A 71,564-nucleotide genomic window follows, 5' to 3' on the forward strand; every position below is an offset into this window, starting at 1 on the left:
GCACCTAACATTTCCGTCACATCTCAGTTGAGTGTAGGAGATAACATTACATGGTTAGAGTACGGAATTTTCTTTAGCATTTGACAAAACTTCGACGACTCCATCATACTTTAAACAATTCAGAGTAAGGAAGGTCCAGTGAAGTACATAGATGAGCAGCTAAATGTAAAGCAGAAGTAGGGTCAGAGGGTTTAATGAATAGAATTCCTCTTTTGAGTCTATCCCAGCACAAGCAAAGTACATTTCTGAGGACCTAGAAAAAGAGTTGCTGATGCTCATTCACTGGGGAAGATTAGAAAATACTAACAGAAGCGTTTTGACTCCACCAATGCACAGAATGCTAGTTTACAACTGGATGATATTCAGGACTGTTGGTACCCACTCCAGGAGAGGTCAAATTTTAAGAGGTAGGTGTTAGTTAAATATGAATAAAAAGACCAGCTTTTGACCTCCAGGAGATCCCACATTGATTTAATGTAGTCCTGATTGTTCTTATGCTCTTTCCATTTGTTTCTCAGACTGATCAATTATTTTCCTCAGTACTGATGTCTGTGAATTACTTGGCTATTATGGCTTTATTCATGCATCCTCTGTCAAACATTTGATGTTGATATGTGTCTGAGCTTTGGCAAGACTTGATGTTGTCTCTAATTGGACATGCTGGCAACAATAAGGAACCTCTCTTCTGCAGTAAGACAAACTTTAAATGTGAACTTTAAATCTTTCCTGGGGCGGCAGTAATTAGTGTCAGTTTCTTCACAGCATTTGATGATCTGAAACACATCAAAAAGGCACAAATATCCATCAGTTAACTTTTGGCAAAGCTAACCCATTAATTGGAATGCATTCCAAACGTTCTGAAACACCGGGTGCTCTTAAAAAGCTAAGATATATGACTTATTTTGCTATGTTCTCTCACTAAATATTTCCATACCAGCACAACATTAATGCCTCGTAAAATCCAAAAGAATGTGTGCATTTATCAGATCCTTTTTTGCACCTACTTTGCATTTTTTAAACATTTCTGACCTCAACACCCTTAATTCAGGTGGGTTTTCCATCCACGAAACCGGTCTGAAAACAGTCTGAAGTGGTTTTTGAGGACGTTGTCCAGCTGTTTTCATTTTGTCAGTCATTTTTTTTCCAAATACTGTACTATGAGAAACTACTGTCTAAAAGAAAGTGTTATAACATAAAGTAATGGGACCTGTATGGATTGTTAAACAAATTTGAATCAGGACATAAAGTCACCAGTAATTATTAATCCAAGATTAACTTTAATTTTTCATACCTCACATATTGATTCATTATGTTGTGTTCTTGTTACTTGGGACGGACATCAAATTACAAAATGCGTTATTACACTGAAACTATAATAAGTTTGATAATATTTAATTCACTTTTATATCCATTTATTTATATTTATATAATTATCTCTTTATTCTTTTTATTTAGGACACCAATTCACAAAAAAAAAGAAAAATCCTATGGCACTGTTTGACTGAAGCATCTGAAGTAAATTAAAACCACGTCTGTTAACAAGAGAAAACAGAAGAATCAACTCAAGATTTACTCACGTCTTTTTTCTGGGCTTCAGCCTGAAATTTTGTCAAGGAACATATGGAAGCTGCCAACAACTGAGCCATCAACAAAACAACTGAAAACTGAAAATCAGTCCGCTGAATTAAACCCATGAAATGCTTTTTGTTGCAGCCAGGCACTGCCTCTGACTTTCCTGTGAGAAGAGTAACTATATCAATCATTTCTGTTATGGACATTGACAGTTTTGTCCTGACAACAAAGTAGACCCGGAACGTCGCAAGCACACATCATGCTCTGTTTAACTGTTACGGGATGTGACTGAAGATATTTGGTTTGTTAATTTGAACCGGGACCGGTCCTTCTGGAAAAGGGTTGCAACAGTTCAGCTGTAACACGCTGCAAATGAGGATATCTGTTGTCTGATGGAGACCGGCCTTGTGGGAATCACTGCACACTTGCGGTGTTAACAACACGGTGTGTCTTAACGGTGCACTGATGCAGTCAGAGTTCCACCACCCACACTAATGACACTGGATTAAAGGGATAGTTTGCCTCTTTTGACATGAAGCTGTGTGACATCCCATATTAGCAACATCATTTATGAACATTTTCTTACCCCCTGCTGCGTCCTGTGAGCAGAGTTCCAGCCTCGTTTTGGCGTTGATGAAGGTAGTCCGGCTCGTTTGCTAAGGTCCCGAAATTAAAGCCTCTTGCTTCTCAAAACAATATGCGTTCAAAAGAGTAATACATTTGCATCACAAAATCGTTCATCCAGAAAAAGTCAGACCTCACAATCGCTTGGCCCTATTTTCTCTCCCTTCGTATCACTGCGTGCTGTGCAGACCGTGCAGACCATGCAGTAAACACCATAACAGGTGCGGCTATCACTAGGTAGCTGCACGCATTGATATGATGGGAGGCAAAAATAGGGCCAAGCGATTGTGAGGTCTGACTTTTTCTGGATGAACGATTTTGTGATGCAAATGTATTACTCTTTTGAGCGAGTATTGTTTTGAGAAGCAAGACGCTTTATTTTCGGGACCCCAGCAAACTAGCCGGACTACCTTCGTCAACGCCAAAACGAGGCTGGAACTCGGCTCACAGGACGCAGCAGGGGGTAAGAAAATGTTCATAAATGATGTTGCTAATATGGGATGTCACACAGCTTAATGTCAAAAGAGGCGAACTATCCCTTTAAAGTTCCCTAGAGCTCGTTTTATCACAAGGGGGGAAAAAAAATCCTTTTTCAGATGAAAAAATGTGCAAATGCCTCTTCCTTCCTGTATGAAGGAGGGGGGGGGGGTCACCATAAATCCCATTGTATGGCATATTTTAAAGTTGCATGTCTTTGCCATCAGTTTCCCACCTGCTGCTGCAGCCTTGTGCACAACAGCACCGTCAGGACAGGGAATTACCTGCAGGGGCACAGGAGGAAGACCTCCATTACAAAACCTCATCCTGTTTACTTGTTTTTTTCCTTTTCAAGAATGATCAAATCCTTAACTAAGCACAGCAGAAATATTTGTAATAATTCAATGAAATCATGCTTGAGATGTGTAGCATGTGTGATATCATCCTTTGATACAGCTCTCTTAAGTGCAGAGGCACCGTGTCACCCCTCAGTAACACTGAGCAGAGTAGATTGCTTTGATCAGCGACCTCATGACCTGAAAGGACAGATCTATTCAACATCTGCAGCCTTTCTCCCAGGCAATAAATAAATGAGATTAAGTGGTAAGCAAGCAGATGTAAGTTCAAAGGCTGATTAATGCACGACTGTAGCTTTCACTTTCTTCTTTCATTCTGTTTCCCGGTGCCTCTTTTACGCATGACCTCATATCGAAATTGTTCCCACTTTTCCATTTTTCTCTTTTATCTGATGTCAAAAAGCAGATTGGATCCTTGTCTCTAAATGATCTAAGAGCAGCCAAAGGAGACACTTACCTTTCTAACTTGCACACAACACGTGTAAGCATTTAAACCACGGAGAGCAGCCAAGGGTTCCTTCTGAAGAAAGGTTTCATGTAGCGTGGCCCCCTTTTCGAACAAACATTTTAACGTGCACTTCCGACTTTAGAAAGTGACCTCAACAACCAAACAGCCATGGGAAAACGTGCTCGCTTTTCATTTTGATGAGTGAGAAAGGGACATGCTCAACATGAAGAAACGATTAATTATCTATCTAGGGCAAGGAAAATAGTGAATACAGCTAACTTCAGTCCCATGAGGCAGACTGAAACATTATTTTGAAATCATTCAGCTCAAGGTTCCCCTACCAGCTATGCGACATACACAGAAGATGGATTCAGAGCCGTCTTTCACGCTGTGTGGCTGAAAGATTTTGTCGGGGTCATTTAAGCCATTTGTTCTCATAACCAGGGCAGTGAAAGATGTTGACACTGTGGTCAGTGCAATTATTTTTCCATTACTTTACTGTCACCAAGGGACTGAAACGGGGGCAACACATCACCTACAGTAGAGCACAGAGCATTTATTAAGATATTCAGGCCTTTGGCTTGTCCAGTTGAGCAGGATTTGGTTTGGTATGGCAGGATTTGGTTTGGTATGGCAGACTACGATATTATTTTTTCCCCTCGTGGTATGGTTTTTAAAACAATGATGATGGGTCGCATGAAAGATGTCTGTTTGGTTTCTGTCAGTGTGGAGTTGATTATGATTTTAGCCTCACAGCCTCCTGCTGCTAACCAGCACTTATCCAGAGATGTAATTAGAGCACCAGAGGCCAGGCTTACAAGAGCAGTGAGGTGATGGTGACTCTGTGTGTTTATCCCTTTAATACACATGCACACACAAGTACGCACAGACCTGCAGGTGTCACAGAGAACATGCACAGAAAACAATGCAATTTTCCCAGAATCAGATCGAAAATCAAACCTTTGCAAAAAGGACTGAAAATGAAAAATAGGTTCCAGCATTCTGTGTAGTTTCTATAAAATGATGTCATACTTTATTGTTTCAATGGTTGTGTTTATTAGTATGAAGATTTTCTTAAAGATTTTATATTTTATGTCTATGAAGTAAAAGAAAGACTCTTGATGTTCAACTTGCTGTCCACAAAAACAGCTTACACTCACCTTCATCATCAGAAAAGCTTCCGTCATTTTCTCTTCACAAACCCTCACCAGCTGTCAGATAAAACTGTGATAATGACAGAAGTGGGTCACATGAGCATGAACATGTTGCATGAACTGTGGTGCGAAAACAATAGATTTTTTCTAATTGGAAATTGTTACCCTGAAATGACTCAGATGGAATATTTACATAAGGTTTATAATCAAATTAATTCAAATTCAAAGTACTTAATCGTTTCCAGTGACCTAGCAAAATGACACAAATATGTGCAAGATTTAATGTTGGTCTATTTGATGAAAACTAGTACCAAATGACACAAGTTTTCATGAAATCTTAATATAATACAACATTCTAGGTAAAGAAAATGATCGAATTCGAATCCAACTAAAAGTGAGAAAAAACTGACCTGACAAATGATCAATAAAAGCTGGGGTTCTAAAAAGAGAAAGGAAAGGAAAAGTTTGGACAAAATACTACAACATTACCAACTAAAACAAACCCCTTTAAAATATATACAAACTAAACAAAAGTACCATGTAACGACCATGTAATTACCATGTAATTTAAAAAAAGAAAACCAATACAACCTTCTTCTGGAAGAAGTTCCAGGAGAGTCCCTGCCTCTGCCCCATTTCCCTTCTGCAGAGCTCAGAGGGGCCTCTTTCCCAACTGTCAGCTCTTAACATGACAGGAAAAAACGTAAAATGGAATCTATCAACGTGTAATGCAGTTATTCAAAACATTTTTGTCCAATAAAACCAACAAGAAAATTGAGTAACAGTGATTTGTGATGGTGTCTGGAGCCGCCACACTCATGTTTATTCAAGAGAAGAACAAAAAAATAAATTAACCCGACAAATAAGCTCAACTAGAACCTGATCTCATAATAGAATATATAACAGCCACGTCGGTCCACAGTCGTATAACGATAAAGGCTCAAATATCATACAGTGACTAAGTTTTCCGTTCTAATTCATCTTTGTCTATACATTCTCATTACATGTGAGATGATGTTCGACAGCTGACTTTCTTACCAAAGACCAGAGGATCGAGATCCAACTGAAACAAAAACATGCATGTGATAAAGGGCAATCACGCTATGCTGAAAGTGCATGTTTAGATGACATGATTGCAAATGTTCGCTTGAGGAGGATAATGATCATTTTGATGTGTCATGGTGCTGGTTAAATCCGTCTGCAGGTAAAGCAATTGCACTATTTTCTTTTTACAAAATCAGCACTTTAATCTGATGTTTCTGTATCAACTTTATTATCTCCGAGGACCTTTGACTGCAGGTAATGTGGGGAACTGACCTCCGGCGCTCATGGATTAAAGTTCTCAGACGCTGCTCTTGAATTCTGGTGTTTCACTGGGGCTGTTTTTCCAGTGAAAGGAAATGCAACCCAGTCTCCGAAATATATCTGTGGAAGAATCCATTCATTTAAATTATTTAAACAGTAGCTAATAGAATTTACTGCAATGATTAATCTAAAAACTGAGAAGTTCAATGGTTGTTACAAAGATTTAAGCTTTTCAAAGTTCAGTGTTTACCACTGTGATGCACCAACTTTTATTTTAACTAAGAACTTTTACTGAAAATGGTACACAGACCACATCTAAACCAGCACAGTAGATTTAATCTAGATGTTCCTGATTCCTCCTCCAACACCATCCACTGCAGTGTTTTTTTCCATGTACAGCCAGGGCTGAGTACACCAGTTTCATTTTTAACCATGGACACAAAAAATGAGGACATTTGACAAAAAACACGTCATATCAGAATGACAGAGTCGACCTTTAATATGAGAATGCATTTTTGGAAATTGCCCAATCATGTTTCCTTTCCTCTCTGAAAGCGGTTGCAACATATATGCACCTCCCTAGGAGTCCCAAGCAAAACAGGAAGTGCGCAATGTGCTTTCTTTGGCTATTTTTGCAATAATTGTTATTGCACACTCTGATATAGTTTATTTTTGCCACTGTCAAAAAAAAAAGAGGGAAAAACCACACTAATTCTCTATTTCTTGATTTTGCTGTCACACTTCCCTCTTACTTCTTCCAACCCGTAAACACATTTCAGGATCAGAAACTGTCTTCGTGTTGAGCCCTGATTTAGAATTTACAGCAAGTGTTTCCAAAACAAATCACCTCAGCTGAGCTGTTCCTGTGAGTCTTGTTTTGACCAAAACAAGTGAACTAAAAGTGATTCATAACACTGGAAGTTATTTCTAGGAAACACACTAGAAGGATAACTGGAATCAGTTTAAATACCTTATGCTTAATAGGCTGTAGAGCGCATCAAATTTAGTATTCCAATAATGGTTCTAAAGGTCAAGAGCAGTGAAGGCAGCATCGGGGCGCTGGATATGGACGCTCATAAACCAGAGCAGGTGACAGATAATGGCCTCGATAAAGTGGCTCGGTCTCAGTCAATTATCCCATTCAGGCCTCTCCTCAACTCCACTGATATAACAACCCCTCACAGGGGGCATGACTGGGCCTCATTCTCATCAGTTTGGTAGAGGAAACGTATCAAAGGGTAATTGCATGTGAAACATTCAACGTGTTGGGTTAATCTCAAGTAGAAATATAAAGAAAAAACACTCAGCTCACTTGGGCTGTTAACTGTATTCTGTTTACAGTTGCTTTTTACTGACTGACTACACTTAATACAAGTGTAACCTGGTTCGCATTACTTTTAACAATCAGAAAGTCCTGTCTGTGGACCGATTTAATAATAAGATAATGTCCTATTGAACAGTGCATGTAGTGAATGCAAACGTTTCCTCCATTTATGATTCCGTGGGAAGTTGCGTCAGCACAGCATACACTTTACAATCCCCCTTTAGCCCGGCGATTACACCTCTACCAGTCAATGCATCCTCCCATTTCACACCTTTACATCCCAATCACAATTTCCCCTGAGAAAGAAGTGTGAGGAAGAACAATAAAATGGCTGTCATGGTCACAGGAGAATTTTGGGCAGAGGGGACAGTTTTGTTAGTTCAACACTCAGATGGAATGCTCTAAATTGATGTAAAGCCAGTATCTATCTATATCTATATGATCCAATCTGACCGTCAACTAAATGAACAGATCACAGACGGGAACTTTGAGGAAGAAAGTGATTGTTGATAACATTCAATGGTGTTTTTGTCCTCTTTCTCCTGCAAGACCAGACCAAGAACCCGGTGGCAGAAAAAATTGTACAGCGTCAGTGAGGCATAATGGAATCCAATCTAAAAGTATAGGCGTCATTATCTCGGGGCTATTATATTACGTAATCACATTTACCTCAGAATCATCCAACAAAGACCTTGTCTTTAGAGAAAGAACACACCAGAAATAAAAATGTTCATCCCTTACCAAAACTTCATGATTTGAACAAGTCTTGTGAAAATTATTTGTCTATTCATCCTGTTCACAGGTCAACAATTAGCACTGAAAACAACACCTCAGTGACTGTATCAGGTCATTTTGGGTCATATTAGAATGTGACTAAGTTCACCTTCTGTTGATCTTGGTAATGTGTACAAAATATTGTCTCAATCCTCTCAATAACTACTAAAGGACAACTAATGCGGATTTGCTTGGCATTGCATAATATCCTGCAAGACGTGCTGGACCACAGATTGTGAAAAGCACTCGCTGAGATAATCACGTTGGTCTATTGTTTTTGACTGGACATCAGCCCCACACAGCAGGACTGAAAGTGAGCTGCCAGTTGTCTTGGAAACAGGTGAAATTGATCAGAATAAAAGACATACTAAATCAATACAATTACTTGCTAAGGTGACAGAGTTTAGCATTTGGGGTAAAGGCAAGGCAAGGCATCTTTATTTATATAGTGCATTTCATACCACAGGCAGCTCAATGTGCTTTACATAAAGACAAGGCATTTAAAAGCACAGCATAAAGCAGCAATTTAAAGAGAAAAAAAAAAAAAAAAAAAAAAGCTTTTTAGTCTGTTTCTGAGCTGGCTTTACGTGTCTCAGATCAGTCATTGTTCAAATGGGTGTAACTGCTTTACCTTCCCAAAGAAGTAAAGTCTCTACTGGGCCTTCGTCTACCGGTGATTAATGTTAACAGACCACATGCGGTGGTCTACGAAACGTAGACTCCTAAAGACCTGAAGCTGTGCCCTCCAACCACTTCCTCACCACTGACAGGAATGACAGTGGGTTCAATGTAGCTTTCTGAGCTCCTAGTTATGTTGATTGGTTCAGATTGTACATCAGTTCATAAGACTGTTTTGTTATTGTTTGCTATGAATCCTACAGATTATTTGAAAATGTAACAATGGTGTTGGATGAGTGAATGCGATAAACACAATATAGCCGATCAGGCCAAGGATAAAGCCCTGTGATATGCTGAGGATCACAGCTGAGCATGCGCAGCCACCAACCCCGATCAAAAGAAAAAGGGAGCTCTGCTCATTCTTACAGCTGAAGCACAGCACTCTCACTGAAAATTAGCATGTAGACCTGTGTGTTTTCTCATCAATGCTGATCAGCTGAAACTCATTAATATCTACAAACTACTGAAGAGTCATGTGACCCAGAACCAAATACTGATTTAATACTTTCCCAAATGCACTCCAAAGCCTAATGTTAGTGGATGTTGGGAGAGGGTTTGTGACCACAGTACAAAGTGCTTTGGCTGAGTGATGAACAGATTGGCAGTTATACTACCACTAGAAAAGAAAACATACTCCCTTGTGAATTTTTGCTACAATAAGCTATTGAGACCAGTTCATGGTTGCTCTTTACGTTCACGGACTCCTACTGACTAACACTCTTATCAGAGATGTTTTTTCATGTGTTTGAAAAAACAATATGAAACAATCAAAAAGAAAAACTGTATTCAACCGGTTATCATGATAAGAACCTTTCAGACCCTGGATGTAGAAAATCAAACCGACCAAATGACATGCAAAGAAAGTAAGAAGCTTCCCTTTAGACATATTCATCTTAAATGTTTGGCTCACTATGATTTTTCTACACTTTGCTCCTATAGACTGTCATTTACTGTAGTGTAACCCAGTAATGTAAAATTTCTGTAATTTTTTAATGATCTGATTGTATTTCGGTCATACTGTACGCTAAAGCTATGAGTAAATCTATTATTATTACTTTTTGCACTCTGTCGTCACAGGTTGCATATCAAACCCAAACAGTGGAGTAGACTGTTCCAGCCACGGTTAAATGACCTGTATCGCAGAACTCGCATTGCTTATGCAAAGGGCTACTGCAGTGATTGTTGACAGGCCTGGTCACTAACTCATTCATGTCCGGCCACAATGAGCCGTGATGAGGCTACGTGAGGAACAGCGTGCAGGTTATCAGAAATGCTGTTGCTGGACGGCCCTTATTCACAGCTTTGATCTCATGTGGTGACAGTGCGATGATAGATCCGTCATTGAGATGTGAGTGCTTGCGAGCATACGATATCTGTGTCATTTTTGAGTGCTTGGTGCTGTGCAGAAATTGGTAAGCGTTGCCACATAATCGCCTGCATGCATTTTTGTGTAATTGTATGTCTTTGAGGGATGATTAAGTGCCCTATAGAATGTTTCGTCTCTTTGTCAAGAAGTCTCGCACGCTTCGTTAATGGAAAACACTTTTAAATTGTGATCAATGATGTAACAATCCTCAAGGTTGGACTTTTTTTCTCTTCAAAAGCTTCAATATCATTTTTTGTTGTAAACACCAGCAAGGGCCTTCCACTGATGATTCAGACGATATAAAGGTAGTGAACATGAGGCCTTTTTTTAAGGCAGTAGACACTCCTTTAGATTGACTTCCTGATGGCGATGGGACGACTCTGCAGCTCCTTATTGCCAGCTATCCTTTAAGAGTTGCAACTGACACACCCTCCGCTCTAACAGCAAATGCTACGACGACATCCTACTTTAACGTCTACTTTACTTTGAATAGGATCATAGTTTACAAAAACATACATCACACTAAATTGGAGAATAGAAGAGGTGACTGACACCAGAAAACTTTTTTTTGCCAACTTCTGATTATAATGTCGGTAAATGAAAGAAAAACAACAGTAGAGCAGTTTCTCACGTCTGCTTTTCCAAACAAACCAACTAAAAACTAATCAAAACGCCTCCTTTGCCTTTGACAAATAGCTCATTTTGATAATGACAACTTTTAGGCTTCACCTAAAATCTGTCGTCCGTATTTAACAAAGCTCTACATCACCACAAAATTGGGACCCGTGGGTTGGACGCCTCTCACATTTAATCAGCCTGAATAGTTTGTTTACCACAACTCTCCTCATCAGATAATAAAATTACCACTTTAAGCCAGTTCCAAACTGTAAATTACTCTCTGAACAAAAGCTGGTCCTTTTGCTTTTTTTGTGTGTAATACTTTAATGGATTTATATTTAAAACAAGAAGAAGCATGTTTCCAAAAAAGTGTGTTCAAAATATGAGAAAAAATTTAATGTTTTGGTCTCCTGAGTTCCCAAACACGTACAGTGAACAGAGGTAAACATGGCCCTGTTGTAAAAAAAAATCAAAGTCTTACCAAGTATATTTGTCTCATTTCTAGTCAAAATATCTCATTACATTTAATATAATACCCAACTGCCTAACAAGTACTATTTCAGCCAGATATAGGGACTTCTTTGAAGGCAATACATCTTGAATATCTTGTTAAATGAAAAAGCCTTGAAAACAAATAGTTTTGAGTCGGATTTCATATGAAACAAGCTTTTTTTGACATTTGAAGAGGTTTTTAAGCTAATTTCAAGATCGCTTTTAACTCAAAAGTAACAAATATCACATCTTAATTAATCAGTGTAGTAGAAAATTAGCATTAGAGTTTAATCAATTTACCGGTCATTACGTTCTGTTTCTGTTTACACGTACATTCATCGTATAAAACAAAAGCAGCTTTTCAAAACTGACGAGGTGATTGCAGTATAAGGGCCCTCGAGGGCTGATGCTGTAGCTGTAGAAAACACCCCCCCATCCTCTGTTGGATGTCATTACAACTGTGGTCATGTCAAACAAACACTGACGACTACAATTGAAGGCAGACTGACCACAGACCCCTCCAGAGTCAAACTTTAAGACCGGGAGTCTGGGCAAAGCCTGTAAGTGTTTTAAGTGCCATGTGACCAACAGACCGGCATGTTGTAACCGCAGGCCGCAGCTGTTCTGGGACAGGGTCTGTGCAGTGTGACAGGAAGGAAAAAGGGAATATCTGCTTATCCTGTCAGTCCACATATGGTTTACTGTGCATCCAACATGTTTTTAATACCAGTGATTACCTGGCTGTTTACTTTCCTGAAGGAAAGTAAACAGCTTGTGGTGCAATGTGGCTGTATTGATATTGCTTGCAGCATGATGCAAAACATGGTAATTATCTAGCCCCAATGTACTGTAGGTGGCATGTATTTTCTTTATTCATTTGGATTTTCTCCTGGACTGCCTGCCAGCAAGAAGGCAGAGACAAACATGATGCTTTTAATTAAAAAGAAAAGAAAAACTTGAATTTTCTTCTTCTCTGTCAACGATTGCACTAAAACTTCAGTGTAAGTTAGTGTGCCATAACTATAGGATTGTGCCAGTTAACAATAATCTGTTAGTTATATGTGGATAAAGAACATTCATTTACTTTATAGGACAATTCTTTCATTTTGAGTTTCTGTGCATAAAGCAATGTTTTTTTTTTTAAAAGGAAGTTGAAATTCAAGTATCCTTTTTGTCTGTATGAATGTACGTGACCGTGTTTATGTAAGTGTGTGTCCACTCACAGCCAATTAAATTGTCACACAAAGTCCTCCAGCCTGTCATGAGGTGTGCAATTTGGGGCATTAGGCTGCTGGCATGATGTCGGCTCGCTGTTCGTAATGGAAAAAGCTATTTCAGCATCACATTTAAGGGCAACAGCACTTTACACAACAATGAAGATTTAATGTGTACTTAAACACTAATGTAAAAAAAAAAAAAAAATTTTGACAGGATTACATGGCAAAACAAGAAAAGATATATTTTTTAACCTTTAGAAATGTCCTAAAATTTGTTAGAGATAATAAGCTAATAACAGAAAAATGCCTTATCTTCTAGGGTCCAAATGTATTTTAATTCATGCAGTTAACTAATCCAAGAATCAGTGATTCAGTTTAAAAGAGAAAAGGAGAGATTTTGTGCATGCATACATTACTGAGGGGCTACTTTGTCAATCAGTGACTTCATGTTAGGTTCACTTCCTACAAGCCTGGGGAGGTTGCAGGAAAGGAATCAAACATCCAGTGGGGAAAGCTGCCATTCAGACCCCCTCTTTGACAGAGAATCTGTAACACGCTGGGAAATAATGCTTCATGAATCTACATTACCATGTCAATGTCAACGTTACCATGTAAGGAATGGCTCCTGTCAGAGTTTAACGTATTAAAGGTAGATCCGTCGGGGTCTGACTTCTACATGGCAAACAAACTCACACGCTGATACACTATCGCCTAATGAAATGGACAGCACCTGCACTTTTCTAATCTTGTTTACCACTAAAAGAGCTGTTACACAACACAACACGCCACCTTCACACTCATTCGTGAAGCACATGTGCATGTCAAACACGTATTCAAGCAAGCTGATGTCTGCTACAGAAAAGCCTGAAACATGGAGTATACACAACTTAGTCTAACTGTGAAATGTGTACCAGCTGCTCAGGTCTGCAACACAAAACATTGCAGTTTTACAATGAGGGATCAAAATTGGTAGAATATCTATACTTCCTTGGCTCCAAAATTGTCTTGCCTTCCTATATTGCTGCAGGCCTTACTTTAGTCACAGGATTATGTGAAACTGGCTTTAAACTGTTAAACTCTATAACTCTGAGTGTTCTTTCTCATTCAGTGAATGGGGATCTATGAATTTGCCATTCAGCCCCTGCCCACATTCAAGCCAACTAAGTGCTTGCAGGCTTGGTCAGACTGAGTCCTGGCTGCAGGTAGCCAACACCAGCAAAGCCCCAACCCGCAACCAGTAACTGGTTACTCCTATTTTCTGCATGGGACATGTAGACTTGCCTGAGTTTGGCTTTCCAACCCTGTAGGTGATGCTCTGGAGATGAAAGGCATCCCCAAATCCCCAGCCACTGATTTCTCCTGTATCACTCTAGAAAGAATTGGAAAAAAACATCATATTGAGATTTTAACAAGGCTACAAAACCAGAAGAAATTGAACTTGTTTTATATATTACAGTCACGCACAAAATAAATTAGAGTAGCGCATTTTATGTTAAGCTCAGGAGAAGTTATGGTGATCACAAACAGTACCCAGAGTACGTTCACTGACCTGTGCCATAAGTCCTTGAGGGACGACTGGCTCACCAGAAGATCTCAAAAGAACAGCAATGGGAAATATCGGTGACTTAAAGCTTTCCTCTGTCACTTTAGCTCTTAACATCCCAACATTCTTTAAACTGATACCTCAACTGTCGTGATTTTCTTGGGACATCAAAGTTTATTCCATTTCATGACTTCAGAACTGAATAACTGATCCAAAACATTTAGTTTGTGCTACAAAGTCATCAGCCAACAGGCCAATATGTCCCCAGAAGGCAGGGTTTTGTCATTATGTGACCTGTACTGGTTCAAATGGAAATATTTTTGTTGCCTATGTGTTTTTCTAAGATATCAGGTTTATCCGGCAGAATGCTTTTGTGCATCACAATGAAGGTAAAAGATTCTTTAAAACAGCAAGTAGATGTTTATTTGAAAGAAAAAGCCCCTACTGTGCAATAATAAAAATCATTGCATGTTCTATAAACTGAAAATTCACCTTTATTTTCCCACATCCACTCTGCTGGAGTTCAGTTTTTAAAGAAAAGAAGATGGGTATTGTGAGGCTATCTAACAATAGCTAGCATAGATACTCACAGAATGCTCATGTATCTCATCATTTTGCATGTAATGGCTGAGATGATGGGAAGAAATGTTTCAAAGCTGAAAAGAATTTCACAGGGAATCTACATGGCTTGGTTCAGCAAGTCACGTGCAAGCGGTAACAGTGTAAACTGTGGAAAATTGAATTTATTCTCGCACACGTGCGAAAAACATCTGCAAAAATCATTCTTAATCCCCAAGCTAAAGAGAATGAGGACACCCCCCATAAAAGTTATCCTTTTAATTCTATTTAGATTATTTTTATGACATTGCTGTGACGATGATGTCAAAACAATTTTGTATAATGCCTTCTCCGATTATCCAAAAGCTCTCCATTACCTCATATTCTTTATCACCGAATAGAACACAGTGATGGCATCAACACTGATGCCTCAAACATTCGGCTGGTAGTGAAATAAGACTAAAAGTGGGGTCAGTTTAATGCTCATAGTATTCCTTTAGCTGAGCAAATCCTTTAAAATCATGTTGTATTTGGAAATGTCCAAATATTATGGCATTGACTGGGGTCCAAGCAGATTGGGAGCTGTTGAAATAATACCAGTTCTTGGCCTAAACAGACAGATGGAAACACAGCACATGCATAAAGTGTTGCATTGTCGTGTAATTTAACTGAGGAAATCAAACCCTGAACATTGGCATCACTGGCATTCACTGCACTGCTAAATAAAACATTGCCCCACACCTTCTGCTATGCTGAGCTCATGATATCAAGTGTGCAAAACTGAGGTATTCTTTTGTCTTTTTGAAATTCCCAAATGAGATGTTCAGTGTTTTTAGAAGATTTGTCTCGCTTTTGCATCACGCAAAGACCAGAGTGTGACCAATTGGTAACAATGAAAAAATATATCCAACCTTTAATCATATTTTAAAATTTGTTCAGTCCTTGGATATGATTTAAAAAAGCTGTCATATCTCTGCTTTCAATTGAATATTTGGCTAATTTCAGCAGTGCTGATGCAGAATGTTCAGAGGTGCCTGATAAAGTATGGATCTGATCAGTACGATCACACTGGGCTTCTCAAGCCTTTAATTTACAGGAAACACTCAAATATGCAGGTGCAAAAAGCTAACCATGAGCACTCTGATTGGGCCTTCAAAGTTCACAAATATAAACAGTTGTATTATTATTTTTTATCAGGTAATAGGCATTTAAAACCACTTAAATGAGTTTGACAGTTAGACATTCCATAGATAAAAACAGCATAGAAAAAAAGATACAAAGGGAGCTTGACTTTTAGATTAATCACATGTTATACTGAGGCCATTTCTTTTTTAAGCTTGAAAGCAAAGAAAATCTTGAAATCTGGATTGTCTTCTGTAATGTGTCATTCCAAATTTAGATCATTCGACATCAAATTTGATGGGTTAACTGATTCATGACCCTAAAAAAGAAGTAATTTACAAAAGATAAAAGCTCCCACAATGGTGGGGCCCCTAGAACTGAAGTGCAGTAGAACTGAGTAAAAACTGTAAAAACAGAAATTGTCCAAATGTTTGCTTGAATTCAAGCCAACTTAATTCTTACTTTTTAACATACTCATAAACACATAACAGCATCTGGATCTGGCCTTCTAGTCTGAGTTCATTTCAGGTTAGCAGATCATCCTGAGTGATGCTATCAACAGTCAAGCAGCTGTTAAAGATAATAAACAAGAAAAAAAAAAGAAAAGGTACAAAGTTAACTTTCTTTACAGCAGAGGATCAACATGCAGAATAATTCAAATGAAAGATTTTTAAATCATTTTGACCCTGGGTCAAGACCTTTACAGGAGATTGTGCTAATGCCAAGAAATTGGGCCCATGTGATGTTTGTTCAAGCTGGTAGATAAAGTCTTATGTTCTAAGAATATGTAGCATGTGAAGGATAGCTGAGATGAAAAAACAATGTATTTTAAACCTAATAATGCTTTCAACTCTATGATCTAACCAGGTAACTTTAAACCCAACCTGGAAGGGGAAAAAATGTGTTTTCGTCAATCTCACATCACATGAAGGCTCGTGGTTCATATTGCTGCATGTCTTTCTGGAGATGCTTTAAGCAACTTGTGGTTGCTTAAAGCATCTCCAGAAAGTAACTCTACTCTAATAAAATCCTAATTTTATAAGCGCAGCATCATCCGACAAAATCACCAATAACTAATTTACAGTGAATTTGGCTTTACGTTCATGAGTGTCTTCCTTTAACACAGCTCACAGTGTCACCACATCGGTAACACTTCTATCAAAAACTCCACTTCGCTACGGTCCATGTAAACTGTTAAATGGTCCAGCTTTACAGGAGCCATTATGGGCTGTATTTAAGCTACTGAACAAAGTACCTACGTGATCGTTTCAGTTGGAGGATTTGTTGCAGTTTAAATATAAGCACAATAAAAAGTCAACATGATTATTCCAGGGCCACCTATGCATTCTGTTTTTGAGCTTTAAATTGTGACCACATGTGGGACCATTTCATGAAGTTTCAGGTTTCCAGATCTTATGATTTGGGTTTTACAGGATTGTTGGTGAACAAGAAGAATATGAGATTAGCTGCTGAGAAAAATGAGCTGAAATCTCTACAGTGTTTTTTGTAGGTAATCCATGAATACACTAAATCCTTAGTATTTGGTTTAAACAGTTTTTTAAGGTGCAAAATGTGGTCTGTGAAACCACCAGTAGAATTAAGCCATTTCAGCTCCTTCTGTCAATGCTTTTAACCTCTGGCTGATTGACTCAATCAAGGCTCTGTGGGGACAAATAATCTGCTGCGGGACTCCTTGTCCTTTCTGTCACAGTATACACCCGTTTATGTTTATAACATTCGAACTTGGATTCTTATTGTTCTGCTGAGAAAAACAAACCAACCAGATGCTTCCCTGATGTTATATTAAGTTGATTTGCACACAAAAAACTCTTGGATGCTGGGTTGTTTTTCGGAAAACAGGCCCTCAGCGGAGGCTTACAGTAAAGTGCCAGGCATGTGAGCACTTTGAACACGAAGATAGGCTTTTGGATTGCATCAGAATGTCCATATAAGGAGTCGAGCTTGAGTGATTGAAGACCTCAGATTGGCATGGTTTCATTTCGCAATCAGCAACGCTGTAAACACTGTGGCAGGACTCGTTGTAGTAAATCATATGTGTAAACAGGACAGGATTTGTCTGAAAAACATCCAAACGCATGAATTTTGAGTACAGTATTAGACCTGATACGCATATTTCTTCTCTCTATCTGCAAAGCTTTTTACTTTTAAATTTGATATACAACTATGAAAAGCAAATGCATGATGTCATCAACCGTGAACTGAGAGCTATCCAGATCTCGGGAACACGAGTGAGGTTATTATATGCTCCCCGTCTAAAGAGTGAGACTTGAAACTCAGTTTCTCCGTTACAAGTCTGTGCCAAGAACCCCAGTTGTTCCTCATCTTCTCCCGAGCTCGTATTTTTTCTCCTGCACAGCTAACAGCCCTCTGTTATAAATCATTGTTTAGAAATCCACTGATCAATGAGCGATGTCTCTATTCTGAATGCTTGAAGTGCTGACCTTACACATGGTGACTGATGTCCAGTCAAACAGCATCAGTTTCTCTGAGGCTGTGGTTTTGATGTGTATTTGACAAGTTGTATTTTTCCTGCAATGTCATTCAGTTTACGTTTTTGTCACACCATGAACAGTAACTTTGACTTATCATTTGGTTGTCTGAAACACTGTAGCCATAAATGGAGTCCTCAGCGTTCACTGCAACATTGCCTAAAAGTTGAAAACAACAATTAGAATTCCTCTATGTGTGCATTGTAGTGCACCACCACCTTGTGTTCAACATAAGATGGTGAAGGCCTGGTGCTCATCCATTTAAGATGGCAAATCCTCCACTTAATGAGCACTTCCCAGACAATATTCCTTCTCTGCTGGCTTTTTTGTTTTAGAGTCAACATCATCCTTTACTTCTTAATTTATTTGTAATATAAAAGTGATAACGCTCATCTGTTTCTGTACTCCTCAACTTAGTTCCCTTGTGCTCTTTATTATTTTGAATTTTGCTTTTTTTTTTTAACTCAAGAAACAAATAGCCAAGCAGTTCCTGACAAGATGTTGGGACTTTTTAAGTTTTTGATATAAAAAAAAAAGTACAAACAAATATATATTCTTAAAGCTAAGAAGTGATGGTGAAAAGATGCAGGTGGATTCAGATTAAAATGATGTAAGAATTGTGACTCTTGGTTGCGTTACTTTCAAAGATGACAGCATAAAGGTATTTTTAGGGGCTCTGAGTGGTGTATATGGAGAAAAAGAATGATAACTTTGTTTTTTGGCCATCTAAAAGTGATATGCAATTTTCCTTTATCTGTATATTGTAAGTAATCAGAGTCTATGACAGTACTCGTTATCACAGACTGTTTGACTCAGTGCTGATCAAAGCTCTGCGGGGAGAATAGCAACTGTTGCTGGATTCTTTGTTTTTCCTGTGACCCAACAAAGCTCCTCATAATTGGAAAGAGAAGGGCATTGTTCAAATTAAATGTAGGCTCCAAGCAGACTGAGTAATTTTGAACCATTTGCTGACCTCAGAGACCTTTAAAAAAACTTGGCCATCGGGCAATGTGAACTCTGACCCTTTGTAGCATCAGAAAAAGTGACTTCATCACTGCACCCCTGTGGAGACATGGTCGCCAGCCAGCTTGTCACAGAATGAGGCAACGTCACAAGTAAAAGGTTTTTTTTTTGTCCTCTTCATTTAAGAAACTGGTGCGGGAGAAGACAGAGACATTCACGTGAGTTTTAAAGTGTTGGAGGACATATCGTCTGCTCAGGTGCACCAGAACTGTTTGGATCACAGATGGACAATGGCCCAAAACACCCTGTCAAAGCAGGGAGATGTAGAATATTCTGTGTTGGCCGAGTAAAGCTGATCAAGCTGCATTTAAGTTGCTGAAGGTGAAACTAAACGCAGCACGACATCCATGAGTTACAAACTTCAGGCAGTCTTAACCTGATTATGACTGTCACAGAAGTGTTCAAAAATGAAAAATTCTTTAGTGATCCTGTTTGTTTCAAGTAGGAATGTGCATTTCAACCAGTCAAATAAAGTCGATTAGTCATTAAAGTGATAGTTCGGAGTAGATTCACCCTAGGGTCATTTGAACCGTGATATCCAGCCAAGTAGCCCACCCGTGGAAGGACACGAATGCGGACAAAAACTAAACTATGAAAACAAAACATGACCAAGACTAAACTAAACAAAACAAAGAGCATGGCTTGGCGTGGCGTGGCGTGGCGTGGCGTGGCGTGGCGTGGCGTGGCGTGGCGTGGCATGGAGGATGAATGGTGAAGGTGCAAGGATCTCACAATGACTGTGAGACAACAGGGGGCCTAAATACTGTGGGGACTGATGAGTGAATGAGTGCAGCTGATGAGAACATACAGGTGAAGTGAATGAAATAATGACCTGAACATGGGGACTGAGGAAACAGAAACTGTGGGGAAAACAATAGCAAAAACTAAATACAACACCTGAACTAAGAAAACTAAGGCATGAAATAAACTAAAACATGATAAAAACACAAAACTCAGAACTCATAACATGGGGAAAACCCCATGGACATGACATCTACTTCTGAAACTTCCAAATCGTTCCTCTACTTTGGTTGTGGAAATGTTGAATTTGCACTCGTCTGCACTTTCAGCACACTCATCACGAAGCTCCAACCTCACCATCTTTGAGTAAACAACAAAAACATCAAACACGCCCACTCATTCCGTTTAAATACTTCTAGAATCAAGCTGACGATTGAGAAACATTTCATTTATTAATTCACTCTGAGACATATATGACCGACATATCATGATCCATATCAGCCTTTCAATCAATCTCAAGCACATAGATTTGCATCGAAAGGCAGTCATGACCACATTTTCCTTGTTACGTAAGTGTACCTCCGTTGCGACAGCTTCTGGAAAGACATCGATTTTTATGCGGGTGGTCTTATGGGTTGTTTATTTTGTTGAGGCAAAGGTCAAATGTTTCATTACAGAGCTTGCACTCGCAGCAACACAGTAACAGCTCATTCTCTTAAGGGCTGATGTTGATCTGTGAGGAGACAAACACAAAGTACAGGAATTCCCCGAGGCAACATGTGCCTCCGTTCTTGTCTCCTGTTTATTTCTGCATCCTTTCATTTGAACGGCACGTAATAAAAGCGCCAACGGGATGTCATAGAACGGGATGCTTCAAACAACTCGGCTGCAAAGAGAATTCTACCGAAACTTAAGCAACCATATTAAACTCTACAATATCTAATCCTCCCCGGGCGCTGTGAGCGGCTGCCCAGCGCTGCAGTGCATGCCATCTGTCTCTATGAGTGTGTGACCCTGTGCATGTGCATGTGTCAACGGGTGCCAACCTGGGTGGGTTAAAAGCGGAGGACAAATTTTGTCAAATTTTCAATTTTACAATCATAAAATGGTCATTTCCGTCATCTTAAACTTTTTGATTCTCAAAACTGCTCGACTTCTCCTTTAAGGCTTTATTTAAACTTTAGAATTAGGTCTTGTCCTTGACTAAAGTAAACTCTGTGCCAAGAGTGGATCAAGTGACATCCAACTCATTGATTATTCTTATTGATTCCAAAGAAGAGAGTATGACTGCGGGGCTGATAAACTCCATTGTGCAAGGCTATACAGTCGCTGATTGGCTGGCAGATAGATAAGATACAACATTCCTAGAGAGGAACGTGTGTTTTGGGAAGGGGTCAAGGGTCGTATTTATCTGAGATCGCAGGAGGGGTTAGGGATTTTGTGCCTGAGTATTGATGTGTATGTGTGTCATAGAGAGTGAGTGTGTATACGCAGTAGCAGGATATAAAAGATCTTCATTTCGCCCTCTGGGTAGCTCTCCTACCAGGCTGTGCGTGTGTGTGTGTGTGTGTAACGGTGTGTTAAAGAGTCAAGCCCAGGTCTTTACAATGAAGACATATGTCCTGTTGATACTGGTGCTGGGGTGCATGCACAGTCATGGTGCACCATTGGGGGAATTTGATATGACACCGGGGTCATGCGAAGATCCACACGCAGTGAAAGCTGCTCATCTGGCACTCACCAAGATCAACCAGGATCGGCGGGATGGCTACGTCTTCACCCAGCACCGTCTTTCCAACGTCCACCTGAAAAAACATGTAAGTCAAGCCAACAAGCCCTCCACAATGATGCAGTATTGCTTCCTATGGAAGTCGGACTAGGTCTTTCAGAGTGGAAACCCATTTTCCAGCACAGCGCCATAGCTCTGGACTGCAGTCGACACCTCCAATTATTCTGTTGATCAAACAGAATGAAAAGGAAAAATGGAAGATACAACTTAAGGGTTCGATGTTTGCATGCTTATATTTTCAGTTTGGGGTACAAACCAGACATTTAAACTGTTAAAGCATGTGAAAATAGAAGAAAAAAAACATAGAATCACTCTGATAAAAATGACAGATTAGACAATAAAAGTAATTTTAGATTTAATAATTACAGTCAGTGTACTTAACAACTGTTAATTAAATTTGATGGTATATTGTAAACCAACAAAAAGTTTTCCTGAACCTCAAACCGAAATCTGTTTCTCTGTGACTGAAAATACTAAGTCAAGCTTTGAGCGGTCACAGATTTGATAAACTGAATTCTTCCCGTAGGATTTAGGGGTCTATAAAAGTCTGTTGGAGATCCTTTTACACCATCTAACCAACCATAAATGTTTCATTGTAGTGATTTTGCATCGTTAGTCAAATAACTCCCCAAATCATAAGCAAAATAATGATCCTTCTATAGTAATAGTTCTCAGTGGACTATTTATTTATGAACCACACTGATTGTTGCAGGTTTTGTTTGAACACCCGCTGTAATGTGACATACAAAGATTATAAATAAGGTTTCAGCCTGCCGAATGGTCAGCTAAGGGCAGAGAAAAAAGTAAATGTTAATTTCAGACACCAAGGACTGTCTAATGATGTTTGAGCTGCGATATCTGGAAGCATTCAGAGGATTTGTGGAAGCGTAACTGCTGTCATAAAAGAAGTTGCTACTTGAACCTTTTAGGACTCTGGATGTCGTTGATTCTAAATATTTCTCCATTCATTTATAATGTGTGAACATGCTGGGTGTTCTTTCGGTTTTCATATTTTTATGTGTGTGTGTGTTTGTGTGTGTCCATGTGTCACAGACAGAGACAGGTGTGGTATATTACCTGAGTATTGATGTTGTAGAGACTAACTGCAGTGTTCTCAGCAAGAAGGACTGGAAGATGTGTGAGGCTCGTCCCACCTCAGATTCTCCGGTAAGAACCCCATTTCACAGACTTTCCCATGAGCACATGTGGAAGCTGATGATCATACATTGTTTTTCTGACACTAGTAACTCAAATTTTATCATTTGAAGCAACCAAAACTTTTTTGCATGCGTGTCACTAGACTATAAATAAATCTTGAGATTTAATTTGATAACATTTATTTTTGTATACAGGTAGCACAAATATTGGATGTTCTCCTTATTGTATTTGTTTTTTTAGGTGTATGGTGTATGTAAAGCTGCCATCTACATCGATAAGGTGAATAGAGTGGTGCGTCTCTACAAATACGACTGTGCCATCAGACCAGGTATGACAGAATGCTTGTAATATATATACATATATATATATATATATATATATATATATATATATAGAAGAATTTAAGAATGTTTAACATTAGCTGGGTCACCATTGCCATTTTTAGAAGGTGTGCATAACAAAAGCTGAATGAAAATGTTAGAAAATAAAAATAAAATAAATCCACTGATGTTTTTCCCTGTTTAAAATAAAAACAACACTTTTAAGGGAATGGAAACAACTCAAATCTGATAAAAGATTAAGATTAAGTCATTTACCAGCTGAAACTGTAAATAATCGTGTCTGGTATGATATTCCAAACGTTCCCAAAGATTAAAGTAATTCCTGAAGAAGATTTTTCTAAATTTTAATCTTTTTGATGTCCAGTTGTTGTTTTTACTCTCCTCAAACTTTGTCTCCAGCTATAACAACTTCTTCTTCTACTGTATTACAACCACTAGCAGTGTAACTGTAAATAATCGTGTCTGGTATGATATTCCAAACGTTTCCAAAGATTAAAGTAATTCCTGAAGAAGATTTTTCTAAATTTTACTCTTTTTGATGTCCAGATGTTGTTTTTACTCTCCTCAAACTTTGTCTCCAGCTATAACAACTACTTCTTCTACTGTATTACAACCACTAGCAGTGTAACCTATATCCCCAACTTCTGGTGACATAAGCAGCCAAGTTTATTCGCTTCAATCTCGTCAATGGAAACACACTTCAGATTAGCTTCATTATTAAATGGGATTATGACTGTTGTTGGGTGGTTTTTATGGGCTTTTTGGAAGAAATGTTCCACCTTGGATCTGCAGTATATCAATAAAAGTCTAGAAATCAAGGCTATGTCTGAAACTATCAGGGTTTTATTCATGTCAAACCTAAACCAATCATGTCGCATTGAGGGGTGGGGCTTACTTTTTTTTTTATCTTTGCTGTTACTTCTATGCAAATGTAGTTGATCGAGTGGATTAAATCAGCTGGACTTTTAGTTTGGAACTAAAAAAAAAGTTCAACTTCTAACAACTAAATTTGTAATTAAAGGTTTTTTGCAGTACAACACAACATAATGTGATACGTGCACATTCAAAGCCACCTTTCCTTTTGCTCAGTTCCTTCAGCCAGGATATTCCAAATATGTCCCGACTGTCCCACTGTCATCAGTGCGGACAACAATGAGGTTCAGAAGACTGTGTCTCTTTCACTGGAGAAGTTCAACAAGGAGAGTGGGCTGAACAAGCGTTTTGCTCTGCTCAACGTCAGCCGTGCCAGTGCTGGGGTAAGTTGGAGTCTAAAACACATAGAAATGTTACATACTGTATATTCCTATGCTTCTTGACATCTGGCTAATACAGAACAGAAGATGACGAAATACCATTTAAGTTCTCAATCCACCTAATTTAGGTACAAAATTGGGGATAGATCCAAGAAAGAAGCTCCTGCACAAATTTACACTTCTGTGTGGTTAATTAAAATTTGTACGATGTAATCAACTTTAGAATTTTGCTGATTTGAATAAATACTTGCTTGAGCTTCTTTGTGTGTCGGAGTTTGTGTTCACACATCTCCAGCTCTCCTACCAACTACCTGATCAAATAGTGTTCCACCCATTCTTTTATCAAACATCATATCATATTTTGCCTCTCTCTGTGTGTGTGTCCAGATGGCCATGAGGATGTATTACAATGTGGAGTACACCATCCAGGAGACCACCTGCACCAGGAGCGCAGAGGCAACTGATAAGTGCGACTTCATGTCATGTGAATTCGCTGTGAGTCATCACAAATTGTCCTTTTTGCTATTTTTTTTATTTCCTATTTTTATAAAAGTGACTGGCTTTTAAATACCAGAATTTGCAATCTCTTCTTAAAAGAGATGTGTAATTTCAATCCCCCGTGTTGGTTCGTGCTTTAGTCCACTGATTAATCATCTTCAAGTTCTGATTAGCTCTTGATTAGCATTTTTACTGTTCTAGGTTTTTTTTTTATGAAATTCAGTTCGTTTAACCATCAAACTCCTCCACTTTCTCCTCCCCTAATTGTTTTTTATTTTGTTCTTCCCTCCTCAGCACAAGGGCTTCTGTAAGGCATCCTTCTACTACCTTCCCACTGATGAAGAGAACATCAGTGTAGAGTGTGAGATCTATGAGCCTGAGGTAAAACTCATAATAATAGATCATTTTTATTTTCTTTTTATGACTTTTTATAGAATAAATGAAAAAGAAAAATTACAAACAGAAACGTGTGTTTCTGCATTATGTATGTGCAGTTAAAATAGATTGAATCCTATTATTTAGCAGTATTTTAATGTCCCAGACAACTCCTTTATGTTTGTGTGTGTGTGTGTGTTTCAGGCTGCTGAGAGGGAGAAGAAACTCCACCTGCTGGGCGGGGAGACCGACCACAGCCATGACGACAAACACACAGGGAGCCATGATCACGACAGTGCACATGCTGTAGACCAGTCGCACACACACGACCATGTGCACGACCACACCAAGAGCCACTCTCATCACGACGTTACCCACAAGCATGCCGAAGGCAGCGACCACCACCACACACATGACCATGCTGCAGGCACTACCCACAAGCACGCTCATGACCACTCCCATGACCACGGACATGGCCACGATCATGTGCACGCTCATCACGCTAAGGCACACGACCACAGCGGCGACTCTCCCAACCACCACCACGACTATAAGCATGCAGATGGCGTGCACACCCATGAGCATGATCACGAGCTCGCTCTGGACCATGACCATAAGCACGCTCACCTCCATGAGCACGAGCACCACCACCATCACCACGAACATGAGCACGAGACTGGAGGCCACGACCACCCAGAGGGCATGGTGAGGATCTTTCCCCCCATGGACAAACCCATTCTGACCCTGCTTCCCGCGCCTGTCGACCCTGTTGGTGGAGTCACCTTGCCCCTCAAGCCTGACCCTCAGATTCCAGGAGCGACTGAACCCACCATCCTGGTCTTCCCACAATTTCTTTCAGCCCAGTGTCCCCACATAACAGTGGGAGATACCCTGGTGCAGAAACTCTTCACTGAGGACAACATGTTCAGGGCTGGTTTTCAATCCTGAGGACGCAAACTGGGCTCTGTTACTGAACCATTGACCCAGATTTAAGCCAAGCCAAGAAAACTGGTTGAAATTGATTCATCCGGATTCACCACACTGATTGTAATACAGTTTAACTGCTTTCCCAGGTCATTCTTAGACACACATTTCTTGTCTCTCAACAATTCAATAAAGACAGAGTGCATAAAAACGATTATATTTTCTAACCATTTTCTCTGTTTGTGCCATTTTTTGTTTCTGAATAATAAAATAAAACGACTAAACCAGTCATTTAGGAAAAGCAACCTGTAAAATGCAAATGAAAAAAAGTGAGGCTCATGTTTCTACATTTGTTTTTGTGATAGTATTCTCTGCCACAAAATGATGTCTTACCGAACCACTGCCCTTAAATGACATCTGGCACACTTAAGTGTATAATAAAAGGTCTGGACCCAGGGAACCATTACACCGTGATCTAAGTAGAATCAAATTGAATCTGAAGGTATCTTACAGGTTGTCTGACCAAAAGTCCCACACACATTCAGCATTTCTGTGGCCAAGAACAGTTCGAAAATAACTGACAGTGAGCCACTATGAGTGCGGTTCCTATGGACCAAAGCATGGTCTGACAAGTGTTTGTAATCTTTCTTTACTTCACGGTCCCTATTGTCTGGCAAATGTAGTGGCTGGAACAAGTATTGCTACAAACAAAGGAAAAGAAGCTCAATTAATTTAATCGAGCACTTATCAACGGGGGGGAGAAAAAAAGAGAAACTTATTATAAAAATAAACCTCGAAAACGTTTTTTCCACTGCGACCCTGACCCTGAATGCAAAACGAAACAAAAATATTTCACAGTACTTATTCATGAAAACTAAGTTAGCAACTGAAAGGCAAATGGAAGAAAAGGGAGGCTCGTTTTTGTAATCTCAAGGATAAGGGACTCTCTTTGGGAACAATAAAGTACACATTTTGGACATGGAAGATAAGTGTTTTTAGAGATGAGTCAAAGGAAAAACATCTTTAACAGAGGAGGTGGTCCCAGGTGTCACCAACCTTTCACACGTTGGATCTTGTGACCAAAACATGTTTTGGTGGGCAAACAAGTCATCTGAGACAGTGATTCTGAGTGTGAACGGTCTTTCAACTATTTCTACCCCAAAACAGAAGAACCCCTTTGTATGATTGGTGAAATATCTTCCAGAATCAAGAAAAAGAAGTCCAGTTACTCCTATCAAAGCTCTTAGGGCCACCTAGTGGTACAATTCCATTGAATTCATAGGGTTGTCTTGTCTCCAACTGAAACTGTCATAGAAGTTGTTCGTTAATACTCCTCAGTATGGCTGAAGTGTCAGAAGGAAAATACAACTGATCTGAGTTTCCACCTCAGAGCAGAAACAAATCACAAACACATTTGGCTGCAGAGAAAAGAGCCCCAGATTCACATGAATCTGGTCAAAGCGGTTACTGATAATGTGTGGAATATTCTAAGAGCTAAAAGGATTTATCAAAATATGTTGCAGATTATTTTCCAACTCCTGAAAACTGAAAGCAGAAACACAACTAATGCTTCTGGTTTCCAGAGCTTCTACACACACCAGACCTAGCAACAGTGTAACACCTAATCTGTGAGCATTATCTTTTTGGACTTTATATGTGAAATCAGCTTCAGACACTGAGCAAACATCTCTTATCTTTAGGCTTGGCTGCAATCCTGTTTAGTTGCAAAAGTAAAAACAAAAACATTTGCTTCCCATTAATGATCATTTTTGTAAGTTCCAAGTAAGGGTTGTACATAAGCCAATGGAAAACATAGAATCACCGTGTTTCAGCAAGATAAGGAAAAATAATGACCTCTGATGATTTCTATGTGTGGCAATAACCGAGGGTGAATCTAGATACGAGGATTAAGGAAAAGTAGATGGGTGAAGCGACAACGCCACCCTGAGAATTTCACCCAGAGAAACAATTCCCTGTGGTTACACCAAACACAAGGCACACCAGCTCGTTTACATGAATCAGGAGATGTGGTTCTAGTTCAAAGAAAAGGTTCATTTTATTAGAAAACCTAGTTTAAAAACCGTAAGAACTAAGATGCACACGGTGAAATGGGGAAGGACTAATTCAGGGCTGAAACTTACAAGTTGGGAAATAATGGGTCCAAAGAGGGATGAGAAAAAAAATGTATGTGGCAGACTCACTCAGTGAAGGGAAATCAAAAACCAGGGGGGAACACAGCCAACAGGATGAGGGGAATCACTACGTTTGGCTATCAGCAACTGGAGACGGAGAATGGGGGTAAGTGGGGTTGCACTCAAATAAATCCAAATGTGCTGCCAAAAAAAAAACATCTAAATTGACAATTCAGAAAATAAACAGAAGAAACAGTTATGACAATTACTTGTGTAAAGAAAATGTGAAATTACCAAAATTAGTTAAATCAATAAATGCTAATTAAATAATCCAATTTCAACTCAGGCAATACACAAATCATACTTCTTTAATCAATCAGCAAGACACTGACATTAACTAAACTAAACAAATTTCACACGCCCGTCGTCCGGTGCCCACAGCAGAGCAGATTAGGCTTTAGTAGTTTAATTTATGCTTGAGCACCTAGAATTTCTTTTGGTTTGAAAGAGGTACATACTCCCACTTCGCCTTCCTCTAGTTGCCCTTCAGTTGTGTTATTGGGGGCTATTTGACAAGCACGATGGCCACTATTTTTCCCCAAAATAAAAGTGGTAGTTTATCTCTGGAAAAAAGAATAGGTAGCAGCAAGACGAAGAATTGAGATTGGGCCAAAGAGTTCTGTTTGGCATCTTATTTGAACGGTTTATCTTAAGCAGAATTGCTGCTGTTGCTGTACTTTTAAGCTAAATGCTCACTGGTAGCACATAAAACTTTTTTGAATAATATTCGCAAACAGTGTTAGGAGTTGGTTCTTGGGTTACCAAGAATATTTAGCTACGGACAGTAGAGAGGTGGGCTGGTGCAGGAGACTAAATTTTAGACCTTGTTTTCGCCATGGCTGCCTTGTTTTGGGACAGTCATGAGGCCTGGCTGGGAACAGGTCTGCTAAATATACAAACCTTTCAGTTTTTGATTAGGTCTTCCTTTCAATGAGACTATTTAAAGTTTCTTGAGAAATTCTTAACAGTTACATGGTCATAACCCAGAGGTAAAATTACATATACTTGTTAAGTGTTTTTTAATGAGATAGTTGATTTCCCCTGTGCCCCAGTGTACTATGACCCCCTCAGCCAGTCAGAACCAGGCATTGACCTACAGTGCAGCAGATAGCAGCTGTTTGCTCATCGTTTGGGAGAAAGGGGAAAGTCCAGCATCTGTCTCACATTTTGCCTGTTGAAACACTCTCTGCAAAAACTGGGGTTACAGGTCTTGTAAAGAAAGATTTGCAGACCAGTGAATGCGTTAGTCTAAATGTTGAATTGTATACCAGGATAAATTCAGTAATCCCAGAGGATAAAAGCAGGGTTTTTATTGAGTGCTCGTCTGTGTGCTTGTATAAAGGATGAGTGTGTACCTGCTGCTCTTGTGTTTGGCTGTGCTGCAGCACGAGGGGATCGCCAGGCCCGACCCACCAGGCTGCAACAGCCCTGATGCCGTGAGAGTGGCAGAAGAGGCACTGGAGCAGATCAACCAGGACAGGACAAATGGATACATCCTGAGCCTCAACAGACTATATGATCTCTCTCACACTCCAGAACAGGTTAGGGTGAAAACTCACACACATATGGACACACATGCACGGTGTTGCATGCAGTAACATCGTAGTATGGATGTAAAAGATTGACATAGACCTATACTTCTAGTTTGTGGATTTGTTTTGAAGCCTCAAATTTGTTATTTATTGGCCAGCTTTTTGGGTTTGTGGAACCAAAGATGACGTGCAGGGTACAATGAGTAAAAAACATACAAGGACAAAACACACATCAGTTGGACAGCAGCCACAACACACACCTTTCAATCAAAGCAGCCACCCCCAAATAATACATGATTTCAAGGCTTCTAAGAATTAAAAGTTAAGCTTCTGCACAGTTGTCATGAATGGCAATTTAGGCTATCTTTTTCATGTGTACAGTAGCATGCTTATTTCTGCTGTTAGAAACTTGATCTGGTTGAATGGTCAAAAAAAGGACCTACTATTGTCTCTTCCTAAGCTCTTTCCCTTGACATCAATTGAAAATGTCATGAGATTACGGAAAGGTTGTAGAAAAACTCTTGAGGGAAAAGACAACCACGCTGCAATGAGACTTCGGCCCCCGAAGCTGCGATCTGCAGCACTGAAACGGCAACGCTTCAATAAACTGTGCCGTAAATACGTTGTCTAAACCAATTTTAATCACAAAGTTACCTTAAGTTATGTTATCTCATATACATCATATTAGAAATGATAAAGATTACTTTCTTTAATCATGTACTCTTGGGTCATTTCACTCAGTTGGGAAGATTCCTGAGCTAAACTAATCATTTAACTGATTGGTTTTTTCACCCAGCCTCTCATGCCCAATCAAGGAGCTGCAGCTTTTTTGCATCTCCAAACTGACTTAATTTTTCAGTCCCAGCTTGCTTGCTTGCCTGCTTTTCTGCACTTGGAATCGGTCTATAAAGTGGACTAATGAACCAAGAAATAGAGTTCAACATATTGACAATTCTGTCTGATATCAGGTCAGGAGTTCTTCCTGCTTGACATAAACAGAGAGGGTTTTACACCATCCTGCATCAACAGAGGGTGAAAATAGTGAATGGACCGACAACCTCGTTTGCAAAAAAGGAAAGATATGCAAAGATTGCTGCTCATTTAAGTGTGAAATCACAATATTCCTTCTGTATGTGTCCAGGAGAAATTTGGATCACATTACCAACTGACAATCGACGTCATGGAGACCAAATGCCACATCACCAGCAGGAAACCATGGAAACAATGTGAAGTCAGAGATATCGGAGGTCTTCCTGTGAGTACCAAGTCCTGTTGCATCTTCACTCAACAAAACAAGTGCCAGGGTGCTGCATAGCTGAACTGGTTGAGTCCATGTACAGCGGCTGTGGTTCCATGACTCAGCTGGCCTGTGTTTGAGGCCTGGCCTGCATGTCTTCCCCTGCTTTCTATCTGTTCCTTTTCCTGTCTACTCTCTGTTTAATAAAGGCTACTGGTGCCCCCCAAAAATGTTTGGTCTTTTTGTCTTTAATTCATATTAAATGAGAAGACATAACACAGTCCAGTTCGAATATTCAAAGTACTTGGAATAATAAATAAAGGTGCATATATATCAGTTACTAGTAAGCACTGAAGGAAAGCTCTGTACACTGGAAAAAATCTATATCTTACCAAGTATATTTGTCTCATTGAGTATCTCATTGCACTTGATATAAGACGCAATTGCCTAACAAGTACCATTTCAGCCAGATATAGGGACTTGTTTTAATACAGTACATCTTGAATATCTTGTTAAGTGAAAAAGTCTTGAAAACATCTTGTTTTGAGTCATATTTCACATGAAACAAGCTTTTTTTTCATTTGAAGTTTTTAAGCTAATTTCAAGTTCACTTTTGACTCAAAAGTCCTAAATATCACATTTTATTTCAAGAAATATTGACAAGCCGATTTTCAGTAGTTCCATTGGCAGATTTTTTAAGCAAAAACGTCTTGTATTTGTTGTTTTTTTACTTATTTTTGCCCGCCTCCTCACTGGTAAACGCAAGCGTGACCACATATCCCTGGTCTTAGCTTCGCTGCATTGGCTCCCAGTTGCTTTTAGAATAGATTTTTAAAATTTTATTGTTTGTTTTTAAAGCTCTTAATGGCTTAGCCCCTCAATATTTGGCCGAGCTCCTCCATATCCACTCTCCCGCCAGATCACTGAGATCCTCGAATCAGCTCCTACTGGTCCCCCCCAAAACAAAACTCAAAACCAAAGATGACCGAGCCTTTGTGGCAGCGGCCCCTCGGCTCTGGAATAACCTTCCCTGGCACATTCGATCTGTAGGATCTTTTGAGGCTTTTAAATCCTCCTTAAAAACACACTTTTTCTCCCTGGCTTTTAATCATATTTAAGTAGACTCTTGGCTGATAACCTTAATTTGTTTTATATCTTTATTTTATTTATTTTAAAGTATTTTATTTGAACTTATCTTATTCTATTTTATTGCACTGTGTTTTAGTCGATTGATTTTAACTGCTTGGAACGGTTGCATTATTCACTTTTACCTTTAATGCAGCTTTTATCCTGTACAGCACTTTGGTCAACCTCGGTTGTTTTTTAAATGTGCTCTATAAATAAAGTTTGAGTTGAGTTGAGTTGAGTTATTTTTGCAGGGGAATTTTTTTCAGTATAATTTGTAGCTCTAAGTATGATGTAAATGTATTGCTTTAAAATGGTCAGACAGTCCATTTGAAGTGATGAGAAATAAAAATATGATATGTTATTCCCATCACTGTTTTTTGTGTACTTATCTTGTTATTTGCTAACATTTCTGTACATATGAGTGCATTGTTGTGTTTGTGTCCTTCAGGTGTATGGAGAGTGTCAGGTATCCGCCTACGCTGACTCTCCAGTCAAACTGAAAAACTACACCTGTGCACTGCGTGAAGGTAGATCAAAATGTTGTGATAAACTGGGAATGTGGTGGCTGATCAGTATCTCCCAGCATCAAAAGCTGCTAAAAGAAAATTGACTTTGATTAGCCTTCCTGCCACTGTGTTGTAAGTGTTTGACTCTGCCACTTTCCTTTGACTTTGGACACTCTTGATCCATGTCTTTATAGTTCCTGCTACTGCGGTGGTGGACGTGTGCCCAGACTGTCCCACGGCTGAAAACTTGGATGAGCCCGTCATCAAGGAGACAGTCAATCTCTCTCTGCAAAGGTTTAACGAAGAGAGTCACCTGGCCAACTACTTCACTCTGGAGAACATTACAAAAGCCAGTTCACAGGTAACTAAAACTACGCTAAATCAAAAAAATTAACTGGAATGAGACAAGATGAAGAAGCAGACAGAATGTGAACTATTCATTTGACTAGTTCAAATTAGTGCTAATGGCATCTTCCTGTTGTTGGACAGATCATAATAGAAGTTTGGATGTTTGGGTCCGTCCTGCCAGCCTTGTGTCCTCATGAAGCTGCAATCAAATGTTCTCTTGTCACTACACTTTCATAGCATTTTTACTTTAGGAAGCATTGGAAATGAGTCTGGACATTGTATCTGATGATTATTAGTTAAAGACATATGATTTCAGAAATCCGTAACATTTTATAAAGAATCTTCATTTCGGCAAAAGTGTAGCTCACATTGCGTAGAACATACTCACACATGTGTTTCCTTTATAATTTTGTGAATGTCAGTGGGTGGTTGGTCCATCCTACTTTGTGGAGTTCACTATCCTGGAGACGGTGTGTTCAAAGAAAACAGATGCCAGTGAACTGAGCAGTTGCCCACCTATGGATTGTCAGTTTGCTGTGAGTAACACATGAACATATGTATTAACATCGTTTGAGAAACTACTAATCTTAAATTCTTCAAACAGAGCTCGCTGCAGCCACAAGCAAGTTGTGATCCCCTAATTTCTGACTGCTGAATGTTAAACTAAAGAAACTATATTTCTACAAATATGTTCTATATATTTATACTTACTTTTTGTGATTAGGTATTCACCGTTTCAGCATTAAAAGTGTTTGTTTGATGGCATTCATTGGACTGACCAACACACAGTACAGTGAGGAAGGCAAAGGAGCTCAGCACAGATCAGAGGAAGTAGATTGTGGATTTGTACAGGTTAAAAGCAGCTATGTGTAGAAGAAGTTGTTAGAAGTACTGCCACTTTGTCAAGAAGAAGACCTAAAGCGTCATTCACAGCTCAGAGGAAATTGGTCTGAATTGATCAATCCAAACATTTGAAACATCACTATCAGGGCAGCATTAATCTAAAAACCATTATCAAAATATATTCTTGTTTTGTCTGAAGTAATACTCTGAATAAACACACTTTGTCTACTTCCAAGCAAGTGTTACATTACCAGAGTCTACAAAAAAAAAATAGCTGACTATATGAACAAATAAAAAACATCTGGTCAGAGGAGCCAAATATTGAGTTTTCTGGCAAAAAGAATGACAGCTATGTTTGGAGGAGTAGAGATAAAACATTCACTCCCAAGAACACTGCACCCACTGTGCTCTGGGGCTGTTTGCTTGCAGTAGATTGCTCAGAAAATGCTGAAGAAAATGAAGAAGAAAGACTTCCTCAGAATTCCTCAACACAACTTAAAGTCATCTTCTTGACAACTGAAACTTGGATGCTCCAACGGCATGATGACCCCAATCGCACATCAAAGCTGTTTGTTGAATGGAAAAATCAGACCTTTCAGGGTCAAGTCTGGGAAGCATAGTGGTTCAAATCCAACCAAAGCTCATTTTAGGGGGTGAATGTGTAAACTTGACCATGTGATGGTGTTGATGAGAAAACCAAAAATGAAATATTCTGTCCCCAGTAAAAAGAAATAATTAAAAGGCATTTATGTCCAGTATGAATGTATGTTAACACCCAGTCTGAACTGTACATCCAGGCTTAACTATTGCTCTGATGTCTCCTCTCTCAGCATAGGGGTTTCTGTTTGGGCTCCCACATGGCTCACGAGGACCAGTATGAAATCAGAAACCCTGTCGGAAAAAAGGATAGCTCCTTTCTGAATCAGAAACCTGTCGAAGTGAAGTGTGAGATCTTTGAACCTCAGGTACTTACTTTAGTTGCTGTGATAAACAATAAGAAGATCCAGACGATTCATTAAATTGTGCATAAAGCGACAGTGACTCTGTTGGTCACGAAAAGTACCATCCAATTCAGTCAGGGTCAAAGTTGACACTCATCATCATCATATTCATTTAGTTTATCTCAGATCAGAATCATTTTAATGAGTAAGTGAAGCTGTCTCTTTCTGTTTGTTGTTTCTCTTCAGGCTGCCACTTTGGAGGAGCAGGCCCATGCAAAAGCAGACAGTGGGCACACTGGGCTTCAGCACCACAATCACACTCACCTGCACCCGCATGAACACATGCATTCAATCACACCAACCGTCACTGAATCCAAGCCAAGGGGCCTCTTTGGTACCGTGGTGGATCAGGCTGCATCTCCCAGATCTGCCCCGTTAGCCAGCTCCTGCCCCGGCCCCCGAAGACACAACCTGGGTCTAGAAAGACTCAAGCTCTGAGTTTTCTGATAATTGACTCAAGCTGCAACCTTCTCACATGTTATGATCACTTAAGAAAGGCAAAAAATCATAACTAAAAAGTTATAGAATAGTAACTTATACCAGCAATCATTCTCGTAAGTACTCAGATTACATTAATTGTTTGATTAAAGTGTTTTTCTCAGCTCAGGTTGCATATGTTTTCCCTAGATCATATCGATCATTTAGCGAATTGGTGCTTTAATTGGTCAAACACATATGGAACTTTTACTTTTTACACTTTAAATGGATTTGAAGGTGCTGTTTTTAAGTGAGGTTGTGTGAAGAACTTATGAGAAGTAAGTGTTAAATACCTGCAGTAGACAGCAGTCCAAGTGCTCTCAGCCCGGAGAATCAGAGGGTTTACAGGTAGGAGAATTAAAGTGAAAGCTACTAAAAAGGAGACCAACAGAAAAACTAATGTTTTCACAAACTAAAACAATTAAAACTTCATGAATTTGGCTGCAACCCGGACTGTGTTGGAAAGGACCACAGACAGTGTTGCAACGCAGACTTTCTGTGATTGTATAATGTGCAGCGACAAACTAAAGTGACAAAATGCTGAATGCAGAACCTACGTGTTCGATCCACAATCCACAATAATGCTTGAGACACAAAAAAGTTTTTGAGTTGCTTTAGATGGTTAAAGAATTAGCTCTTCTTCTCCGAAGGCTGGCTGGTTCAAGCAACATTTAAACTGTGCTTTATGTAGAAAATGATGGACAGATGGCTGGCTTGTCTTTTCATACCACTGTTTATTATCTGAATGGGAACACAATATTTACTGGTCAGCTATACAGTGGGCTCACCGCATGCAGCTCATTCCCAGGACACCTTAAAGGAATTAGAACTGTTTTTAGCATAGAGGCTAGATAGCTTCCTATTATAAGAGGTGAATTTTATCAATATTTGCATATGAGCACTGAAAGGGAACAGCTAGCTCACTCGTTAGACTAGCAGTAGTTCCAGAATTTACTACTGTATCTTTCCAACACATTTCCACATGACATTTGTACAGAGTGCTGCACTTGAAAACCTACACACGGATCTCATTAATTTGCAAAGTGTTGGTTAGAACAGCCAGTAGCATTTGTTTTTTTTCCTCCAAGAGAGGGCGCTCCAGAGCCAACAAATCTCCACAGAAATGATACAATTTTACACAAAATATGGTAAGTGGAATTAAAGACCACATAAACTCTGTGACATTAGCTCACCAACTAGGAGTCGTTGAAACTGCGAGCCCTCTGACCGCCGTCTGCAGCTGGTAAGAAACACAACCCCACTTAAAAAACAAGAAGAGAATGTGAGAAAGTTGAAAGTTTGAGGTGAACAGTATAATCTGCATGTCATTTCAAGTGAGGAAATTAGCATCTATGAGAACTTTCAATAATCCAGTTAGAAGTCACGGGTAGATATTTACTCCAGTGTAACTCCAGAACCTGCCTGATAATCATCCATTAAACTCTTAAGTATCAGTGACATCTGGTGATGGTTGTATGTAAAAACCACAGCGTATACAGTCTATTATAAACCATGGATAAGTAGGAAGAGCTGATGGCGAGCGAAACAACAAAGCTCCAGATGTCAGGAGCAGCTCTGAAGGGAACTTGAAAGAGTGAATCCAACTTGCTTTCAGTCTGGTGCCTGTTGTCACAAGATATTTGAATTTAGTAAACTACATTTACTAAATGTTTGTCTCGAGCAATTATACTTACAAAAATGGAAATGATGGCATCTTTTGTTTAGTAGATGTCTCGGAACAGCTCTAACTATGCAGAGGATGGATGAATTGAAAGTGTCGATGCACAGATCATAAATTTAGATCTCAAATGAACACTTGTTGTCATCACAGCTTTACTTTTCATTCCAACTCACTGTATCACCATATTACAGAGTGTAAGGTTTGAATAGTCTTTGCATTTCAATTAAAAACAGGCATTTCAAGTATTATAGATATGGTTTGAATCCTGCCTGATCCAGTCAGTGCCTGGATCAACAGAATCCATTGGGGAGGGGGCCGCGTCCCCTGCCTGTGTTCCAGAGAGACAAAGATAAGGAGTTATGAAGCCAAAAAAAAAGCACGGGCTGGAAAAAGATTAGTGACTGGCTAATGTAGTGGTGAGATTGCAGCCTTTCATGGGGGTTGAATCCTGACCCCATCCCCTCTCATTAGTTACTACCCCCAGTACGCTATCTGCCCACCTGGGATATGAGTGTAAGTTGCTTTGGATAAAAGCGTCTGCCAAATGCATAAACATAAAGTACAGTGTGAGGAGGGCAAATAGGAATGACCTCCAGACATAAACATCTGCACAGAACTAGTTTAGTTACCAAAAGCATTTCCATTTTGATGGAAACATAACTCCAAAAAAATACATGATATAAGATGTCTGCTTTTTGGAGTCAGATTCCTTCTATACTCACTTTCCTACTTGGTTATTAAACTTGCATATTAAGTAGTGTGTCATTCTTACTGATCCAAGAAAACCCGTTCACACAGTAACTGTCGACTTGCTCTCCAGATCTGATCAGTGAAATGTATGTTTACAGAGAGATGGCCACTTAAATCTGTCTTGTTTTCTGTTGAATGGAAGGAAAGTGTGCATCAACTTTATCGGCACACTTAAAAGATGTTTTCTGTCGGAAACAAAATAGATGCATGATATGCATAAATACACACCAGTCAATATTTCTATTGGTCCTCCTTCATCACACAGTGTCTACAACAACATAATTAATCTATTTATTGATATAGGGAAATAACTAAGTTTAATTTTATTTCCCTGTTCACATAAATATAGGTTATTATTTCTAATGACTATGTTCTGCACCTCACAATGTGTCCACATGATGTCACCCTTGGTTTTCCCTTGCTGTAACCCAGTTCATAACCCCTTGTCTTTATCTCCCTGAAACTTCAGGAGGGGAAAAGTTTTTCACTGACAATGGGCAGGATTCAAAGCAGCTGCTGCACCACTGGCAAGTTATGATCTCTGTGTAACCCACCACGCCTCCTTCACAATAAACAATGTTTTTGGAGCACTTTTCGATCTGCATTTCAGTGTTGGACCCGAAAATGAATCTAAAGTTGAAAGCATTCACCTCACAGTCTGAGCTATTCTTCCTGACACCTGGATGTGCTATCCTACAGATTTTCTCTCTCTACTTTGAGATTTGACCTAAAAAATGCATAAACACATCTCCATACTTTTATTATATTTGACATATTTATGTTATTGAGACTCCCAGGAGAATCAAACCCAGAAGATTTACAACTTTGAGCAGTTTCCCAACCTCCTGAGCTAGCTTGTCACTCACTTCCTGCTCAAATTTGTACTTTGAAATATATATTCTGTCACAAGTTTAAATCCCCAGTCTTCCAAGCATCTCCTTTATGATGCATCCAGAAAGGTTATAATCCTTTGTCTTCCAAAGCTAAGAATCAAACCCTTCCCCCCTTTTGTGCTTGTGCTTTTATTTTTTTCAGTTTAATACTTCTTATTTACCACTTTTAAGAGGCAAATTATGTACTTTTCATTTAAACCTCTTTATCTGACAGCTACACTTTGCACATAAAACCTGCAAACTTATACCCATACAAAGCAGCCAGTCATTCATACACTATATATAATGCAGATAATGTAGATGGTACTGAAAAAAATATACCCAACTAAGAAGCGTCCAAATAAAGCTAGTTAGTGTATTGGTCCAACTGTTGCCTGATATGTAGACTATTGAAGATATTGAGTATATTTTATCACATTATTTGTATAAAGAATAAACATACCTAGAAAACTTTGATTCTAAAATAATTAAAAGAATAAGTTTATCAAGATAAATAAATAATAATACGCTTTTTGTCCCACAGGAGGCGGAGCTGCTGCTATCTCTTTGGAGCCCACACATAAGCCACAGCCCTGTCGTTACCATAACAACGGTCCGCGGAGTACTGAGACGCCCTAACCAATTTGTAATTGGCCAGTTTGGGCTGTCGTTCCGTCCCAATCCGGCTTTTGATTTGTCGATTGCCCTGTCACTCCTCCATAGTGTAACGTAATTGGCGAGCTTCTTCATTTTCGGCCCGCCTTTGTGAATAAGCTCTTGCAGCTGCCTACAAGTCTGAAAACAGCGAGAAGGTTGCATCTCAGAGCAGAGAGCCAAAGCTGAATTGTTTTCAGGAGGGAAAAGTTCCGTGTCTTGGAGTTTTTTGCCTGTTTGCAATTATATAAAGTTGCCAAATGAGTTAGGGGAGATGTAGCGACTTTCCATCCGCCCGGTGTGGTTGGTTCACGATGGACGAACCTGTTGCAAGGCAAGTGGTTACCGTTAGCTAACTTAACGTGCCAGTTTAAGGTTAATATTGTTGACGTAAGAGCTGTTTTATTAGTGCTAAGAACAGTATTTCCAATCTCACGCTGGTATATGACATGCATATGGAAACACAGACACTTTTGAGTGAAAAACTACTGTCATAAATCTCCACAGAGAGTTTGAGTTGTCCCTGTCAGACGGTGCCTCGGACGACGACATGCCTTTAACGCTGCCCACAGACAGCAGCCACAGTGGGAGCATCCGAAAGGTGAGACATCTTTAAACTCAAATACACAGACTCTTGCACACATTTGATAATTAAAACGTGCTTCTATTGGGCCCTTAAAATCCATAAATAAAGTAGAAATGCTACAGGATCCCTCCACATGATGAGCTGTGTGGTTTCACTTGTGGATAATTTAGTCCAGTTTCTTAAAAAATAATCAAACCTGACCTCAAAGAATCATGTTTGGTCAAATACGAGCTTAGTATGGTACCTCTCTAGAATTTATAAATCTATTTAACTATTTCGGCTGATTTTTGTCACAGGACATAAGCTCCTGGCATCAAGGTGTGTCCTTGTCTCTGCTTGTTTCAAATGTATTTGCCTGAGTTTTGACAAATTGGCCACGTACTGGCCATGCCAGTACAAAAAAGGTGAACAGAATTTCCACTAAAAAGGGAATGTAACGTATTTTGACAGGAACTGTCTTGATGAAAGGCTTAAAAGTGTCTTTAAGAGTTTTTCAAATGTAATTCTTCCACCACGGCGTGAACTGATGCGGTGGTTCGTTAGTGAGGTTACACAAAAACGACCGGTCAGAGCATGGCTAAAGGAGGAACTCGCTAATTTATGATCCCCTTTGGCTAAAATTGTGCAGCTATTATGACAGCATAGGTCTTGGCAGAGGATGCATACGTCGAGGGCTGTTGTTTAGATTTTATTCTCCTCACTTGAAGTGAAGCCGTAGCTGGATACTATCAGTCATGTTTGAGGAATTTTATGGATGTGTTTGAAAAGTTTAAGCTGTTAGTTCTACTTTAATTCTGCTGCTTCACTGAGTTTGAATCTTCAAAATCACCTGTACATTGAGCACTTTTAGACTTCACCTGCACAGTTGTTGAGCAGCCTCCATCCTCCTGCCCCCCCGATGGTTGAGCAGAGGTGGGACCTCGGCCAGAAGCCTAATCCACGCAGGCACTCTGGGGATTACTTGACGTGTGCATGCTAAACAAACATCATCACAGGGTGAGCGGGAATGAGGAAGATAAAAAGGGAAAGGGTGTGTGAAAATAACAAACCCACAAACGCATATACTGTGCAAGTTGGCTGGGAAGCAGGATGGAGAAAGTGTTGACAAACTCCACATAAGGGATAAGGAAAGGGAGTAGTTTGGCAGCGCAGCTCCTCCATCTGTCATGTAACTGTACATGTGTTTACCTTGAAGTGTTACGCTGTGGTGCTTTGTATGACACAGTATAGATTTTAGTGAGTAAAGATTTAACTATCAGCTGTTGACAAAGTGTTTTTGGCAAAACGCCTGTTGAAGTCAGTTTTAAGAGACCATTAAATCATGGGACAGATATAGCGTTCTGACTTGTTACCAGGCCCTATTAAAGATATTATTTCTTTAGAGAGATGGTTGTCTTGACGCTAAAACATGGCAGCTTACTATAACACCAAGAGTCAATGATGCTCCTCTCTCCAAAGCTCTTTGTTTCACATGTTCGAACACATTTATCACCCCTGGAACACTATCCTTGCCAACACTGACTTTTATTCTGAGGTAAGCCACTCTATGTCTGGCTGTCCTGTGCTGCCATGAAAAACTCCATCAGTGAAAGGTTATATTTATACTAATGGTCAAAAGTAGAGCAAGTTTATCATTTAGGCTCAACTTTGGACAAAAAGAGTCTTTTATTTAAAAGGGTCTTTTATCAGTATTTGCATACATACTTTTTGTTCGTGTTTTTTTGGAACTTGTTGAGTAAACAAGAAATTAACTCGTAAGAAGACAAAAAAAATTGTGGAAATGTCAAACTTTAGCTCTGGACATGGTGCAATGTAAAACGCCTCTCAGTCATGTAATGTTTGAATGAGCAACCCGGTGCATTTCCGACACACACGTCTGAAGCACTGCAGTCATATTTATGGACAGCAGTGGTGGGTTGATGTGGCTTCTTATCAGCTGTGAAGTGGAATCTGACAGATCGTGTTATTAGATAGATAAATAAAGGTGCTGCTCAAACGTTCCTCCTCCCGTGGTTTTACCTACAATAATTAACTGCAGCACCTTACTGGTTTTTACATCATCTCGGCCAAATGAACAAGAGAAAACTGCTTTAAAGTGTATGAGTTTTTGTTTAACACAATGCAAACGGATGCTTTTTGTGATGCTGCAGCTTCTCAATAGACAAACATTTTCTTCAGGTCAAGTAAAAGAAATATCCTGTTTTTAGTGATGTTTTTCATAACAACAGCATTGTTATTGTAATAGAATGAAACCTTCACCGCTGAGATACCAACTCCTGTAACATGTCGAAGAGGGATATTTTCAGCTGCTTCCATGCTCTGTAGCTACATTTTACATCATTTGTAATCCTTGGCACGTCAGTATACATTGTTATGGTAATGTGACGTATTGGGAGAAAACTTCTATGAGAACTTGAATGACATGCATCACTTGATGTAGTTTTGCTCATATGTTAAATATTGTGTGTGTGGTGTGGGTCACTGAGCATGTTTACATGACTCCAAGGAAAATGAATTATTGTGTTGGTAGGACCGAATCGAGTACAAAATCGAGCTTCTCATGACCAGACGAACACACCCAGATAATGCTGTTGGGAGTTGAATCGCTCCCAACTGACAGCTAAACTCAAATGGGCTGAAGTGCTTAACTAATTGATCCCATCCTAATTGTCGCTGTGTTTCACTGTCTTAGTGTCGCTCTGTATCTTTTGTCTGTGTGTGGAGGATTTCCATAGTGAAAGCATCAGGTACCTGGCTTTATCCTGGTGCTGACTGACATGTAAATGCACCAACTTAAAAACAGGCAGCATCAACCATTACGTTTTTAAAATATATTTAGAATATTCTTATTTTCTTGTTCTTGTGTCGATATTGATTAGTTCTATATCTTGTGTGACTTCGAAACCACCACTTTAGAGTCGGGGTTCTATCATATTGAGGTGGTAATCAAGCAAGCTGCTGCTGGAAGTAATTATCTTGAAATTAAAATTCTTTATTTCCCCTGCAGGGGTGCGATCCTTTTGCTCAGACTCAGCGAAGTAAACTGCAGCATCGACGAGCTCGCATCAACCAGCAGATCAACAAGGAGATGCGCATGAGAGCTGGAGCCGAGAATCTGTTCAGGTGAGCTGCCGGGACTCGTTGAAACAGTCGGTCAAGGTTTAAATTAGTTGCAGTCTGGCTTTTAATGAAGAGTTGGAGTGTGGGGTGGAAGAAAAACCCATTAAATGTTGGAAGGGATCAGGATTCCTTCTTTTGAAAATGACAAAACACAGTGTTGGACTTGCTCTATGGGTGCTTGATTCCCTTTCTTTTTTTTTTTTTTTTTTTGTTGCAATCTGAAATTAAATGAAATCTGAGGTCAGTCAGGTGTAATAATGTTGACCAATCCTTAGTTTTATGAAACACCTTTCTGGAACCGTTAAAAATATGACATGTTTTCTTACAAAGACGTGAAGTTGGTTTGAAAATAAGCAAAATTATGCAATTGTGTTGCTGAACCTGTTGAAGAAAATGTTGAAAATGTATTATATTTTGAATTATGTGAATTGTTTGCCACCTTTCTTAATTGTTTTTTTTAATTAATTATGGTTGCAAAGGGGGATTCTTTCACATAGAGCAGCTCCTCCTCTCTAAGATATAGTGAGAAATGCTATTCTGGACTCTTTTGTGTTGGTTACTGATCACTCTTCTTCTCCAAAACACATGCTCTCCTGCACCATCCAGTTTTATGTAATGCACTATGTATGCTTGGGAGGGAAATCGTATTACTATCTGAAGTATATGTGACACTGTGTTAGACAATATTCAAGACGTTCTGCTGCTCTAACTTCCTTTGTTGGAGATCATGGTACATACTATATAAGTAAAGCTGAACTCACTGCACAGATGATGTTACTTGAATGGGGCTTTTGGCAGATGAGGCTGTGGTTATAAAATCAGGATTTTTTTAACAGCAGAGCTGTTCACATGTTGTTCTATGGGTTGATTTTTGAGTGGCGCGTTTAGCCATTCGACAAAAGAAAAAATGTCCCTCTGAACCCTGCACATGCACAGTAATGAGTTAAAGGGAATGTTAAAGGACCTGAGGTGCTAACTGAGGCCTCATCTGATGAATAACAGAACCAGAATAAACACACTTCTGTCACGTTGTTCACTCTGTTTGCTGTGATACAGAGCAGTAAAGTAAGTACATAAACCTACTTTATTAGTTTTATCATAGGAATCAACCTCAGCTTCAACATCATCTGATTTACAACTGCTCTCCAGTCTATTGATTCTTGTATCCTGTCTTTGTTTTGGGTGTTTTTAGCTGCATCTGCAACACGCAGATATATTTTATGTAATATATTTTGAACTTTATTATGGTGATAGTGTTATCTGACGCGGTACTGTAAAGGGAAAGGACTGCAGCATGTCAGCCTTCGGGTGCTGCAGGGCAGTTTAATGTGCATTATAAAGGTAATTTAACATCAGAATTAGTCAGAATATGTGTCTAGTGTCGCTTTAAAAGTCTGATCTTTTAGTTTTTCCCGGTGATGTGTAAACATGCTTACTGTTTGAGTTCACCGTGCGTGGATATACCTACTTACGCCCGTGCAAGTCCACGTGTCCCCATGTTTATCTAACTTTTCGTTTGTTCCTTCTTTTATTTGTCCTTGCAGCTTTTCATTCTCATACGAAACTGTGATGAACACTGAACAGCACTAACGAGGCTGAGAAAAAGAGCCGCCCTGGCTTTGTGTCTTAAATCATCCAGCTGTCATCAACAAAGCATGCGAGAGTTTATTAGTGACAAATCTGCAGGAAAAGGACCAAAACATCGATTTCTTCATTATCTTTAGCCCACCTTTCTCCTTCTCTGCTCTTCTTAACTAATTCTCAACATTTGAGTGTTTTTTTTTTTTTTTTTTTTACCCACTCAGAGGCAAATTGTTGCACAACCTGCATACATTTGCTGTTTCATTTTGCTCTAGTGTGCAAAACTCCCTGAAAACACAGCTGTAGGGGGCTGTGGCTGCTCCCTTACTCATGAAGATTCAGCTGAGGAGGAGGAGAAGGAGGAGACACTTAATTAAATCAAGGCCTTACTCTCTGCCTCCTTAGTCTTGCCGTGTCTGAATATAATAAGATCAGCAAAGAAAGCAACAGTGTCTTCAATTTAAGGGCCCTCGTGCTGTTATTCCAGGATTTGTTTGGCTACAAATAATTACGATTCATAAATATCTTTAGGGATAGATGGATGTTAGATAGGGCTTACCATGTTTAAGCCCTAATTTATACAAAAAAGGGAAAGTACTTTCTCTAAACCTACAGCGATGTCTTAAAATCAGTGTTTGTGCCTCACTAATGGTCCAAAAATCACTAAATTTGAGTTAAATCAGTATATATATATATCAATAAAAGCAGGAAAGAAGATGCAGGTTGGTGACTTTGGGAAGCAGTTCAGTACTTGATTTGTTCTATTGAGGCTACGCTTAGTCACTTATATTGTGAATTAACTGAAAAAAAGACAGCCATAAGGGATGTAAGCCGGGGAAACGTTACTGAGTCAACAGTAATACATCAACTTGGGTGACTCCTTTTTTTCTTTTTAAATGTCGGCTCATCCAAGCTGATGTCAGACAGGCAACTGCAATGAAACAAGCTGTAACTCTGACTACTAATTTCCAGTGTTCGTTGGGTTGTTTATGCAAAAATGTTCCATATACTTTTATATGACCTACCTTTTGATTTAAAAAAAAAAAAAAAAAAATAAATCATCATAATTTGTCAGTGAAAAAGCCAAAGCATGTTTATAAACCAATTTTATATAAGAATTTTGGCATTTTTATTTTATAAACGCTTCAAAACAATGAATAATTTATCAGTTGATTTAGAAGATAATCGTAGTGAGTAATGTTTTTGTCTTTAGATTTATTTCCGGAGTTTTTTGGCCGTTTCGGGGTGTTTTCATAAAAGGTGATGACTCAGTGCAGGTTTAAAAAACAGAAAAGAAAAGCACTCCTGCCCTTTTATTTGGACGCTTGGTCACAGAGACAAAGAGGACCCCCACACAGCCTGTCGGCCTGTAATCAGGCTTTGTGTCCACCTCCCGTCCTGTTCTCATGCAGAGATTCTCAGTGGAGTTCCAGCGAGCTCATCCCCCACTTATTTGTCTGGCAACATCAGACCCTTTTTTTCACGGCCCTCCCCCTACCCAGTCCACTGGAACAGTTCACACACACACACACACACACACACACACACACACACACACATATAAACTTGTAGCTTTTATTTTCACTTCACTCACTCTGAAACTGTTGTGGAACTGGGTTGTGGAATGAGAGCCGGTGTGTGGGAGGTGCTCCAGGGTTCAAGATGCTAAACACACACGAAAGAGGGTTTGTAATACATCAGGGTTCGTGATTGGCTGATGAAGACGTCATGCTGTGTGCTGCAGGGTGTGTTTTTCTGTGGGGATTCAGCAGAGGGAACAGTAAATTGTTAAATCTTTGCACTCTGTGCGATTACAAAAGTTTTCCAAGTTGCTTTAAAAAAAAAAGAAACAGAAAAATGTTCTCTGTTGCTTCATGAGTAAAAATAGTTGCTTTTCCCTCAAAAGCTGCAGCACGCTCTGCGTGCGTATGAAGGGGATATTTGGCAGCCCAGTTAAAGCTGACTAATCAGATTGCCTTTGGCTTGATCCTCGATGGAGGTGTGTGTTTGTGCATGTGTGAGACTGGGAAAGGGAGTGACTAGTAAGGAGAGTGATTAAGGTGAACAGGATGGATTAACATCAGTTAAGGGGAGCTTCAGTTACATCTTTCTGACTGATTTCTCTTTTTAAGTCTATAAAGTGCAACAAAAGAGTGAAATATTAGTCTGTTGCAGCTTCCCGTTGTCCTACCAGTAAATTAGTTGAAAACACATGTGTACGACATGCCCTAAATCACACAGCTGTCGTAGAAACTGCACTTTGATTCTTTGTTCTTGAAGACATTTCAGCTCTCCTCCAAAATGCTTATTCAGTTTGATGGTTTGAGAACGGACTAAAGTGCCTTAAACTGGAAAAAAAGAAACAGAGGAGGTGGTCTCAGGAATAAGCTACCAAACACTCACAATGCAGGCTTGACTTTCCTCCTTTGTATCTTTTTCGTATCCGTTTACAAGTTGGATCTTGTGCCCAAAGCATGTTTGGTCAGGCAGGCGAGAAACTCGCAGGTGACAAATCGGTTGTGCCTGAAAGGTAAAGAAAAAAAAAAACCTTCTTTGGAGGCTCAGATCAGCTTCGACCCTCCTCACCGCCTCTGACACAAAGGTGCATCACTCCCTGCTTAAAGAGGCGTTTGTGAAAGAGGTTAAATGACACACAAAGTGATCAGGAGAGTCGGCGACACAAGTGACCTCACCGACCCTCCAAATTAGAAACGGGAAACTCCCCGCCTACCTGAGGAAAGCTTTTGGATGAGAGCTGAAACATCTTCGAACACTAAGCTATGAAGTCCAGTTGTTTTGGTTTCAAGCTCTGAGGATCACGATGACCTGGATGAATGAGAAGCTACGCTAACCGGCTTGTCTTTTGTCTCTTTTAAATAATTTTTTTGGAGCTTTCATGCCTTTAATGGACAGGACAGTTGAAGAGAGACAGGAAGCAGGGGGCAGAGAGAGGGGGAATGACATGCAGCAAAGGGCCATCCGATGCGGGACTCGAACCGGGGCCAGTTGCAGTGTGGACTATAGCCTCTGTACATGGGGCGCCTACTATACCCACTACGCCACCCCGTCTTTTGTCTCTTTTGACGGGTAACACTGAGTTTATTTTACGAAGTCAGACTCCCTTCATGTGTTCATGTCCCAATTTGACGACAATTCTACAAAAATGAGTATTTCATGTAGGTTTTTCTAAAAGCATGTCCTTCTTTATTACATTTGGAGACGACTTTAAGTTTAAATAATCGCATACATAGGTTAGACGTTTATTAAATTAACATCAAGTTCTTAAGTTTAGATATTTTTTTGGTTCATTTTGATATATTACACTCTCCGAAACGCTCATAAATCACTGCAGTTTTTACACAAAAGGTTTTGTTGAAGTCTTTTCTTTCTTCCTCATGAGACGAGTCAGAACCATAAGTGCATTACCCTTCAGTTTCTTTTCGGGCCACTCTTGCATTGGCTCTTAGTTTTGCTAAATGATGTGTACATGTGTATTAATCTGCAAATGAAAAGTGAAAAAGCTCACAAATAGTGAAAATTAAAGCTTGTCAAAATCGGTAATCAGCGGATTAACAGTTTCAGAGAATAGATTTAAGTTATTGACATCAGTGTAGATGCTATATATAAATATGAATTTAATGTAAATGCTCAAATTTAGTCATGTGTCATACTTCGGTGGGGGGATTTTAAAGGTAGAGGTGGGTGCTGTTGGTCAGAAACGAGTGATTTGTGCTGCAGATTGAAGCATGGATTAAAATACAGAGAAAAAAGTGGTTTTCACAGAAGGATTATACAAATAAGCTTATCACGGATGAAAAGGAAAGGCCTTTTGATCAGTGTTGGACAATTGTTCGTGTACATCTTCAGCTCTTCTACAAACTACATGTTTTTTAGTGCATAATCAAGCAATTTAGTGCAGTTTTAGTCATTGTGATGGATCATGACACCCTGCCTGGGTTTTACCTACATCTCTGAGCCTGTGGGATCTGAAGGTTGCATCATTACGGGGATTTCCTCAAACTCTTCCAAACCAGTGTGTAGAATCAGTCACAGCAGCCCAGTGATGCCTCAGACTTCCTGGAACAGCAGCATGAGCTGGCTTTTCTCAGCACTAAGCCCCTCCCCCTGTGATGGAAGGAGGGTTGGGAAGTTTTGGACTGATTAGACTGCATAAATTAAAGAAACTTTTGTTCAGTGCACTTCTCATTGAATTTATAGTGAAGGAAAGACTTAAATCCTTTGTGACCTCTTTCTGAATGACTGTTATATACACTGCTTTTTCAATTTACTGGAGTGAAGAACTTGAACTGTCTTTGGAAGATGTTTGTATGTTGACTTGGAGCAAAGTTAGAACAACTCTCCTTGCATCAATCTTGAAGTTGTAATTTGATTATAGTGTGTGATGTAAGCCAAACGAAGAATGATTTCACATTAGGCCGTGACTTATAAGTTCAAACGTCCCTTTGAACACCTTTAGACATACTTTGCCTTGTGATCTCAGTAAATGATGTTTAAGTATGCTCCTCTCAGTGGGTTAAGCTAATAGTATGTTTGCTAAGTTGCTACAACAATAAAGACAACTGAGTAACACCACCAAATCATCTGAAAGGGTAGGTAGGTGTAAATGGTGTGGTAACAAATAAAAATAAGACCATTTGTTGACTTTGCACAAAAGCAGCTGTCTTACGTCTTCACAACACATCAGAGGACACGCCTACGTGGTAGCCATTCGAGTTCAATTGAGAATCACTCCTGTTTGGATTCAGGTGTGCACATTATCCAAAGTTCCATGTTTTTGTAAAAAACCTGTAAAATGTAAGTACATGTTGATACAGTGGAATTCCCAGTGCTCTCATTCACTCGTTTTTCTGTTTTATTTGTCAGATACTCCGACTAACAATCACCCCATTGAGACAACGTGTCAACTAAAACGTTTCCAGACTGTCGCTCTGCTCCAATAAAATCCTGATTTTATAGCCTCAGCGTCATCTGCCAAAATCACCTTTCAAGTAACTAAAAGGCGACGTTTGTGCAGTAAATTCAGATGATGTCAAACAGAAGAATGTCTTTAACGTCACATCCCAGCGTTGGATATTCTACGTTTAAAACGATTATTCCTGTGTATACTGGGACAAGAGCAGTGGCCCAACTAAGGCTATGTTCACTCTGTAGGTCTTAATGCTCAATTCCGATTTTTTATTTTTGCTGAGATCCGATTTCTTTTACGTGTTTGTTCACGTTATAAATTAAATGTGACTCCGGTGTGAACAGTCTACGGCCCTGAAGTGACCCGGGTTTACAGGAGTAAATATGGCCGCTGCACATGTCGGCGTGTGTTCTGAAGTTGTGTCCTCCATTGTTTACATTTGATCTTGCCACATCCGGCCTTCTCCGGTGCAAAACGTTGAAGTCCGTCTCACTTTAATTACGTAAAAGTCGTATGAAATGCAAAGTGACCGTTGAGAATGTGGTGTCTTTGAAAAACATCTGACATGTATCTAATTAAGGACCACATATGAAAAAGGTGCTGTGCTGTTCAGACTGTCATAAAAACATCAAATATGGGTCACTAATGGGCAGAAAAGTTGGATTTGGGCCACTTTGCCTGCAGTGTGAACGTAGCCTAAATGGCCCGGCCGAACTTTAACCAAAACTCAACTTAACTGTGCATGTGATCATGCTGACTGCAGAAGCTCAACAATAAGGCAACGTTTATAGGCAGAGATATCCAGAAAAAAAAGGCCTTTTAGGAGTTTAGGATGTAACTTTTGTTGGAAACTGACAGCTGCAGTTCTTATGTGTGTAATTCTGTTCTGCAGGGCAACAACTAACAACAAAGTGAAGGAGACGGTGGCTCTGGAGCTCAGCTTCGTCAACTCCAACCTGCAGCTGCTCAAAGAAGAGCTGGAGGAGCTGAACAGCAACATGGAGGTCTACCAGACGGACAGGTAGCCCTGACACGCACACACACACACACACCACGGTCTGTTTAGTATCAGTCCCACACATTCTAGGCCACGCTCATTTGACTAATGAGAATTTTAATTGGTGAAAACAAGCATCCGTTTTATTCTGCGTTGCTGCCGTGCTCTGGATGTTTGTCCTGGTCTGTGGTGTTGAACTTTGTTTTTCTCTCAAATTTTTATTTTAGGTTTAGATTCAGGTTTCAATCAAAGTTACAATCAAAGAGCTTTTTATTTAAGTCAAAAGGGTTCCAACAAGTGTTGGGATGCAAACAAAAGGGATTTCCAGCACACGGTCATGGGCAGGATAAATCCCCTGATTAGAGTGTCATTAATGACCCTTGCGTGCAGCATGCATGTTTGTGGTAATTGTGAATGGTGGGAGTAAATGAGGGGGGTGAAAGGGCCTTAAGGGTTAATACTTGGCTTTAACTTTGCTCATTAGCAGGATGTGCCTGCAGGGATTTAGGACGAGCAGATGGCAGTTCTGGCTGGTCTGTGGCTGAAACATTAGTGCTTACATGCAGCTGATAACACACACGGCTTCTGTTTCTGCCTTTTTTACAGTGAAGCTGTCAATGTTCCCATGATTCCACTCGGTTTAAAAGAAACCAAAGAGGTAGACTTCACTGTTCCCATCCAGGTGAGGACCCGATTCAAATACGCAAAGTTTACACTCTTTGCTGTGTTCATGTAGTTTTATTTTTCTGAAGAAAGATTTGTGGTCTGCATATTTTTTATCATGCTAGTTCTTTGTGTTCCGGCAGCCAAAGCACGATTTTTCTGAGCTGATGCTTCAGGTGGTTTGTTTCAGGGAAGTCCGGTGGAAATGGTTTGGAAAAAAATATATATATTAAAAATAATAAAACTGAAGAGGTGATCAGTTTAAGCATCTGTCCATCAATGTCACAAGGAACCTTCAACCAATCAGATGAGCACAGCAGAACAAAGGCTGCTCTCAGCCACAGGCATTTTGTGCTGATTGGTTTCGAGCACAAACAAATGAACCGATTCTTCATTGATCAGGCAAATCCAAAAATAAGTAACCTCTGGGTCATGTCCAGGAGAACTGGTTCCAACATGTCATTGGGGGCATCAGGTGCTCGCAGCAGCATTTAGAAACAAATATTTACAAATGCAGAGGCTGCATGCATCTTTTTGTACAATGTGTGTGTTTTCTTTGCTTAATCTACAAGCAGTGTTTCAGCTCTGATGCTGCTTTTTAAAGGAGAAAGACGGCATACATACATGAGTTGGCCTGGCTTCTGTTGTGGGCCTCCTTCATGAATTTCTCTCGAAGCAGCACAATACAATGGAAGAGATGTCACATAGGTTGAGATTGTGTGGCGGCAACATCTCAACATTAGGTCTGTTTTCAGTTAAATGCAAGACAGATTTACTATGCATCCGTCTCCCTTTGCAGGACTTGATCTGTGAGCACTACGGAGAGGACAGCTCTCTCTATGACAAGGAAATCAAAGAGCTCATGGAGCTGCGACAGGTTGATTAATGCACCCACACAATTTCATTCTGCTTCACATTCAGATCTGTCTTTGTGACTGGCTGTAAAAAATAAATGTGTGTCCTGCTACGACGGGTAAAAGAAACTGGATCAAGGAAAATGACCTTATTGCCACCTTGAAGTTGTGGAATCACGTGTATCTTTTTTGGTTACCAGGCCATGCGCACGCCCAGTCGGAGCCAGGCCGGCCTGGAGCTACTGATGGAATACTACAACCAGCTGTACTATCTGGACCAGCGCTTCTTCTCTGCTCACAAGAACCTCGGCGTTCATTTCCACTGGTAGCACACGCACGCACACACACACACACACACCACTCCTTTTAAAAGCTGCGATCCCCTCAAACAGCAGAACACCGAGTCATTTCCTCTGATGTCTGTTTTGTGATATGTGAAGAAAAAAGAAATCCAACGGAAATGTGAGAATATTTAGTGAACACGCTTTTAAAACTTTCTGCTATTCTTTGTAGCAGTCGGGCTGGTGTGGCCAACTTTAGGTTCTTTCCCCCCGAATTCTTATTTGTAAAGGAAAAATATACATTTTGAATAAAAGGTTAAGATTGAATTTGGACAAATAAAAAGGAAATGTTGCTTGTTCATTCACCTCCTCTGATTGGTGTGGCTGAGCTGCATTACTCTGTTGTATTCCTCCGGCATCGCTGCTGAGGCTTTGGAAACTTTCCATCTGCCTTTCGAAATGTAACTCACTCTCTCCAGACAAACCAAGTTCAATAGTTCCTTTACTAACATTAATGATGAATGAGTGTCCACATTCTCCAAAGTCCAGGAGCATGGACTGTTGGTACAGAATTTGACAACTACAGACTTTGTCCAAAGTTTGTTAAATCAAACTTTCTTCCAGAAACTCGGATCTTTAGACATGCACACAAACGCTGAAATGAAGCGCCCTTTTCTTCCATTCAGTTCAAACATCTGGAAAGATGCAGGTTTGGATGAGTTCTGGTTGCTGTTGCTGTAATCTTCACCTCGTGTTTGTCTGGTTTTATACATCCTTTTTAAAGCATTTAAATTGATCTGTTCTTGATTCAGGGCTTTTTGTGTTATTTCCTTTCATTTTGATGAAGGGGATATCCTCAGCTTTTTATTTCTAAATATTTGCACAGGTGTTTTTTTTTTTTTTTTTTTTTCTTCTGGGATTTGTTAGTGACACAGTTAAAGACCAGAAAGTGAACCTCTTATGATATGTGAATTTCATCTCTGTTTCGCAGGTACGACTCTCTGACAGGCGTCCCATCATCTCAGCGTGCGCTGGCCTTCGAGAAGGGAAGCGTGCTGTTCAACATCGGCGCTCTGTACACGCAGATCGGAGCGCGGCAGGACCGCTCTGCAATAGCCGGCATCGACACAGCTATAGACGCCTTTCAGCGAGCTGCAGGTGCTCACGTGGCACACTGATGCACACACCTAAATGGTTACTCTCGCTCTGGTCACTTATCTAGTGAAACTCCAAATATAAAGAAGCTAATATTGTAACATTGTGTTAACATTTTACCACCATTTCATTTGTTTTAGTAATTTTTTTTTAAAGTCAGAGCATCATCGCATCCTTCTTTCTGCTTCTGTGTGTTTAGGTGCATTTCATTACCTTAAAGAGAATTTTTCCAACGCTCCGAGCCTGGACATGAGCGGCCCATCTCTCGGCATGCTGGTCCGGCTTATGGTGGCTCAGGTGCAGGAGTGTGTATTTGAGCGCATCACGCTCTCCACACAGCCCACACACTTCACCTCTCAGCTCCGCCTGGCACAAGAAGCAGCACGGGTCAGTTACCGGGTCTCTAAGGGGGCGTGTTTGTTCGAGTCGACGCGCAGTAATACGCACTCTGTGCGTCCACGTGTGCTCTGCAGGTGTCGGACGTTTACTTGCTGGTGCAGCAGACCATGACTCAGCCTCTGATGAAAGATTACGTGCCATTTTCATGGGCGTCCATGGTTCAGGTCAAATCTGAACACTTCCGTGCGCTGTCGCACTACTATGCTGCTGTTGCACTCTGTGACCACATGTGTGAGTAAAACGTTTAAAGAAATAACGGTTTAAATATCAGTGTTAGCACTTCCTGTTCTGTACAGTTCCAAATGATTATTTATGAATAAACAGGAAGAAAGTCCTCAGCTGAAAACTGTGTATCTGTTAAAGCCTTACTGCCCCTAATGTTGCCTTAACTTTATTTTTAAAGATCTGAAAATGCTTCAGATGTACGTTTCCTACGGAAGGAGCAGAGATATTTTGGATGGGTGGTTTACGTTATGATTTAACATCAATAGATGTAGTAATTAACTATTCTAACTGAAGACGTACAGAAAACCCTGTTTTGCTACGCGGCCTTTACTTTGTTTAGTTTCATTTATTTTGCAAACTGATGTGCTGCTGGTGAGATGGACTTTAATAGTTTAATATCAAGTTAACTGTAAACTGATGAATTTGATATAATAACACAAGAATAAGACAGATTTAAGTTTTATATCACTGCTTCTTACTGTTAAATGAAATCTATTGTAAATATAGGAGGGCACTGCAGGTAACTGTTAAATATCAGGTGCCATATTTTTTAAATATGAAAGGGCACTTAATTATGAAAAAGCAAAGTATTTATTATTTTATTTGAATGTTTTTACAGTTTCATCTGGAAAACTGTTGAAATCGAGGCTTCTTTCTGTTTCATGCTTAACTCAATGATTACCCCAAACCATTCAACACGTGTTGATTCTCCCTCTAGTGTCTGCTGAGGGGGAAGATAGTGAAGAAGAAGAAGCAGAAGCAGAGAAAGCCTTCCTCATGTTCTACGTCAACGGTCCAGCAGGGCAACCTCTCAGCCAAATTCTACAAGACCCGGAAAAAAGACGAAAGCTCGGTGAGTTCAAGCGCATCGAGAAGGTGCTACCAGCACAATGACATCACTGTGACAATTTACTTTGTTCAAACCTGAGAGGATTTAAACAAATAAAGTGGGAAAATATTCACATTTCCTTAGTTTGGACTAAAAATTGCATTCCGTTTATCTTAAGGTAAAGCCCACCTTCGGCGTGCAGTGATCAGACATGAGGAGGCCATGCGTGTCCACGGTTTGTGTAAGATTCTGAGGAAGATGGACATCCTGCAAGATGTGCTTTCTCTCACACACAAACGCTCCTTGGATAAATACTCAGAGCTGGACCGGGAGGATGACTTCGATGAAACCGTGGAGGCTCCAGAGATACAGTGTAAGAACATCTACAGCGTTCCAGTAGATTATTCCATTTCATCTGTGACCGTATGGCAGTAAGTGACTGTGTTGTTGGTCTGTCGGCAGCTCACACTCAGCAGAAATCAGACATCCTTCCACCAAACTTCTCGACAGTCCAAGTGACTGATATCTTCCAAAGACTGGTGAGCCCCACAGGGAGGAAATGCACACCGAATACACTTAGTGAACCGTAAATGTCTTAACTTTTCTAATTTGTTAATGAGACCCACAGTGTGTATGTTATTGTGTGTGATGCAGGGGCCCCTTTCAGTGTTCTGTGCGAGGGCTCGCTGGGGCCCGGTGCGTGTGATCTGCCTGCAGAAGAGAGAAGGTGGACTGGGCCTCACACTCAGAGGAGACTCCCCCGTCCTGGTGGCCGGTGTGGTGCCTGGAGGCTGTGCAGAGGTGAGCCAAAAGTAGAAGATGATGTCACAGGCTGCATGGCAGTTGTACGGAAAAGAATCGAATGTTTTAAATGTTGCTGCTGCAGGAATTGTGGGGGGCAGAATTACCTGCTCTGCTTTCATAAAAAGATGGTAACATGTTTTCTTTTACTGACGGAGGAGATAAAGAAAGCACTCCAGCTTCTCTCTCCTCTCATGGCTCATTTTGCTAAATCGACAAAAAACTCATCACTTCCGAGGCTGTCTCTGGGGGTAGATTAGACGTGGGCGTGTCAATATGAGGGGCTGTGTCGTGATGTTTGGAGTTAGTGTTTGTCCATCATGAGAGAGAAAAAATGCTCCACAGATTCTGATCCAGCCACAGATCCAGCCATTTATAGGCCTTAGATTCGATCATACTTGATTTAGGCCTTGCTGTGTGAATTTTCAAAGTCTATACCTTCTTTCTGTGTATTTGCTGGGCATACTTGTCATCCTAGACACAGCTATGTTATAACTAATTCTTTTTAACTTTGCTATCTTCTGCTTTGGGATGGCACGAGCCACTACAACCCTGAACGCGTAATATGGGCTTCCCCTGTTTTAAAAGTCAGCAGCCGCCACTGATGTACAGAGGCTACAGTCCTCGCTGCAGCTGGCCCCGGTTCGACTCCCGCACCGAGCGGCCCTGTGCTGTGTGTCTTTCCCATCTCTCTCCCCCCTGCTTCCTGTCTCTCTCAAACTTTGATGTGGACTTTCTGGCCTTTTTTGTATCATTCAGGAGGCGGGACTTAGGGAAGGAGACTACATCGTAGCAGTAGATGGACAGGACTATAAGTGGGCCAAACATGGTGAGGTGGTCCAAGTGCTGAAGGGCTGCAGTGACAGAGGGGTGGAGATCAGCGTGGTCACATTACACTCACATGACACACAGGTAAGTGTGTGTGTGTGTGTGTGTTTGGCATACCAGTGGCTGCAGTTTGGATGGATATGTACTTACCTGCGTGCGCTTTCTCAGGTGGAGAGAAAGGCCATCATGCTGTCCAGCTGCACCGATAAAGAAAACAATCGCCAGCGCCTGTTGGGTGCAGCTAAGGGCCAGAGCTCCGCCTCCCTGTTGACCTGGAACAGGAAGAAAAAGAGGGAAGGTGCCAAGAAACTGGGAAGCACATTCAGTTTGTCGTTTGGAAGCATCCGAGACGCTGAGGCCATGTACTGAGACATGCCGGCAGAGGAAGCACTCAGGGATTCAGCAGCGGAGCACACGGTACCATCAGGAGCAACGTTTGGCACGAACATGCAACCTCGCGTGTTGGTGGGAAAGAGAATGGAAAACCCTCCGAAGAAATGATCGGTGCATTAAAATGTTGAGCCTGCCTCGACAAAGTGTCTGACCTCGTCGGTCAAATATGTGGAAGCACACATAGCAGAAAGAAGACTGAGTGACGTGATGTGTTCCTTTGAAGAAGGATGTGGGAGGAGCTTACTGATGCTGAGAGTTTTTAGTTTTCCACGGTACCAGCCGCTGGGTGAAGAAGTGTTTTTTTAATGCTCTGCTCCCGGTTCACCTGCACAGAATCTGGCAGCAAATGATGAGGTTTGGCACCGCCCACTTCAGAGACATCTGAAGACATCAGGAGGAACCGTGGTTGACGTCCATCTTTACACACAATCTGTGGATTTTAAACGATGCTTCCTCAGGAGAACAAGCTACAGTGTGCTGGTTTGCAGGCTAAAATGTGTGTTCAGACTAAACTGAAGGCGAACGTAAGAGTCCAGTCCAAACCCTGACAAAGAAAACTGGAGTGAGACTGAGTCAGCAGCACATGTTGAACTTAAAGCCACAGTTCTTTAAGTCATGAAGGAGGTTTCCTTTGAAATCAGCACGGGAGCTTGATAATTATATAACCGAATCTGGAGGAGGTCGTGTTCAGCTTTGGATTTAACTGAGCTGAAAAAAAGCTGCAGTGAGCTGAGTTACAGTAAAACTAACTGTATGTCATGTTGCCATGGGAACCTATGTGCATTCAGTTGAAGTGTTTGGTCCCGAGTTGCTGTCGGATCAGTTCTTCACAGCTATTACGGCAGCTTGTAGAACACAGATTAGAAACTGATCAGTCTTACGGTGTCGGTCAAAGAGAATATTTAAAAATCAGGAACAGACCATTCTTCCAGAGGGGGAATTCAGTTGCAAATGAACATTAGGAGTGATTTTTCTGTCGCCTTATTTGTTGCTTTATGTGCTGAGGAAACGGTCAAATCGCCAGAGAATGTGAGGCTGAAGAAGGAGCCCCGTCATCTTTGCTCGGAGCTTTAGGTTTTTATCAAAGACAGCCTGGACACACAGAACGAGCTCCACTGCTCTGACGGTTAGTTTGGTACGAGCTCAGCCCCTTTGTGTCTGAACACACGGTGATTCTGGACTGGACTCCTGGTTATTCTTATTCTGGGGCCACTTGTGTTCAACTTAAAAGAACTTGGAGCCACGCACAGTCTATTCAACAAAAACTGTGAGCAATAATTTGTTATTAAAAACAAGTACTAACTGGTGATTTAGTTAGTTCAATCAGGACCAACTAGTAAGTCTTGGAGCATGTGAATGTTGAGAACTTGAAACTTTTTTTTAATGTTTGGCTTGAAATGATCATTGAGTGTTTTTGGAGACAACTGATCTGAAGTCGGGTGAAGCAGAAGGTGCAGTCTGTGGCAGGAGTGTGACGACAGTCCATTTAAATCAGTTCAGCTTTCTACAGGTGTTGATTGGACTCACCCAAACCTGTTAGCACTACACAGAATTATGTGAAAGTAAACAGAGCAAAGTCAAATCAACTTCTTGGCTTATTGGTTCAACAGTGACTTTGGTTATTCAGATGTGATAAAGAAAAGACTCTCGCTGTCTTTATTTTTTATAGTTCTGGAGAAGAATCTTCCACTCACAGTCTGCTGTTGGTGTTTACTCTGAGCAGTAGTGACCTGAGGTCAGAGTAAACAGCCCCAGTGTCTGAACATCACAAGTATGACTTACATTCAGCCTTTTCAGTTTGAACACGAGCGCAGCACAAAAAGAAACTGCACAGCCAGAGGAAGATCAGAGAGGTGGAGCTACCTGCCACTGTTGGGAATGGCGCAGCGCCACCTTCTGGCGGCTCAAATGCGAGGAAGGCGCTGCAGGGAAACGTGTTTTGGTGTTCAGGGGAGAGCAGAAACGATCCCTGCTGTTCATTACAACACAAAATAGAAGACGAGGCTCCTTGTGCTGATTTGAGGACTGCATGTATCTGAACAAATCCACAACAGCGACGAGCAGGTGGAGAACTGGAATGAAGCACCGACTCTTAAAGGAGAAGTTTGGGTTTGTTTTTTGTTTTTATAAACTTTAAAATACGTTCATCTACTCACCGATAATAGTTTGGCTAGTTTTGTTGATGACGTCATCCCACTAGACGCGTGTGTAGAAAGCCCCCCATAGCCCCGGATAACAACAACACGGCAGCTCTGAGCCAACAGTGCAATAGTACATGTTGATTCATTCATTCTTCTTAAAGTATTGGTGAAATAAAGACAGATAATGCCTTTAGAGGCTGTATTGTCTCTGCCCTGTTCTCTCCCGTTTTATGGATATACGCAGATCTCGAGTGATCTAAATATCTTCCGAAGGACGCCGACTTTCACCAAACTTATCAGTGAGTAGATGAACGTATTTTATGCCAGAGATAAGGCCCAGGTTTAAAAGAAACAAACAAAAAAACAAACTTCTCCTTTAACAAAGCACCCACACAGGCAGTAAATCCTCTGCATTCATGCTCTGCCTCGTCTGCTGATCTTCTGGATGTTTGGGTGGAAACGTGCTGATGTTGCTGCCATTTCTGTTCAAACCTGCTGCTGCTTCTCCGGAGCATCTCTGGAACTTTTCAGCTTTACCGCACGTGGATTAGATTGAGGCAAGTCCATCTTTCCTAAGTGGTGTTTCACAGCACTGCGGGATGCAATATCAGCACATCTGTAAAGCCTTTGACAACGGTCTACAGGTGAGCTCTTCCCCGTTACAAAGATCTCAAATGAATCGGGGAAGAAGCCGTCTTTGCTCCGTCTGTTATTTCAGAAAGCTTCATTTAGATTTTTTTTATCACAACAAATGTCATCTCAAAGCACAAATTTAAGACAATTATAATCCAACTCTTTGCAATATAACCATAATCCGCTCGAATTCATTCAAATCTAAATGCCTTTCAAATGTAAACTAAGACCAAAAGCAGCACTCCGTGGTGCTGGATCCAAAGTTTAACAATATAAGCAGCAGTAATTCAAACTATGGATTTAAGAATCTTGGTTCCTTTAACTACTAAAATGGATCAGTGTCCGTTCAGTTCATCCCCCGTAATTTGATGGTAAGTTTGATTTTAAACCTGAGTTTCAGATCGGTCCTTTTGAAAAAGTATTTTTGTTTAGTTTCATCTTTTTTCTTTTTTTTTTTTTTTAGACGATAAAAAGCACTTGAAGTTTGATTTAATGTGATGTTTTGTGATGCAGTTTAGTCCCTTTTAATGCACTGTGACAAATCTTTTGTTTTTAAATGTAGTTTTGAGGTTGTGTGTATCAGAAATAAAATGTGACGCGAGTGAGCGGGCAGGTAACAGCCGGCGTATGTGACTGTCGGCAAAGATCAGCAGCATCTGTATTTCAGGATGTCGGTGTTTGATTATTGATTTTTTTTTTTTTTTTTTTTTTTCTTTCCAAGATTTTGATACAACTGGAACTGAAGCACTTTGCAGCTTGTTCCAGCTCAGCATTAAAGCCGTATTATTCTTCCATGCAGCTCATCTCTTTTTGTCCGTTCGCTCCGTAATAAAGTGTACGGAAAGCCAGGAGGGACAAAAGTTATTGAAAATTGTTTTTGTGTATTTATGAGCAGTTTATTTTTATGACAGGATTACAAAGCAAAAGTTACCATTTCGCTCCATCACCATAAAATACAAATCGTCACGTTATCACAACAGCTTTTTAGTCAGTTTTGCTGTGTTTGAGTAAAAATGTGTCCAGAAAAAAGCATTTCTGTGTCTGTCTCAATACGTTACCATCCCTAAATGGTTATATTTGCACTGTATTTTCCATCTATACATACAATAAAATCATTATTACTGTTTAATTTACTGTAAATGGTGAAGCTCTTTAGTAATTTGTGCTTTTTCTTATGTTTAGGTCTCAGTTGAATTCCAAAATATTCATTCATTAAAATTAGCGTTGTCTCAATATACCCGTTTCAGCAACAGTGATGTTATAAGAATATAATGTTGATAGTTTTGATAATACACAGGATTTGAACTCTAATAAAGAACATTAAATCAGAATAAACTCTGAGTTTACGTCCAGTTTAACTGTAATTATGTCACAATAAACCACGTTATCACGATAACCGCATGCTGAAAATCGGATGACGTGAAGCCCTTACTCCAGCATTTTCTAACAGGACAATTTGTTTGAAATATTTTGTGGCATTTATTTCAGTTTTGTAAAGAAGGCTGCCGGAGGGAATAAAGACAGTATATTAAATTCACAGCTCGGACAACTGAACAAGAAGCCGAAGAGCTGCAGATTCAGCTGGAAATCTAACATGGCTTCATCCCTTAAAGCTGATTTAAAAGCAGTGACGATGCATTACTTCGTCAGAGGGTGTGCAGACTTATGAGGATTCAGGGCTTGTTCGCGTGGGCATCACGCACCTGTAATTCTATCACCAGGAGGAGGCTGTTCTGGTAGGTCGACATATACTCAGAAAAAGTATTTAATATATTTGCATGTTAATTTAAGCCACAGCGTTCACTACATATCAGCAGCTGGTTTGTGAACTGCTGTTTCTAAGATTCAAATTCAGCAGTCAGCAGATATTTGAACAGAAAACTACTGGAGCCAGAGAGGTTTTAGAGAATCAGCATGTCAGAAACATATATTCAATTCAATTCAATTCAATTCATTTTTATTTATATAGCGCCAAATACAACAAATGTCATCTCAAGGCACTTAGATAGTAAGTCCAATTCAAGCCAATTGGAATTCAATTAATTAATAATAATCATAATTCATAAAATAATCCAATTCGTTCATATAGAGCCAATTCAAAAACAATTTCCTAGCTAAGAAAACCAACAGATTGCACTGAAAACTTTTTGTTTTTCGGTCCAATCTCCCGGCCTGAGCGGCGTGCCTGAGGCGACTGTGGAGAGAAACGACTCCCTTTTAACAGGAAGAAACCTCTGGCAGAACCAGACTCAGGAAGGGTGGCCATCCGCCTCGACCAGCTGGGGTTTGAGAAGACAGAAAAAGGGGGGGAGAGGGGAGGGGGGGAGGGCCGCGGCGGCGGCACTGTAACACCATTCAAAGGATATCTGTTGGAACAGGGAAACACGAGTTAATGACCACAATAATATCACATATACATAAAGAGAGTAAAGTGAGGAAAGGTGTGTCAGATGAGGCCCCCCAGCAGTCTAGGCCTATAGCAGCTTAACTATGGGATGTTTCAGGATCACCTGAGCCATCCCTAACTATAAGCTTTATCAAAAAGGAAAGTTTTAAGCCTGGTCTTAAAAGTGGAAAGGGTGTCTGCTTCCCGGACATTTACTGGCAGCTTATTCCACAATAGAGGGGCCTGATAACTGAAGGCTCTGCCTCCCATTCTACTTTTAGAAACTCTGGGAACCTCAAGTAAACCTGCAGTTTGGGAACGAAGTGCTCTGTTAGGAAAATATCTTACAATGAGATCTTTAAGATATGATGGAGCTCGGTCATTAAGAGCTTTATATGTGAGGAGAAGAATCTTAAATTCTATTCTGAATTTAACAGGGAGCCAATGAAGAGAAGCTAAAACTGGAGAAATATGATCTCTCCTGTTAGTTCTCGTCAAAACTCTGGCTGCAGCATTTTGGATCAACTGAAGGCTTTTCAGAGAATATGTAGGACAGCCCAATAATAAAGAATTACAGTAGTCCAATCTTGAAGTAACAAATGCATGAATTAGTTTTTCTGCATCACTCTGAGACAAGATGTTCCTGATTTTAACAATATTACGAAGGTGAAAGAAGGCAGTCCTAGAAACCTGTTTTATATGCAAGTCAAATGATAAGTTCTGGTCAAAAATAACTCCAAGGTTCCTCACTGTAGAACTAGAAGCCAAGGAAATACCATCTAGAGTAACTATATAGCTAGACAATTTCTCCCTGAAACGCTCAGGTCCAAAGATAACGACTTCAGTTTTGTCTGAATTTAGCAGCAGACAGTTCTGAGTCATCCAGGTCTTTATGTCTTTAAGACATGCTTGTAGTCTGACCAACCTATTGGTTTCATCTGGTTTTATAGATAAGTACAGCTGAGTATCATCAGCATAGCAATGGAAATTTATGCCATGCTGTCTAATAATGTTACCTAATGGAAGCATGTATAAAGTAAAAAGAATCGGTCCAAGCACAGAACCCTGGGGAACTCCATGACTTACTCTGGTGTGTGAGGAAGATTCTTCGTTTACAAGAACAAACTGAAATCTATCAGATAAATATGATTTAAACCAGCCTAATGCAGTTCCTTTAATCCCAATAACATGTTCAAGTCTGTGTAATAAGATACTGTGATCGACCGTATCAAATGCAGCACTGAGATCCAACAGGACAAGCACAGACACAAGTCCGCTATCAGAGGCTAAGAGGAGATCATTGGTAACTTTCAGCAGTGCAGTTTCTGTGCTATGATGCACTCTGAATCCTGACTGAAACTCTTCAAACAAATTATTTCTGTGTAAATGATCACAAAGCTGAGCTGCAACTATTTTTTCAAGAACTTTAGACATAAAAGGGAGATTGGATATAGGTCTATAATGAGCCAACACTTCTGAATCAAGAGTAGGTTTTTTAAGTAAAGGTTTAATTACAGCAACCTTAAAAGTCTGAGGTACATATCCTGTCAACAAAGACAGATTGATCAAATCCAATATGGAAGTGTCAATTAATGGGAAAACCTCCTTGAACAGTCTGGTTGGGATTGGGTCTAAAACACAAGTTGATGGTTTAGAAGAGACTATTGCTGTTGTTAGATCAGAGAGATCAACTGGGCAGAAGCCGTCTAAATACAAATCAGGTTCTAAAGATACTTCTAAAGCTGCTGTACTTGATGATACATCACTGATAATAGTGGGAAGGACTCCATCAATCTTCTCTCTGATAGAAACAATTTTATTAATAAAGAAGCTCATGAAATCATCACTGCTGAGAGTTAAAGGAATAACTGGCTCAGCAGAGCTCGGACTCTTAGTCAGACTGGCTACAGTGCTGAAAAGAAACCTGGGATTATTCTTATTCTCTTCTATCAATGATGAATAATAAGCAGTTCTAGCTTTACGAAGGGCTTTCTTATACATTGTTAAACTATCTTTCCAGACTAACTGAGACTCTTCTAAATTAGAGGAACGCCACTGTCTCTCCAGCTTTCTTGCAGTCTGCTTTAAAGCACGCAGCTGTGAATTATACCAAGGAGCCAACCTCTTCTGACTGATTACCTTCCTTTTCAGAGGGGCAACATTGTCCAGTGCTGTACGCATTGAAACTATAGTGCTGTCAACAAGAGAGTCAAATGCTGCTGGAGTAAAGTTTATGTAGTCGTCCTCTGTCATATCTGCACATGGCAGTGAAGAAAAGGATGATGGAATTAATTCTTTAAATCTGGTTACAGCATCCTCTGATAAACACCTTCTATATGTAAATTTCTTCTCAGAAACTGTATAGTCAAGTAATGTAAACTCAAAGGTTATCAGAAAATGGTCAGATAAGACAGGGTTATGAGGGAACACTGTTAACTGTTCACTCTCAATGCCATAAGTCAGAACAAGATCAAGGGTGTGATTAAGGCAGTGAGTCGGTCCGTGAACACTCTGAGAAAATCCAATAGAGTCTAATATAGAATTAAAGTTCATATTCAGGCAGTCATTTTCAACATCTACATGAATATTAAAGTCACCCACTACAATGACTTTATCTGTACTCAGCACTAACTGGGATAAAAACTCTGAGAATTCAGACAGAAACTCAGAATAAGGGCCAGGTGGACGATACACAACAACAAACACAAGAGGTTTCTGGGATTTCCACTTTGCGTGGGAAAAACTGAGAATCAGATATTCAAAAGAGCTCAAACTAATCTTGGGTCTGGGACTGATGAGTAACCCTGATCTGAAAATAGCTGCCACTCCTCCTCCTCTGCCTGTGGTTCGAGGAACGTGAACATTTAAACAATATATACTATAGTCTTATGTTATCTACCGAAATGGTTGTGCACATCCTCTGATGGAAAGATTTATATCCCAAGCTATGAAACATCCATTTAAGTTCCAGTATATGAGAGATCTTTGGGTAGAAAGTGAGTGTTTAAATTAATGTCAAAGTCTTTGACAAAGTCTTTGGAGCTTGTGTGAACACACTCTTACCTCTGGGTGGAGTTGGTTGATGGTTAACGGTCTTAGGAGCGGTGCTCTTGCATATCAGGGAAGGTCCTCTTGACGAGATTCAGAACCTGGTTAATATTTCTGAAAGCTGCCGTTTGTCATTTCAGCCACAGGAGGCGACGCTGCCAGCCCAAGTTTTCCCTCCTAATAACAGACATGAGCGCGGCTTTTCCAGTCAGTGCATTCAGGACATTGTCTTGAATATCATTAGAGATGTCGGGAAACTCCTCCACCACCATCAGAAGTAACTTTCTGATGATAGCAACTGAGCTGTGGGAACACAGAAACAGCTAAACGGAGGAGAGCATCAAGTTGTAACTGCTGCATTTCTAGATCTAAGCGATGAGAATCATAACTGCAGATGGGACGAAACAGTTATGTGGCATGAAGCTGGGGACATGTTGCTTTACCACCAAATATTTGTGAAGAAATCTGTCCCCAATTCTCTTTAGAAATTGCACATGAGCAACTCACATTTTATTTTAGCATTAAAAAAGATTCGTCTCCCAGACACGACCCGATGACATGTGCTCGATAAGCCTGGAGAGATTTTTCCAGCCTTGCTTTGAAGTGTCAAAACTACACAAAGGTTTGTTTTCCACTAAAAGATGATAAAATCTGTTAAACTGTTAATCGTTTGGAATTTTTATATTTTTTTATATGATTTATTAAATATCATACATACAGACTTTTAGCATTAGCTGCTGGACTAACAAAGTCCCTTTGATCCAGTCAAAAGGGGGAGATACAGTGACATTTATTTCTTAAAGACCCCCCCCCCCGACATCATTTCCATCTGGATCCAGATCAATTCACAATGATCATCCCAGTTCATGAGTTCAGTTTCAGTTCAGTTTCAAAGATAGTTTCCATCCACATGGAAAAAGCCTTTAACCGTAGACACACAGTTCCTGACCACCCTCAGTCCATCTCAGGGACCCCCCGGGGCGGCTACAGACCCCAGCCCGCTCTGCTCCAGCTCTGCTATCACGGACATGTGTTTGAACTCTGCAGGGTGGTGGTTGAACGTCTCCACCAATCGGTACGTCTCCTGCCTCTGCGTGGCGTAGAACAGCTGCACCTGATTGGCCAAGCACTGCGCCAGGTGGATGGTCTGTGGAGACGTGGGAGAGATGCTTTTATATGCCGAGTCGGCCTGTTTCACCCTCCAGTGGTAACACACAAGTTCAGCTGGGAGACATTATTTAATATTATTAAACTTTTTTTCTATTTTTATCTATTTATTTACAAACTTACCATGAACTTGGGGTCCATCTCTGCCGTCATGAGCACGATGCCCTTCTCCTCCTTCAGGTCCGGGTAGTGGTAGAGGATCAGCTGACTGGGAGCGTTCTCGCCCAGCGTCTGGACACAGACAGGGAGGGAAACTGTAGTCAGACCGATCAGTATTCCAGATCTTTGTTGGGAGAAATGGAGCATCAGCCTGCTGTCAGCGACCAGTCCCTGCAGCCAGGCGCTGGGATGGTGCGGGGTTGCATCAGAGCTCCTGACAAAGCTCATTTCCACTTGTGTGTTGGCAGCATTAATGCAGAAACCTTCACTGAGCAACATATGCTACACATGCTGCCTTCAAGACCACATCTTTTCCGGGGACGTCCGTGCATTTTTCAACAAGATAATGTAAAACCACATTCTGCACACATTCCAAACGCATGGCTGAGATCTGAAAACTGCAACAACCCAAGATTGTTGCACACTTTAAGACTTTTTGGGGGGAATGGGATAAAATAGCAGTTGAATCTTTCCATAACTGTTGTGTGAGAAGGAATGAAACATTACAAAATGGTAAAAGCTTTACTAGCCCAATTTATTTTTATCTTAAGGCATGTAAGACAGGTTCAGTATGTTCTGTCAGCGACTGCTCAGAAGTAAATGAACCAAACTTAGCCCGTCCATGTTCAAAGAAAGGCTTTCTCACATGTCTTTCAATCATCAAACAAACAGCGCTTCCTTTATTATATAGGCACTCTGCTCTATGTGCAGCTCTCTTTCCTCTATCCTACAAACAAATCACACCGCTGAGCCTATCAGGGACAATGTAGGGTTCAGAGTTTAACGACACCATCACCAGAGTCGTGGCTGCCCCGACACCTGCCTGCAGGAAGTGCATTTACATGCGTTTACCTGTTATCTGGTCTAAAGTGTGAGTTACCACGGCGAAACACCTTAGTAAGATGTGAAAACACAGATTAAACCTGAAGTTATCCTGCTAAAGATCAAACTCAGCCTTGTTGTACAGGCCTCAGGCTTTAAATCAAACAACTGTTTCAGGTTTTGATATTTTTAGGGTCTCGATTTATTTCTCCTAAAAAGAAAATAAATCAACTTTTCACTGGGATAACACAGTTCACACAATTCATTTTCCTCCCGAATCAGCAAACCTTAGTAAGAATGCCAGCAGTGACTCCTGGACAGAGTTTTAATGGAAGTAACATCCCAGAATAAACCACAGCTCTACTGCTGATCGATTCAGACTTGACCCACCTCCTGAAGAAGTGTATCTTATTCATTCTGTCACCCGCTCGACTCATAAAACAACTCAACAGCTGGATCTTTCATGTGTTCATGTTCTGATCTTGTGCCGTCAGTTTTTCATTATTATTATTATTATTATTATTATTATTATTATTTTATTATTTATTTCCAAGCATTTTAAAACCTTTTGTCTTTAAGTGTGTGGAATTGTTTCCAGGCTTTGTAACCGATCAGGGCTTCCCTTCTAATAACAGCACAGACATTAAAACTGCATCAGTGCAAAGGATCGTCTGTGTTTGATATCTGGGGAAACTGTGGAAACTTAAGCTTAAACACTGGTTTAAGTGCGTGTGAACGCGCTTGAATAAGAAGGATGGACCTTAGTCAGCAGCACGAGCGTGAAGCGCTTTACCTGGATGTTTATCAGGGAGGTGAAGTGGAGCTCGTGTCTGGACCACTGACCCACGAAGAACTCGTAACCCTCCTTCTGAGGCAAGGCGTAAAGAAACTGAAGAGGGAGGCGCACACACACACAGACAGGGGTCACCGTGGCAACCAGTTTCAAAAGTGGAAGTAATATTTATCTGATTTGGAAAACTACATCAGGGAGGTGCTAGATCCTCTGCAGCTGGTTACGTAGAACCTGACGGAGTAACTCAACATTCATACTGATCGGTTAGTTTCAGTGTTCTTACCATGGGGCAGGACTGTGATCTGCTGATTATCACCTCGTAGATGTGAGACTGAAAGCATAACAAAAGGCAGCCGTTAGATTATTACAACTCAACATGAACTGGCCCGGATCGACAAAGAGTGAAAATCACACAAAAGAGGTTGTAAAGTCAGTGGAAACAGCTGAGACCGATGGGTGACAAACTCACCGGGATGACGGCGCTGATCGTGTCTTGAGTAGAATAATATTTCATCCAAAGCTGAGAGAAGAACAGGGAAACAAAGCAGACATTACAAGCATTTCAAATAGGTTTCACCTGCCACAGGAAGCCAGTCTGAGGTCAAACTACACAGTTTTCATATCGAATGTGGGCTGATGGAGCAGCCTCTCAGCTTTAGTATGTGGGTATTTACATCCTAAATGTATGTAGCTCATTTTTATTATCATTAACTTTGTTTTTCCTCTTTCCTCTTAGCATGTGGTTCCCAGTATCTGTTCTTTCACAGCGAATGCATCTCTGTTCAACTCCTGGAATCAAAGCTGATCTCTTGAACACTTCATTTCAATCTAATGTGACAAATTCAATTTGAGAAAAAGTGTTTGTCAAAAAGGAGCCGACAGCAGACACACAGACACACAGACTCACCTCTGCTATCTCCTCGCTTGTGTTGTCCTTGATCATCTCCAGGTTCAGGATGGATCCCAGTGTCTGAGGAACACAACATTAAGGTCCGTTACACACTTAAACTGAATGCAATTCATTTGTCTTTGACACTGGGAAATAAAAAGATTTTAGTTAAAACAGAAACTAAAAGAAGAAAAACAATTATTTCTCTGATCACAGAACAAGTCTGATCAAACGAAGACTCTGTGTGTGTTAAACTGGATTATTACATCTGTGCTGATCAGCTATAAACCCTCCTGTACACACAGCTCACCTTGTTCTTAGTGAAACCTCCTGATTGTCCATCACCAGCAGCCATCTGGTCCCTTTTTTCCAACTGCAAAGATCCCCAAAACAAAGGTTACGGTCCAGCTTAAACGACGACACTGCAGCCTGTCACCAGTTTACTCAGTCATTTCCCAATGTCAACACATAAAAACTGAAAAAAAAGAGTAAACGACTGTATGTGCTCATAATTGTGAGTAAATTTGACCGTTATGTTATAATTATGTGTTATTACTATGAGTCATTTTCAATTTCTGCTCAGATGATACGCCACCTCCTGCTCCATGAACCGGACAAACTCGGCCTGCTTGGAGTGTCCGAGGACTTCCTTTTTGACCTCATGCCGCTTCTCCAGTCGAGCATTGTACTCCTGGGGTTTGGCACTGAAATCAAATCAGGACAAAAAATAAATAAATCACTGACGCACTAAACAAACTGATCACCTTTCCCTACTAAACGCCGACATTCAGTGATGTAATTGAATATAATGAGCACATTAGCCTATTTGTTGCCACATTTATGTTCCATTAATCTGCCCAGAACATTTCAGTCAGTTATTTGTATATTTAATTCATTCATATAATTGCAGGTATAACAATGTTAATCTATTGTTCTTTAGAATATTTATCATTTGCTTATATAGCTACTTTATTAGAAGTTAATCATCCATATTTACTCATCTTAAGCCGCTATCACGTTAAAGTATCGAGTATTTCTTATAACATACACCTCTTGAAACCTAATTTACGTCACACTTCGCCAACTTCTAACAAACAGAATCAAACCTTTGGAGACTTTAAACAAATTCGGCAACTATTTTATGCTTCAAGCTGCCTGTAACAAAAATCCCAAAGCGTATTTCACACAAAGGTTGTCACATTTGATGAGATTTGTTTAAGATGACATTCAAAAATAAATTCGTGAATAAATTGTTACATTGTTTAACTATTAGCCGAAATTATTATCTGAGAGTCACATTTTAATTACATATTCTTCGATATCATAATATGTAGTTTAAATGGCCAACAATTAAATTTGTCTTAAAATAGCCACCTATGTAACGCGGATTCTTACGTGTGGCTGTTCGCTAAGTTAGCCCGCTAACCTGCGTAGATTCTGGATCTTGTCCTGGTACTTGCTGAAGAACGGGTTCTCCTCCAATTCCGGCTCCTTCCGCATTGAAAAGGCTCGGAAGTGTGCAGGGACCAGCCCGGGAATCAGTGTCCTGATGCCGGTGGCCCTGACCGCTAGCATACCCCGGTACAAACATGACATTTGCAACATAGCCGCCGCCATCTTTCCATCACGCCCGTCCCACATCTATAAAGCTCCGGTGGGGGGAGTGCTGTACACAATATTGGTTCCGCGAAACAAATGATCTAAGTACAACTATAAACGCACGGTTATTTTGCAAAAGTAGACATAAAGATTTGGGTAATCAGTACACAGATTCGGAACTACAAATCGTTGGGAACAAATAGACAATCAAATATAAATAAAGGTAATAAATCAACCCCATTTCTTTTTCATTTGAATTTTTTAATGATTACTTTTAAGTAAATAAACTTGTCTTTTTTTGGCATTCATTATTTGTATTACCTAATATTTTCACAAAAGTGTGTATGTGTGATTTTGTCCAACAGAAATGATGTGACACACTGTGACCTGTAGAGGTCACTATAGTCTTTCTTTCAGACCTGCTTGAATGCCCTCCACACATCTGTCTTTAACATCTGTTCGTTAAAGCCCTCACTTATGTCTGAACACTGTTGATCTCTGTTGACTTCCCCAGAGTCACTTAGAGCTCTGATTCTTCCATCTATCCTCAGTGTGTGTAAGCCTACATTCATGTTTCTGTGTGTGCGCGCATGCGTGCTTACAGACGCCATGCTGGCTGTAAATTTAATGAGATGTGTGTTTCCCCGATGGCTGTCTGAGTGCTTCTGTGTTTACTCTCTACAGCCAATCATTTTTCAATCCCTAATCAATAAACAAAGCAGCTGGGAGCAGTTCACAGGGCATCTGAGCGCCAGCTGATGATGATGATGGTGTGTGATGATGTGTTTATGTGCGTTTACTGCACACTGCAGCTGTCTCATACTGCC

General features: G+C 40.2%; 4 protein-coding genes across 5 annotated transcripts; 3 read left to right on the top strand and 1 right to left on the bottom strand.

Annotated features, from left to right (window-relative positions):
- Positions 1-21,500: 21,500 nt before the first annotated feature.
- Positions 21,501-26,264, top strand: fetub (fetuin B). Its single transcript, XM_075484553.1, has 7 exons — positions 21,501-21,719; positions 22,745-22,858; positions 23,090-23,177; positions 24,280-24,446; positions 24,831-24,938; positions 25,236-25,322; positions 25,521-26,264. The coding sequence occupies exons 1-7, from the start codon at positions 21,510-21,512 to the stop codon at positions 26,262-26,264; spliced, it is 1,518 nt and encodes a 505-aa protein (XP_075340668.1). The 5' UTR covers positions 21,501-21,509.
- Positions 26,265-29,775: 3,511 nt separating this feature from the next.
- Positions 29,776-35,465, top strand: LOC142399909 (fetuin-B). The gene is made up of 7 exons (XM_075484468.1): positions 29,776-29,973; positions 31,106-31,219; positions 32,778-32,856; positions 33,030-33,196; positions 33,606-33,719; positions 34,857-34,991; positions 35,214-35,465. The coding sequence occupies exons 1-7, from the start codon at positions 29,776-29,778 to the stop codon at positions 35,463-35,465; spliced, it is 1,059 nt and encodes a 352-aa protein (XP_075340583.1).
- A 4,518-nt stretch (positions 35,466-39,983) lies between these two features.
- On the top strand, positions 39,984-61,053 carry rhpn1 (rhophilin, Rho GTPase binding protein 1). The gene is made up of 15 exons (XM_075485984.1): positions 39,984-40,062; positions 43,055-43,170; positions 50,568-50,696; positions 51,279-51,354; positions 52,135-52,212; positions 52,390-52,514; positions 53,462-53,628; positions 53,825-54,012; positions 54,099-54,255; positions 54,968-55,102; positions 55,257-55,451; positions 55,541-55,617; positions 55,733-55,879; positions 56,639-56,791; positions 56,876-61,053. The coding sequence occupies exons 1-15, from the start codon at positions 40,012-40,014 to the stop codon at positions 57,074-57,076; spliced, it is 1,995 nt and encodes a 664-aa protein (XP_075342099.1). The 5' UTR covers positions 39,984-40,011; the 3' UTR covers positions 57,077-61,053.
- A 5,070-nt stretch (positions 61,054-66,123) lies between these two features.
- atpaf1 (ATP synthase mitochondrial F1 complex assembly factor 1) lies at positions 66,124-70,779 on the bottom strand. 2 transcript variants are annotated; one of them, XM_075485985.1, is made up of 9 exons: positions 70,565-70,779; positions 69,734-69,842; positions 69,449-69,511; positions 69,157-69,219; positions 68,719-68,769; positions 68,533-68,580; positions 68,250-68,345; positions 66,599-66,706; positions 66,124-66,455 (listed from the first exon to the last, which is right to left on the bottom strand). In XM_075485985.1, exons 1-9 carry the CDS (start codon positions 70,777-70,779, stop codon positions 66,273-66,275), a joined length of 936 nt encoding a protein of 311 aa, XP_075342100.1. In that variant the 3' UTR covers positions 66,124-66,272. The 2 variants fall into 2 exon arrangements, with proteins under 2 accessions (XP_075342100.1, XP_075342101.1); XM_075485986.1 differs by lacking the exon at positions 70,565-70,779 and having other exon boundaries at positions 69,695-69,768.
- Positions 70,780-71,564: the final 785 nt, after the last annotated feature.

This window comes from Odontesthes bonariensis, chromosome 15, assembly GCF_027942865.1.
Source record: "Odontesthes bonariensis isolate fOdoBon6 chromosome 15, fOdoBon6.hap1, whole genome shotgun sequence".
Classification (NCBI taxonomy): Eukaryota; Metazoa; Chordata; class Actinopteri; order Atheriniformes; family Atherinopsidae; genus Odontesthes; species Odontesthes bonariensis.

Coding starts and splice junctions, on each gene's coding strand:
- fetub (XM_075484553.1), top strand. CDS start 21,510: ATGAAGACATATGTCCTGTTGATACTGGTGCTGGGGTGCATGCACAGT. Junction 23,178..24,279: donor CGACTGTGCCATCAGACCAG/GTATGACAGAAT, acceptor CCTTTTGCTCAG/TTCCTTCAGCCAGGATATTC. Junction 24,939..25,235: donor TCATGTCATGTGAATTCGCT/GTGAGTCATCAC, acceptor TTCCCTCCTCAG/CACAAGGGCTTCTGTAAGGC.
- LOC142399909 (XM_075484468.1), top strand. CDS start 29,776: ATGAGTGTGTACCTGCTGCTCTTGTGTTTGGCTGTGCTGCAGCACGAG. Junction 31,220..32,777: donor GAGATATCGGAGGTCTTCCT/GTGAGTACCAAG, acceptor TGTGTCCTTCAG/GTGTATGGAGAGTGTCAGGT. Junction 33,720..34,856: donor CTATGGATTGTCAGTTTGCT/GTGAGTAACACA, acceptor CTCCTCTCTCAG/CATAGGGGTTTCTGTTTGGG.
- rhpn1 (XM_075485984.1), top strand. CDS start 40,012: ATGCCTTTAACGCTGCCCACAGACAGCAGCCACAGTGGGAGCATCCGA. Junction 43,171..50,567: donor GGAGCCGAGAATCTGTTCAG/GTGAGCTGCCGG, acceptor TCTGTTCTGCAG/GGCAACAACTAACAACAAAG. Junction 55,880..56,638: donor TGCCTGGAGGCTGTGCAGAG/GTGAGCCAAAAG, acceptor TGTATCATTCAG/GAGGCGGGACTTAGGGAAGG.
- atpaf1 (XM_075485985.1), bottom strand. CDS start 70,779: ATGTGGGACGGGCGTGATGGAAAGATGGCGGCGGCTATGTTGCAAATG. Junction 69,220..69,448: donor GAGGTTTCACTAAGAACAAG/GTGAGCTGTGTG, acceptor TGTGTTCCTCAG/ACACTGGGATCCATCCTGAA. Junction 68,346..68,532: donor GATCACAGTCCTGCCCCATG/GTAAGAACACTG, acceptor CTCCCTCTTCAG/TTTCTTTACGCCTTGCCTCA.